The sequence below is a fragment of the Muntiacus reevesi genome, chromosome 10 (assembly GCF_963930625.1).
Source record: "Muntiacus reevesi chromosome 10, mMunRee1.1, whole genome shotgun sequence".
In the NCBI taxonomy this organism is placed as follows: domain Eukaryota; kingdom Metazoa; phylum Chordata; class Mammalia; order Artiodactyla; family Cervidae; genus Muntiacus; species Muntiacus reevesi.
Genome location: NC_089258.1, coordinates 34,634,094 through 34,706,182, shown reverse-complemented (window position 1 = coordinate 34,706,182; position 72,089 = coordinate 34,634,094). Strand labels below are relative to the sequence as shown.

Here is a 72,089-nt window from a genome sequence, read left to right as displayed (position 1 = left end):
CCTTTGAACTCATAGAACTCAGTATCCCAAACTTCCCCTGAAGCTTGAGACATGATTTGATTTTCAAACAACCTCTGTGTACTAATAACTGCCTTTCTGCCCAGACTGCAAGTTTCTTGAGGACAGAGACTATAGCTCACTGTTCACCGAATAAGGCAAGTATGTTCAGAGCTGCAGACACCGTGCCTCTTAAGACCTGGGTGAGACTGTCTTGAATTCCCATCACTCATCCTGAGGAAAGCTTGGGCACCTCCTCGAGTTTTCTGACATTCCCAGGGAACTGACATTTTCATGAACCCTCTGAGCCCCAGCTCCTACCAACAGAATCAGTTCATTTACACCTTTATCCTACTTATTGGAGCCACTCCCTCACTTCCTTAAAAGTCGATGCAGGTCTGGAATTGAGTCATTTCCTCACTTGCTGTACATGAGCTCACAGGACCTTGACACTTGCAGCGGACTCTGCAAGAGGTTTACAGAGATGACAAGAGTGAAGATGGTGCTGCATGATAATAGCTCAAGCATGTTAAAATTCCATGGTAGACAACCCCGGGCTTCAAAAAGTTCCTCGGCAGCTACTTCCCTGCCAATATCAACCCATGCCTCTCTTCTCTCCTCACACTCTATACCCAAATTCCTGCTGGTTTGTTACTTTGACTCTTTTAGCTCCTTCTTTTTCCTTTTCTCTAACTAGACCCCTTAACCTCAAAGCGAAGAGCTGACTCACTGGAAAAGACCCTGATGCTGGGAAAGATTTCAGGCAAAAGGAGAAGGGGGCAGCAGAGGATGAGATGGTTAGATAGCATCACCGACTCAAAAGACATGAATCTGAGCAAACTCCTGGAGACAATGGAAGACAGAGGAGCCGGGTGTGCTGCAGTCCATCGGGTCACAAAGAGTCAGACACGACTTAGCAACTGAACAACAGCAGCAGCAGCCAGACCCCTTAGGGAGGGCTCACTCACAGCCCCAGGTGCTCCTTATCCTCAGGAGGAATTCTTGGGTTAGTTTCTAATTCTCTTCTTACACTGCTACCCAGAACAGCATCAGGTTCATGGTAGGTAGCCTATCAATTTAACTCAGATTTTCAGGAAACATCCAGACAGACTCAGGTAAGAATGGACTCATGTTAAGACTTATGAGAAAGGAAACAAAGCCCAAACAACAGACTGAGAAGATTGCTCATGATTCTTATAAACTTTAGTCTTATGAAATTTTTCATCATCCAAAGGGATGAAATCTAATTGATACCAAGTTACATGCAATGGAGAACAGGCATTAAAAGCAAGGTCTTGGGAGTTCAGATGACGTGGGATCAAATTCTAGTTTTCTAAATAACCATCATCATCACCAAGTAATTACCTTCTCTGAGCTCCAATATCCTTAGCCATAAAATGCAAATAATGATACACAGGCCACGGCCTTGTTAGAAAGAGTAAATGAGAAGTAAGCAAAACGTCCCGCACAGTCCTAGCCCCTAGCAAGTGTGCAACAATAGTTTCTCTCATTGAATGAGGAGATGAGTCTTCATACCTAGGTATCCCGGGAAAGAAAGGCACCCCAAGAGATAGAATAGAGGCCTTGTGGTATTCTCTTATTTCTCTCTTATGCACCCAGAATTGTACTAGTTACAAACCACCCTTGGAAGAAATGAGAAAAATGGTTGCTCAGATCATGTTCTATGTTTGTGACAGAGATGAGGCTCCCAGTTGAGAAAGGCCGGGATGGATGGAGGCAGGACTAAGGAGCTGGATTTCTAGACATATGATATGAGAAGGAGAGTTTCTTAGATATTTTAGGCCTGGGAAGAAAAGAATGATCTAGAACATTAAATACTTGAAATTCCCTATGGTTTCCTCACCTAAGCTTCTCCTATGGTTCATCTTCTCTCAGAAAAATCACATCAAGGTCCCAACGTGAAGGACCTCAGATACATGGCAGGTCTCAAGATTCCTGAAAAGACATTTTGACCTTAATTTCAATCGTGGTTTTTATCACAGACCAGTACTATCAGGATTAAAGATGGCACTTATCTTGCAACTTTTAACTTGTGTCAATAACCAAAAAGCATGCTTTCTAGGGAGCTCAGTGAGTGCCATATATGACCAACTATAAAGCAAGTCCATATATAGGAAGAAGCTTACAATCCCTGACAAAATATCAATAAAAACCTCCCATTCTCATGTATATTGTAATAACTTTAATCAAAATATTCATGTTCATCTTCAATCACTGTCTTTGTCATCAATAGAGCCATTTTTTTTTGAGTCATCAAACTCAGTTCTTCAGAGTGTGTGTATCATCTATACTTCTGCTTCAGGACTATAAGCTGATCCACAAATCATACTCACACCTCAAATGCAATCCAAGGCAACAAGTTCCATTTTCAGAATACTGGGAGATTTTGTTTTCTTTGTCTTCTGGTGCATAACTGTGATACTCAAAGCACAGCCAAACTAATTCTATTTTTCAGTAAAACCATCTGTTTAATTTTCACCCATCACTTACATTCTAGGAAGGCAGAACCCAAGAAAAATGATTGAATATGGTTAGATTTATTTGTTTATCATTCTAAATGACTACATCAGGTTGTATTTGGGCATATGAAGCCTGTTTCATCTTACAAATAGCACAAATGTATTACAATATATTTTTTGCAGTACAAGTTTGAGCTTGTTAAGTTTTTACCATTAATATAACATATAAATTCTGTATTTTTGTTTTTTAATCTTTGCTTAAACTGTAAGGCCCTCACCACTGTAAATAAAACATGCCTACATCGTTCGTTCTCCCCTTGTCTTGCCTTTTTGCTTTCTCATTCCCCACTCTGAAATCCCTTCCTTCATTCATGGAGCTCATGCAGCGCCTTACTAGCTCATGAACATCAGAAGAAAGACCGGCCTTATGTTACCACAACCCAACAGCATGGGACACAAATTTATTTCATAACGTTTGCCATTTTCACTAAACTTACGCATGAGTTTTTCTTGTTCTAATTCAAGTAGAATTGAGTAATTTTTCCTGTTCTCTAAATAGCGCTTAGATTAGGTTCCTTTATCAGTCTCTTGACTTTTCAGATAGCTCTCCATATGACCAAAAATAGAAAGGCTGGAGTGAACGAAGCACTGAAGGGGAATTCAGGACCCGGCCCTGGCCTAAGCAACAAGTTCGTGCTAGAAAAAAGTGGTGACAAAGAACAGGCAACAGGGAAACTGGCTAGCTATTTGAACCCCACCTTTTAGGCAACGGGGAGCCCCCAAATATTTTTTTACCTGACAACAGACATTAAAAAAAAAAATCCACAGGCCAATTAGTATAACATGGCCTTTGGGATCAGAGAAAAGAATGCATTCATATCTCGTCACTTAATGAGAAGATCTTAGACTGCTCACTTTCCATAAGCTTCTGTTATTTAAGTGAACATAATTATATAGACCTCAAAGAGTTGGTGGAAAGATTTTAAAAGACAATGGCCATAAAATGCTTAGCATAGTACCTGGCATAAAATCGGTGGTTGATAAATGGTGACTGTCAAGTCATATTATGAAGTCATGTTTGGGGAAAATTAATCTACCAGAGAGGGGTATGCATGAGGGATTAGAGGCAGAGAGATCACTGTAGCTTACAGGAAAGTTGGGAGGATGGCTTGGAATCCTGGAAGGTTTGGAGATAAAGAGCACAGAGGGAACAAGACATAGGCAAGACTAATGATGACCCTGATAGTCGAGACCCAGCTGATCAGTGAGAGAACATCAGTGCCTTCCAGAAGTAGTGTCAGGACATGGGGGGAGAGGGGGGAGAGAAAAGCACTAAAGATGACCCAGAGAGCCCAGCTAAACAGCTAAACAAGGCAACTTCAGTGCTCTTCAGGGGGAAGGTCAGAATGGGGAGAATAAACTTGCTTCTAGACACAAAGTCAAAAGGTTTAAAGTCAAGGTGGTAAAGCCAAGGAAACGTTTACTAAAAAGTTGGAAACATGAAACTCTTGGGAGATAAATCACAGGGAGGAAAAGAGGCTTTGGAACAGCTTCCATTGGGGTAAGAGTTAAGATGGTGCAAACAGAACTCTCTACAAGGTGAGACATCTGGAGCACGTGGAGTCGATGCGACAGACTTTCTTACCCACTGGCTTTATTCTGCTCTGATTTTCTTTCCTTCTCAACTCAAAATTCCAGGAGAACAGAGAGACTGTGAGCAGGGATGCTTATCAATGTATCTCCAAAGCCAAGTTCAGGGTTAGGCATGGAGCAGGCTTTCCTCAAATATTGTTCTTCTAATCCATCACATACCTGGAGGAGGGCATGGTAACCCACTCCAGTATTCTTGCCTGGAGAATCCCCATGGACAGAGGAGCCTGGTGGACTACAGTCCAGGGTGTTGCAAAGAGTTGGACACGACTGAGCGACTAAGCACAATCCATCACACATGGGATAATCAGAGAGACCATGACAAGTCCAGGCTCAAGGCTAAACATTTTGTATTCCTGTCTTTTAAAATCCACTTAACAACTCTTTGAGGGGTATGTTATTGTGCTGTTATTATGTCCACCTAAATAACAGCAGTTTATGCAAGACAAGATCTCCAAGATCTTGCAGCTGTTGGTCTCTCTGATTATCTCAGGCAGTTCTGAAGCTCTAATCATCCCTTCCGAGGTCTTTCATGTATACTAGGGAAATAAATGACTAATGGAAAACATCTTTCAAGACATATAGAGTTTTATTTGGCAGCGGAACTACAGGCGGCTGGTTGTGGGCAGGGATTTCAGAGGAGAAGGGGTGGATGCCATCAAAGGCAATGAAATGGTCAAGGACTCTGGAGGACAGAAGCACTGCTCCTCCCTGTGTGTGTGACTCCAGCTTGGAGAAACCACTCCATTTGTCTGGATTACTGAAACAGGACCCCACTGGGGCAGGGGGAGGTGGTCTATCAAAGAGGATTTAGTCCATGTCCTTGATAGAAGGGCGAGGAAGGCAGCCTGCGGAGGAAGCCAGGTTAACTGAGACCACACCTGCTTCTGCAGCCCCTCCCCGCCCGTCTGGGGACTCTCCAAGCTCACACCTCACCAGCTGGGTAGGGTGCTTTCCACTCTTTAGTTTCTAGACTCCCAGCCTGACGTTTGCGAGCAGCAAAGTGCCACTCTCATCATTCCACTGGAATGAAGGCCATCTTCTGGGCATACTTTTCAAGTAGAATCAATACTTACCTCTCTTTACAAATGGTAAGAGGGGAAGAGCAGGCAGCCATGGGAAGCCCAAATCTTCCGATCACTGAAAACCAATCACAGCCGGATGAAGCTGTGGTCAGACTCATTCAACAATCACGCTTCCTGAGGGACCTTCCTCTGTAGGTTTCTAGGCTTTGCAAGATGTTTCTCCCACCATCGTGACAGGGGAAATGACCCCAGCGAGCCTAAGGAAATCAACATTGCGCAGATCAACATGATAGATCCCTTCTACCTACCACAAGAGTTCTATTGTCTGAGCCAAAACATAGGCTTCAGGAATAATCTCATTAGCAACTTGAATGTGGCTGCAGTTGAGCACTCTAGAATGGTCTGACCTTTGCCCTTGAAGAAGAAAACCAAAAATCTCCCCAACAACTAGCTGTGCCTCTCCTCACTCCAAAGAATGAAATCATAATAAACAATACACCTCCCCTCGAACATCAAAAGCTGTCCATGGGGTGTAGAACAGAATTACCTGTGTGAGTGGTTGATCTGTAGCTGAGATAACTGCCAAACATAGGGATCTAAACCACAAACCCAAACAGGAAACCACAATTTGAGGAAACCACGTACACACTGGTCTCCAATTACCTAGCCCTGGAAGCAGAAACAACCTGAGGACCGTGTCCAGGGCCACTTCTCCTATTGGGCAGTGGTATCAAATCTGACAACTGGTCACCCAGCTTCTTCTGAAAGAGGGGAGAGAAAGGGAGTTCTGATAACCCTAGAGGCAGACACTGCCAGACCTGGGCAAGGCCTGCTAACTGCGGGAGAGTACACAGTTGCCACTCAGTTTTCTGAACCTCATAACCTCAGAGCAAGACCTGCGTGTCACCAGGCCTAAAGCTGACCCTTGGCTGACCAACTCCTCAAAAGCAGGGATCTTGCCGGAAGCACCTAAGATAGTGCCTCGGACTCAACATACACTTGAAAATTTGTTTGGGCGGATGAATAGATGACCCAATTTTGGTTTCCATTTGGCGTTAGTGATTAATTTTAGTGCAAGACACCTGATATATCACTGGTCCATATACATCCATCTCATCTGGGGGTGAGAACAGATGTGCAAGGTGGTCCATAGGATGTCCGCGACTTTCCTCCCACCAGCATGTCAGAAAAAATACTGATTAGGGGTCAGATGGACCTGGCCTCAAAACTTGGCCCTAGCTCTTTCTCTCTGGGTAAATTTGGGCAAGTTATTCCACTTCCCTGAACTGTGGGTTTTCATCAGTAAAATAGAAACAGTAACACTGACCCTTAGGGTCTTTGTGAGAATTAACCAAAACGGGGTATATCAAATGACTCACAGTACCTGGCCCACAGCAGGGGTTAAACGTTATATACCACTGCTGGTGTTACATCACCACCCAGGTAGAGGAAGGAAGGGCCGTCAGAGAGTGACCACCCTCCTACTGTCTACTGCCTCCATCCTTCTGCATTCCTCTCCAGACACCATTACCCTTCTGCCCAAGTTCCTGCTGGCAGGGTGAAGACCAAGCTGTGCATTCAGGATTTCAGAGCCACTTATCACAAACCTTCACCTATCTGAGCCAGTGCTGGGCTAGAGGTTTAATAACTGGTTCTCTAAGGGAGAAAAAGGGGCCTTGATTTGTAGCTTTTGCCAGTTTCCATGGTGTAAATATTTCCCCCATGTCCAATTTCAAACTGCTGAAGATATGGAGCACAAAGTTGGTAAGAGATGATTAATGCATATCATTATATTGTATTTTCACCATTCAGATACAACAGACGCAAATAACCTAAAGAGTAAAGTAAACAAAGTAACAGTAAAATGTAGTAAAATAATTAAGAAGTGGTGTCTTGAATATTCCCTTACCTGTATTTTCATTATAATTCATTTGATTATAAGTTTATATAGTTTCCAATAATGGCTGTGTTTCACAACCAGCTTGCAAAATTCCTGAAAATGTAACAAAAGGACCAGTGTGAGCTGACTCCAGCACAATGCTAATTCTGGTCTGCTTCTGCCCACAGTATCCGTACCACCAGAATGGAGTTTGGGCAAATTCAGTGGGCCTGAACATCGAAAGACTTCAAAGACCAACAAGACATTCCCAGAATTCAAGGCACGTTTTAGGGAGACAAATTTGACTTTCTCTAGAAATCCCTCCAGGAGAAAGTAGTCAATCTTTGGGGTCTTTGAATGAGGAGATTAATTGACTTCCTAGGTTCCGGGGAAACCCAGTGTAAGTCAGGACACTGGAATACCAGAGACTTGATCTGTGAAGCCAGGGCGAGGGAGAAAAGAAGCCTGTGTCACCACCTGCCTCTGCAGCCACGTGGCTATGTGTCTTCAAGCAAGTGACCTCACCTCCCACAGCCTCAATTTCATCATCTGCAGAACGGGGACAGTACCTACTTACAAGTGTGGCTGTGAGGTTGATGAGCTCATATATTCCAACTGATTCTCTGAACTGCAAAGCATCATAAACATGTAAGGCATTTCTTCTATGCGGGGAATGAGACAGAAACCAGAGTGAGAAAGAGCTGGGTGGGAAGGAGGAAGAAGGCAGCCGATGTAGACAGGGGACAATGGAAGAAACCGGGAAGAAGAGGCTGGGAGTAGGAGGAAGATAAGGGAAGTGGGGGTGAGAGAGGGCAGAAAGCAGCCCATTGCATTTGGAGTCATTCCTCAGTGTTTTTCCAACCCTCTGGCCACACTCACTGCGGCAGGTTCTGCCTTATTTCTTAATAGTTCCCATGCTCATCTAGGACACTTGTACACCATCCCAAACACCAAGAATGGATTCTGGCTTTCTTAGCCTGTACCCTGTGGCCTTCCTGACCCACAAGTATTCCTTCCTCATCATGGGTGGAACCATCTTAACTACAGTTGGCATTAGAATTATCTGACGCCCAGAGCTCTATTTTGACAAAAATCCTTCTTGAGCTCAACCGTGTTTCTGTCTCTGTCAGACACGAAGCTGGAAATACTGCTGGGCCTTGAATGAGAAAAAAATGAAAATCAATTTCAAATCAAGGCAATGGTTTGCTTTAGGGGTGCCTTTGTTAAGCAATCATTTTCATGCAAGGATTCTTAAGACCTGTCTCTCAAAAATTCTGCATTCTCTGGCCAAGGTGGGGGTAGAAATGGGACAGATGGGTTGATGTTCAGGGCTGAGGCTTTTCAGCAACAGAATAGACAACTGAGTGTCTTCTCGTTACAGGAAGGACAAAGAAGAGATAACGTCTTTAGCGTGTGAGAGAGACAGATGTAGAGACGACCCAACAGGTTGGCTTCTCAAGATTCTTCCTAACCTGAGACTCTGCTACAATCATTCAAATATACCAGCCTTGGCTCCCATCCTTCAAGCTTCACAGCATAGCTTCTTCACCCTTTGGCAGGGCTATTATGAAAACTGGGACATTCCCTCCCCACCACCGACTCAGCCAATAGGATTACAAGGAGTAAACAAAATGGCATTCCTCCTGAGGACACTCATTTCCCAGGGTATCTCCAATCTCAACCATAGTTACACTTTATTTTTGCCTTTGGGTTCAGAAATATTTAACTTGGTTTGACTTTATAGATGGGGAATCCCAGGCCTGCCAGTCCATCTCCCTGGCCTCTGCCTTAATCATCTCTAGCCTGGACAAGTGCCACAGGCTTCCACCAGCAGCCTTTCCGCCAGCCTCTCTAACTCCAACTCATCCTCTGCATGGGAATGATTATTTTGAAATGCAAATGTAACTGTGTTCCTCCTCTGCCTACAATTTTTCCATAGCTCATCACTAGGAGCTTCTGTACACACAGAAACAGAAGGCCCAGTGAACCTGGTTTCACTGACCTTTAGGATCTGTGCCCTCCTTCTGCCCTGCTTTCTTCTCCACACAGCCTATGCTGGCGCTGTACCCAATCGCAATTGACTGTCCAAAGACACCATGCTCCTTCCTGCCTTCACGCTTTCAGAAGTTACTCTCTCCTTTGAGAACAGTGCCATCTGGCCATCATTACCCATACTCACCTGGCAAAGGTCTCTTCTTCTCTTCATGCCTATCTCAAATACTGCCTCTTCTTTAATGCCCTCCCAGAACCACTCAAGCAGGTTCAATTCCCTCCCGCTTTCCTATTTCCACAGAATCTTGTATTGATACAGACTCTAGTTCTGCAGTCATCACTCATCTCTGCCGTACCTATCTGCATCTCCCAGGGTTGTGAGCACTGAGACTGCATTATACTCATCTCTAAGAGCTCCCTGGTGGTTCAGCAGTAAAGAATCTTCCTGTAATGCGGGAGATCCAGGTTCGATCCCTGGGTTGGGAAGATCCCCTGGAGAAGGAAACGCAACCCACTCCAGTACTCTTGCCTGGGAAATTCCATGGACAGAGGAGCCTAGTGGGCTACAGTCCACAGGGTCATAAAAGAGTCAGCTAAACAAAAAAATCCCCCGGAGGGCTGGAAACAACACCCAGTTCTTCTCTGAATGGCTTGTCCAAAATCATACAAGCAGAAGAGGTCACGTGTGAACCAGCTCTTGATAAGCTCATTTCCTCACCTGCTTTCTCTCAATCTCTCAGCCCTAACGTTTTCACCTTTCTTAATTTCTTCTTTCCACCTTTTTGTGGATAAAAATCTGACCTAAACAGCCTGAAGTTTCAACTTTCAGTTTTACTGAGGTGCTCTTCCAAAGCAGAGCAATGAACATCCACACTCCTCTCTCTGCATCTCCATCTACCTCAGTGGTTTCTGGATTCTGCTCACATCATCAAGAAGGCACACAACACTACCCCCAGTACAAGCTTCCAGAATACACCCCAGTCTTTGCCACTTACACGTGCTGGATCTGGTTATGACCCACCCATCATAAACCATCCAGCAACACCATCACAGTCCACCCTGGTGTGAAGCTGGCTGTCCACAACAGTCCAAAAACAAACATGTTCAGATATGTTCCTATAGAGAAACTTTAAAGAAAGGAAAGTGATGAAAGTGAAATATTTTTCCCAAAATATTTTCATAACCATTACTGAACTCAATCCTCTTCACAAACACTCATCTTGCCCACTTCATTTTACAGACCAACCAACAATCCAGAGAGGGTAGGGCCTTTGCCCAAGGTTGTACGTTGGTTACAAGCAAAAATACAGATGCTGTCAGGGTCTCCCAACCACCAGTGTTTAAGGTTCTGTTCCATCTGCAAGGAACAGTAGATTCATTCATTCATTTTCCTTCTTTCTTCTTTTTGTTTCTTTCTTTGGCTCCTCACATACTTGTTCTGAGTTCCTACCAACATTCCAGGTACTGGGGACACTGTAGCAACAGAACAAAGTTTCTGCCCTCATGAAGCTTACGTTCTAGTTTCTTCTGTAATTTTTTATGGACTCATCTGAATCACAGGAAATATTTATGTTTTTCAGAGAAGTCACAGGAAATCAAAAGAGAATTCAATTCTGACTATTGTGTTGGACCACACAACATACCTTGATGCTTTTTAAGGCAAGACTCTGGTCCCCAAGGAGAATGCCTCCAACTAGTATAACTGGATGGTTTAGCATAACTTGGGGGTGGAGGGGTTGAGGGGGAGGGGGAGGCAGAATCTGGCTGTAGAACCCCACATGGTAAAAGTCAAGGCACACGACTTAAAAAAATCATCAAAACTCTTTTCCCTCCCAAAACACACAGTTTGATTTAGGAATGTACTGAATCTCAGCCCAAAAAGAACCCCTTGAATACTTTAGTCCCTTTTTATCCTCTGGTTGGTTCAGCTCCTGCCAGTCACTGAAGGGCAAAGAATGAAGCCAGGTTCAGTTCTGGTTGGTACATGAAGCCAGTCTCTGCCAACCAAGAGCTATGGTTGTATCAGACTATAGATAATCTCATATATCAGGTGATCTAAAATACCTGCTCTGAGTTCCTGAGTGAAACCAGAAAGTTCTTCCCCTTCCCTGGGACTCCGTTTCTCCATACGAGACAAGGTAGGCACCAGTCCCAGTGATGTCTATGGACTCTGAGAAGTTAAATTTTCCTGGACCTCAAATTCATGTATTCAGTAGGCATCTGTTAAACATTATCACTTGTCACTGTGCCAAGTGATAAGGACACAGCTGTGACCAAGATGGACTTGATCCCAACCTTCACAAACTGATTCTTACCAGTGTCTCTTTGGAGCAAATTTCTCTTTCTCCCATTCTGTTTCTTAAGACTATCTCTATACAAGGTACGGCCCTGGTGGAGCAGAAACTCAGAGTCAAGTGTGTTACGAAACCTCTCTTCAAGGAGCTCAAAGTAGCAGGAGAACATATATATACATCCCATTTATCACAACCAAGGTGGAAAGTGTACAGTGGCTTAAAGAGGTACAGTGCAATGCCACAAGATCAGATTAGAGAAACCTATGGGCTCTCTGTGATTTAGCAAACATCTGCTCAGATCCAGCAGTGCTAAGTGCTTTCACAGATGTGGCCTTTCTGGACCTTCGCCACAGCCACACTGCGGTCCCTACTTTACTGGTAAGGAGACTTGAGGCACGGAGGTCCGTGTGACTTGAGACCAGGTTGCTGAGAAGCGCTGGGACCCACATCCAGGCCTGTCCGTGTCCACAGCCCCTGCTGGTGTGCCGTGTGAAGTCCCTCTCTCAGCACCAGGCACTCACTAGAGCCTGCAGGTTTGAGCACCACGGCGAGGTCTTACAGATGAAGAACAAGGAGAAAACTGGTTTCCAGTCTCGTCATTTTGGTCTGAAAAAAGATGTGACTCTGACCCTACGCAACTTTTTCACACTTGCAGGCACGGGTTTGGAGAGAAGGAATTTGAATCAGATGAAGACAGGTTTGTACCCAGTAGAGGAACAAGGATCTGAAAGGTTAAAAGTCACAGAGGGAGCTACGATTCTCGAGGGGCTCCAGGAGGGGAGAGTGTGCTGGGAAATGAGGCTGGCTAGGTGAGCTGGGTGCAGACCAGGAGCAGCTTTAATTAGATCTCACTCATTAAATTCAGCAATTTGGCTGAAGATTAGTCTGAAGCCCCTGAGGCCATATTGGGCAGGATGGAAGAGGGATGGATATGAGTCTGAATTAGACACTCACCAAAGATAAACCAAGGCTTCATAGTACTCAGATGGTCTTCCAGGTATCAACAGTAAGAGGTTTCTACTAATTAAGATACAATTTTTGTTTATTTTAGTCTCATAAGGTGAATAGCATGTCAAGGGGAAGGCTTGGAGCATCTGTGATTTTCTGAAGCTCATTTGTGGCTTTGAGTAGTTAGAGGGGTGAACACAGCTGAGGCTGCGAGAACGCTGCTTTAGAGTCAGCCAGGCATGAACACAAATGGTGACTCTGCCTTCTCCCCACTGTTTGACTCTGCAGCTTCCGACAAGTCTCTATGCCTCTACTCGTTTCACAGGAAAAGGGGAAATAACACTGGCCTCCTTCACATAGCTTTTGCAAAGTTTAGTGAAATTATATATGCAAACTTACCTAGCACTTTGCTTACACGAAGTTAATAACAAATCGTAACTGATACTATATGAACATGAGCTAAAGGGGAAGATTAACCATCTATCACTTAGTGGATACCAGGTGCTATATAGGCATTATTTTATTAATATTTAATCCTCCCAGCAATACTTCTGCAGAGATGTTGCCATCACAAGTTAGCATACTAAGAAACTGAAGTTCCAGGCAGTTACGCCTGATTAGTTTTTTTAAATCATTTTATTTATTTTTGGCTGTGCTGAGTCTTGGTTGCTGAGTGGGCTTTTCTCTAGCTGCAGTGAGTGGGGGCTATTCCCTAGTTGCGGTGTGAGGTCTTCTCACTGCCGTGACTGCTCATGGTGCAGAGAACCGGATCTAGAACAGTGGGCTTCAGTGGTTGTGGCTCCCGGACTCTAGAGCACAGGCTCAGTAGTGTGGCGCTCGGGCTTAATTGCTCTGCAGCATGTGGGATACTCCAAGGCCAAGGATCGAACCCATGTCTCCTTCACTGGGAGGCAGAGTCTATACCACTGAGCCACCAGGGAAGCCCTAATCACTTGTTTTTGATCTCAGTTTGGTTGCTCATAATCTAGAGCCCGACTGCCGTGGGTTAAACTCCCCGCCCCAGCGCTTCTAACTTTGTTAATCAACGTACCTTTGTAGCTTATACATTCTCTGGTGCTCAGTTTTCTCATCCATAACCTGTGAACCCTTCTGCCCACAGCAGTCATAAGAGTAAAATAAGATAACATAAGTAACATGACCAGCCCACACGGACCATTCAAAAACGGTGTTACCCTTGTGGTAAATTCACAGAGCTATGAAGAGGCGGAACTGGAATCTGAACCTATGTCCAAAGCCAAGTTTCCTTCCTCTGTATCACATGCTGGGGAACAACCCCAGTGGGCAACTCTATATTCAACAGGAGATGACATGACCTCCAGAGATGGGGAATCTCCCAAAAGAATCCAGCTGGTCCAGAAGTCTTTCTAAACTCAGGCCCTGCTTCAAATTCCTACTATTAGTTTCATTTCATTAGGCTAAAGCTCAACTAAAAGCCAAATGTTTCTGCTGGGAGGTAAACACATTATTTCTTGCTGAAGTGTTACAGTCCTATGTTTGTATTAGATGGCTATCAGCAAGCAGGAATCCGGATATAGGAAGTATAAAACCAAAGACACGTCAAGGTTCAATGAAATAAAGACTCCCATGAGGAGTTGAACAGATATGGGTAGGCTCACAGAGTTAGGCAGGACAGAAGGGGAGAAATAATAACTGATGTTGATGAGTAAGTTCTAGAACTCTACTGTGTAGGAGAGTGCCCACGGCTAACGAAGCTGCATTGTATACTCAGGATCTGCCCAAAAGGGTGGATATGATCACCAAATAATCATCATTATCATCATGATAAATGGGGCAGGAGAGGACTCTGGGAGGTGATGGATGTGGCTCTGCCCTTGACAGTAGTGATGGTTTCACAGGTGTATACTTTAACCCCAAACCCACTGAGTTATATGCATCCCTGCTGGTTCAGTGGTAGAGAATCTGCCTGCCAATGAGGAGATACAGGTTCAAACCCTGGGTTGGGACGATCTCCTGGAGAAGGAAATGGTTACCCACTCCAGTACTCTTGCCTGGAAAATTCCATGGACAAAGAAGCCTGGCAGGCTATAGTCCATGGGGTTGCAGAAAAGTTGGACATGACTTAGTGACTAACCAACAATAACAACAAAATATGTATACCTTTTCACATGTCATCATACCTCAACAGAGCAGTTCAAAAAAAAAGAAAGAAGTTTGATCAATAAGAGGCCCTACTCTAGCTGTGCAACCTCAGCTAAGCCTCTTCCCTCTTCTGAGTCTCCACTTCCCCCTCTAACAAAGGACTCAGACCAAACGTCTCTAAGCACATTCCAGTTCTGACAGTCTCTGCTTCTGCGGAGGGAAAATGGCCAAAAGTGACTGAACGAGACAGTCCTTCCCAAAGCATCTTGAGGAGTTTTTAGGGAGAGGCCTGAGTTGGGGATAGGCCATCTTGAGCAAGCAGAGGCCCGAAGCTCATCAGCTGATTGTAGCTGTCAAACCACAGATCGTCATCCCCAGTTCTGAGCTCACTCTGTCTCCCTGATTACTCCTAACACCAAAACTGAACTTGGAAGGATCCAAAACCTTCTGGCCTTGCATTATTTATTACTTCAGATGAGGAGGCTGTAATCCATAGAGGTCAGGCTGATCCCTCAAACATCCTACTTTTGGATTCATATAGAACTTATTAAAAACACATCTTCTCCAAGTGGCAAAGTCGGCAATGACCTTTACACCCAACTCTGGTCCAGTGCCCCCTTGGCTCCATCAGATGGATTCCTACTCTAATTCCTCTGGGGCCATATTCTCAGCCAGGGTCAACTGTGTCTCCACAGGGGCCGTCTGGCAATGTCTGGAGACATCCTTGCTTGTCACAGTGCCACAAAGAACCACTGACATCCAGTGAACAGAAGCAAGGCATGCTGCCAAGGATCCCACAAGGTACAGAGTAGCTCCCACAGAAAAGAATTATCTGGCCCAAAATGTCAATAATGTTGAGAAATCCTGCTCTAAAACATACCAAAAGCTCACCTAGTTTTTCAAGTTACAGCATCTGAAAGACTCATTCATAAGCTTTTTGACAGCTAAGTTGAAAGTGAATCCTAGGCCATATAACTCCTGGTTTTTTGATCTTCTCCATCTGACATTTATAACACAAAAAGAAACAGAAGCGCCTTGTCGGGAATGAAGATGGTTTATTGTCTATCTAAATGTCAAAGATAAGGCTACTTGAGTCACATTTCCACCAAAAAAAGATAATCTTCTGTTGAATCCCTGGAGATTTCAAGATGGAAAGAGGTGTCTCTGAGCCAGTTTCTGGACCAGTTTCTATCAGCTTCTATTACCTCACTGTCTTGGTTTCCTCCTTCTTTTGGACAGCCACTCTTTAACTTGGGCAACACTGAGTACCATTCATTTGTGCTACAAACATTTGTTACAACAAGGCCTGTGCTGGATACTAGGGATTACAGCAAAAGGCACACTGCCCACCTAGAAAAATCGCAGTCTAGTAGGAGAAGACAGATCTGCCCACAGGCAGTGACAACACAGCATAGTAACTACCTTAGTGAGGAAGCCCCAGGAGATGCCCAACAGGCTGAGGGGTCAGAGAATGCTCCCAAGGGGCAGGAGCTCCGAGCTGACGCTTATGGAATTATCTGTGTCAGAGCAAAAGTGGCAGCCAAGAGTTCTCTACTAGGTGAAAACATAAGCAGATGGCTAGGGGAAAGGGTGAGCATGGCTCTGTGAGAAAGTGTGAGAGGTTCCATATGGCTGAAATAGATAAAAACATGAGGAGAGAGGCCAAAAGTGAGGATGAAGAGAAGATGGAGCCAGAATGAGAAGTGCTTCCATGCCAGTTAAGGAAGTAGGCTTTATCCTGAGAATAAGAACGCAGCCAAGAAGGATTATTCTGGCTGTACTTTCGGGATGGGCTGTAAGGGCAAGTGTGGAGGCAGCAAGACTGGTTTTATGAATTCATCTGCAAAGCAGAAATAGACACAAAAAAACAAATGTATGGATACCAAGGGGGGAAGCGTGGTGGGGTGGAGGTTGGACAGATTGGGAGATTGGGACTGACATATACACACTACGTATAAAATAGCTAACTAATGAGAATTCACTGTACAGCACAGGAAACTCTACTCAATGCTCTGTGGGCACCTAGATGGGAAGGAAGCCAAGGAAGAGGGGACACTATGTGCATGTAAGCTGATTCCCTTTGCGGCACAGCAGACCCTGACCCAACATTGTAAAGCAACTATGCTCTAATAGAAAAAGAAGAAAAAAAAAAAAGAAAGAAAAAGAAGAGAGGGGCGGGGAGGTGCTGGTTTGACAGCACTTCCAGCACCCTGATAGGTATGGCAACCCGACTCTGGGGCCGGGGTGGGAGCTGGGGAGGCTGAGAGATACAGATAAATGCAGGCAGGTCTCAGAGGTACACTGAACAGTACCCAGTTACTGCTTGGCGATGGGGGGTGAGGAGTTGGGAGGAGTCAAGAATGACTCCCAGAATCCTGGCTTAGGTGACTGGGGTCGCTGAGAAAGGGAACACATCGGAGAAGTAGATTACGGGCAGCACAACTATTTCAGTTCTGGTCATACTGAGTACGGATTTTCTGAAAACCACTATGTTGGTCTGGAGCTCAGAAGAAAGGCCTAGGCACCCAAGAGAGGGTGGGACCAGTAATGAGGTGATACACTATGGCATGAGGGCTGCAGGGAAGGAATGAAGCGATAGCAAGTTTTTTCCATTGTCACTGCGCACATCATCTAGCTGGGGAAGGATCTGGTGTGTCTCCTCCAACGATCTACAAGGCTGCTATTACCCTTGATTTAACAATGGAAGAAAGGGAGCTCAGTGAGGGGCCGATGATCAGTTTGCAGCTGATATTCTAGATGAGATCTGTCTGCTTCCAAATTCTGTGTTTGCGCTAAATAAACACCGCTGCTGTACTTTCCAAAATACTGCCTTTGTATTTCTAAACATTTAATGTGATGAAGCATCTCAAGTGCTAATGTTGGGAACACATGGGTTCAGATCCCAGCTTTATCATTTACTAGTAGCTCAAGAGCCTCATTTGCAAAACAGAGGCTATTAACACTTACCTCACCAGAGGACTGAATAAAATCCCAGCATGGAAATACCAGCACTGTGGCTGGCATAAAGAACTCAACAAAGGTGGTCAGCGTTATTATGTTTAAGGACTCTTAAGTTAGTGGTTCTCAACCAAGGCAACTGAGCTCCCCTCATCCCCCTCCCTAGGATGTTTGGCAATGTCTGGGGGCATTTTTAGTTGTTATGACTTGGGGGAGAGCTGCTTCTGACATTTGTGGCTGGAGGCCAAAGTTGCTGATAAACATTCTACAACACACAGGACAGCAAAGAACTATCAGCCATGCAATGCCAATAACGCCGAGGTTGAGGAATCCTGCTTCAGAGTAATACAAACTACCCAAACTAGGGTGGAATGAAATTTGTTAGATTAAAGATGATGTAACTTAACCTATTCATTTCACAGAAGACGGAGATCAAAAAGGGAAAGGGATTCATGTCCCAAGGAGAGATCACATGGAAAAGAGGAGGCTACCTCCAGAAGCTTCCCGAGGGGAGGTTTCTACACCCTTCCCACCACCCCATCTGGGGAGAGTGGCCAGGGCACTGCCTTCCTGACCTCTCTGAAGATGAGAAAGGAAGGTCCGGGGGGCCCAGTGTGAGGGAATGCTCTCTCAATCTTCCAGGAGCCATGCTCCAATCCATCCTGGCTGTCAGGGAAGCAGTCAGGAATACATGTTGCATAATGTGTCTAGCACTTTACGAGCAACATGTCTTTGCTCTTTAGGACACGTCGTTCTATTGTTGGCATACCTCTGCGGCTAAGGAGGCAACGTGGTTCACCCAAGTTTACACAACTGAGGAACGCAGCGGGGACTGGGAGCCAGGCAGTGGGTTCCTCAGTTCACACCGACCCACCTCTCAGAACTGCCCAGAAAGACCCTGGCCTCGGTCTCCAAACCCAATATTTCTCCCATGTTTACAAGAAGCAGAGCGAGCTTCTTCTGACAACATGGTTTAGGTGTCACTAAAACTACATTCAATCAAAATGATCAGAAAGCATATTTCACTGGATCAGCCCTCTCTCTGGACACACAGATGAGAACTGTGGACCTGGCTGGGTTTTCAGCCCACTTTTTTCCCCCAGAAATCAGAAATAACAAGTTTGTAACTGGTCTCCTGACTCCCTGACCATTTGGAACAGAAAAGTAAAAGGAAAAAACACTAACTCTTAATGCCTCTTACTCAGAGATGGGCAGAGACTTAACCTTGGGACAGTTTCCTTCTGAGACAAAGATATTTGCATGAAGTGATTCCCCAAAAGATTGTGGAGAAAAGGTTTTCTTGTCTCCCTTCACCCATGAAAGCAAATGAGGGTCTGGATTGCTAAAATAGCAACTTAAAAGGGGTAAGTAAAACTGCAGAATGAAAAAGGAAAGCTATTTGCAGATCTCAAGCCCAAACAACAGTTTCAGTTCTATAAATTTTCAAGCCAGGACCCAAAGCTTCACTTTCCTTTTTAAATAAGGAAAGAGATACTTACTGTTTCCCCAATTTTCCTTTAATAGGAGCCATCTTCCAGCAAGAATGCTTTTGATTCATTCATTTATTCTATAGCTCACCTCATCCCCAAAAGTATTTTGGTATTTTGAGGCAACAAACAAAAGTACATGCAATATTGGGGAGGGGTGGAAAAAAATCAAAGTCTTGGCCAAATGAGTGTCAAATAGGAAGATGAGCCAGAGAACATCAGTCAACAGCAACAAACAGCTGTTATAACGAACTTCCTGGTAGCCAACTGAAGGAGGAAAATCAATCTATTCCCAGGCTCACAATGCCCATAAGAAAAAACATACATTAGTCGTTTAGGTGAAAAACAAATTTTTTTTCCTTAACATGATGTGAAAAATAAACTTTTCCTTTTAAGACACAGGTTCTCGGAGGTTGGCTAATGCAGCAGCTAGCATTAATACCTGACAGATCCCCACCCCACCCCTTTCCATCTCCTCCCTCTTGCAAGCACTCAGTTAAGTGCTAAATGAAGGACTGAGCACCAACGCCACTTCAGGCTTTCTGACTGGCAGGTGACATTCCCTAATCTCGCTATTAGGTCAGGGAGCTACAACTTTTATTCCCTAGACCAGATTAACATTGTGTGTGCCTGCTCAGTTTAAGTCACATCCAAGGCTTTGCGACCCCAGGGACTGTAGCCCACCAGGCTTCTCTGTCCATGGGATTTTCCAGGCAAGAATACTGGAGTGGGTTGCCATTTCCTTCACCAGGGACCCAAGGATCAAACTCGCGTCTCTTGCACTGGCAGGCAGGTGTTTTACCACTGAGCCACCAGGAAAGCCCGATATTGACATCTTAGACTGGATGATTCTTTGTTCAGGGTGGGCACGGGAAGCTGTCCTGCGCGTTGTCGTATGATGCTTAGCAGAACCTCTGGTCTCCATTCACGAAATGCCAGGAGCATCCCTCCCACAGGTGGGACAATCAAAAAGGCCTCCAGGTTAACTAATACAATACTGTAAATTAACTATACCTAAAAATTGTTACATGCCTGCTACTGCTGCTACTGTTAAGTCACTTCAGTCAGTGTCCGACACTGTGCGGCCCCATTCCTGGGATTCTCCAGACAAGAACACTGGAGTGGGTTGCCATTTCCTTCTCCAATGCATAAAAGTGAAAAGTGAAAGTGAAGTCGCTCAGTCATGTCTGACTCTTCGCGACCCCATGGACTACAGCCCACCAGGCTCCTCCATCCATGGGATTTTCCAGGCAAGAGGACTGGAGTGGGGTGCCATCGCCTTCTCCTGTATTGCCAAATGTTGCCCAGTTAAGATCACTACCCTACACAAAGGATCCAAGAGGGCAAATTATATATCCCTCTCTCCCAGCCATCCCCACACCACTTATCCAAAACACAATGAACAAAGAGGGGCAGGATAACCATGATCAACACACCTGCTTGGAAAGAAAGGGAAACATACAAGAGTCATAAGTCTAGAGTGGTTCCAAAATCCTGCTAGGCAGACTTCAGGAAGCCTCCTGCTCTGGGTAAGAGGGAATAATGTCCTCTCAGAGCCATCAGGGCGTGTCCATTGTTCTCATGACCCCAGGGTCCGCCTCTCGGAGCCATGCATGACCTTTCTTAGAGTGAGTATTAGGGATTATGTTCTGCTGGACGCTGTATCTTTTTCTTTAGGAAAAGGTTGGAATCCCAAGAGTTGTTTTAAGCCTCAAAGATTTTCTAGACCAGGCTAATGGTTTCTTTAGCATTGCATTTCATTCGGTAATATAACAGGTTTCTGATCTATTTCCACTGACCACAGCCAAAGCCCTTTTTAAGAAATAGTTCTCAAATCTATCCTTTTCCTTTGCTTTCTCACCCCCTTGCTTCTCTCCCTCTTAAGCTAATGGCAGCTATCTTGAGACTATATGGAAAAATCAATGAGAAATCTGCTCTTTTCATTTGATTCATCCGCCAAGTCATTTTTCCAACTGAGAGGTTTTACTGGACCTTAGCCACCTAAATCCTTATAGAATCTCATCTCTTATTGTGTGATGTCTTAAGCAGTATGCAATCCAATTTCAAAGCCTCAAATTTCTGGACTCTGTCTTATTAATTTCTGCTTGCAATCCACCTAAGAATGTCCTGAGCTCTGCTCATACTTACAATATCTTGTCAAATGCAGCCAGGCCACTGTCATTCTATTTTCCTACATCTTCCCTGGAAAGACAAGTACACTAAGTTCAGGATTCGCATTTTCAAGTCACCACAAGCAACAACTTTACAAATACCTTGCCAATGAATACTCTTACCTCCATCTTTCCAGTCTCCAACACACCTTCCCATTACCTGTCCCAATCACTAAGATACCATATATTCTATGTTTTTGTTATGGAGGACTTCACTTCTTATACCAATTTCTGCATTAAAATAATTAACAGTAGCTGTCAAAACAGATAAATCCTACAATTTCAGTGGCTTAAAAGAATATAGGTTTATTTCTCATTCATTCAAAGCCCAATGAAGATAAGATGCCCTTTTCCATCTCAGAGTTACAGAAGAGGCAACTGCTTCAAGACCCCAAGTTATAAAAGATGAGATTTTTTAAAGGCATTGAATGATAAAGCCCAGTAAAACCTAGGTAGAAAAATCAAAGGTGTGCTTCCCGCCCCCATCTCTCCTGTGGCCTTTGATAAACCCAGTGGACACATGTTCTAACTATAAGATGGAAGAAGACCATTCATAGTTATGTTCACCAAGTGTTCCATAAAAATCACCTCCCTGAAAGCTTCTTGTCCAGTACTAGCTCCTAAATATCGAAAGGAACATCAATAAACTTGGGAGACCTTAATCAAGGGACTAGCTTCAAGAGCCTGAGACTGTAGTGTGGGAGAAGCCACTGTGACAAACCGTATCTTTGTTCACAAATATCCGCAGCCCCTTCCTCACTGCAGAATTTTCCTCCTCACCTCACTGACAGAAGTCTCTGACTAATGCACCATGATGGAAGGTGAGATGTGTCAATTCTGGTAGAAGCTTTCAGGACCAGGGTATGGAGGCTTGTGTTCTCATTTTCTTCAACTAATACAATTGGCAGTGCTTTATTTTTGTTGTTGTTGTTGTTGGCTTTGCTTTGTAAACCTTTTAAGCATTCATTTTAAATCTGGGGGCGTGGAAGAGAGGGCAGTAAACTTGAACTTCCCTCTGAAGAAATGACAAAAAATGTTGGGTGTCCCATCCCCTCCCTCACCTGCACTGGCCAAATAAGTACCTGCTGGGAGGTCACACGCGCTGCCTCTGGAACCTTGAAACAGATACCAAGTTTTCAGGTTGTGTGATGGCCCAGGGTGGGCCCTAGACGCCTGGCAGATGGAGCATCACTGGGTTGGACAGTTCCGTCGGGTGTCGTGAAAAGGGCACAAGAGCCCTGATTGCACTCGGACGCCGGCAGGACGCGAGTGCTGCGCTGAGTTCACGGATGGAAAGCCGCCTACGATCCGTCCAGGAAGTCCTCGGGGGCTAGGATGCCCTCCTTCAGGCTTTGCCTTTGTGTTTGCGCCGCAAGCTGGCTGGGGCGCCTGGCGGTGTCCGAGGGGTCTGCGGCCAGGGTGTGAGTGTCCGATGGAGCGCGGGGTAAGGCCTGGCCACCCGTATGGACCTCAGGTCACTGGAGAAGCCAAAGGACTCATGACGGCCAGCAAAGCTTTCACGACCACCATGGGGGTGGCGACCACCTGGGAGACCCTCAGGACATGGCCCGCTTCCTGTTAGTGGACAGTGGATCTCCACCAGGTAGATGGGCTCCCGGAGCTGGCGGTCAGCACGTGGTGTAGACGCAGTGCCCTGGGCGGGGGGGGGATCCAAGGCCGTCCGAGTGCTGCGTCACATCACAGGCATCAAAGCACGCACTCAGCGGTCCTCCCAGCCCAGCGTCCCCACCTTGGTGGACCAGCTGGCACTCAGAGAGACGCGAGGCTTGGCCAGCCAGGATCCCAGAGTGAAGATGAACCCAAGCAGTGGTTTCAGCTCACAGAGAAGGTACAGCCTGAGCAAACAACAAAGATTCTTTCCTCAGCCACCTCTGTTCAGGCTCCTATGAGCTGTCTTCTCAAGCAGGCTCTGATTTTTGAGCTTCCATGTTCGTCTCTGCATTGCCCTGTTTTAACAAGAATCCCGCCAGGTCAGTTCAGCTAGACTCCTCCAAACTCCAGGTTGATGGCTCTCAACATTTGATCAGGTCTTCATCCTCCACCACTTCCCAGTTGATGTGTAATTACCCTGGCCTGCCTTTAGTGAGAATCCTGTTAGATCTTATTAGCCAGAATCGCCTTACTCCTGATATTCCTTCTTAGCTATTTTCCATCCACTGATCCCCACCCTGAGTTTTGCCTAAAAATTTCCACTTGCCTGTGCTATGTGAAGAGCTGAATTCAATCTCTGCAGGGCCTTGTGGTGGTTCTACAGCCATTGAAATACCACTTGCCCCCTTGAAGTCTCCTTGCCATTCTTTAACAAGTGTCAGGAATGATTTTTTTCTTCACTACAAGGAATAAACATTTGTTCCTGAGAGCCCCTGAGATGTTGAGATTGTTTGTTACCGTAGCATAACTTAGCCTGTCCTGACTGGTTACACCAGGGGAGGAACTGCGGATGGTGGTCCTGAAGAAGAGAGGCTCTATGGGGACGAGGCCGCTGTCATCAACAGCCTGAAGGGTCAAGTGGAAGGGCAGCACCGATTTGCTCGTGTGATGTTCCCAGACTTAAAGTCGCAGAGAGGTGGCTCAGCCTGAGGGATCACGTTCTGGGAGTTACTGCCAGGCGGCTGGTCTTTGGAGTTCCCTGGAGGGCTGTAAACAGGGGAGTGAGATGGGAGGGCAGGAGATAGCATGAACAGGCCTCTTCTGGGACTGTGGTTACGGGGAAGTCTGTGTCGTAGGTGACCTTTTCGCCTGGGCTTTCCACCTATCAGTGAGGAAAGCCCAGAGACTTAGGACTCCCCAGCATCTCAGGTAAGCCAAAGAATCCCTCTTCCCAGGAGGCCCACAGGGCCAGAACACAGTCCTTCTCAGGAAGTTTAGACGTTTTCTTCTCCATGAAACACAGCTGCCCACTGGGTGTTTGCACCTCTGTCCTTTCTTAGTCTGTGTCCCCATCTCTCTGCCTCTCTGGTTTCCTCTCTCATTGCCCTGGCTTCTGTGCACATTTGGATCTCCACGGCGTTATCTCTGTATCTTTGGGTTTTTCCTTTATTTCTGTGTATTTCGGCCTCCACCTCAGTCTGTCTGTCTGCTTTACTGTATCTTTTCTCCTCTTTCTCAGTCTTCACTCTGTCTCTCCCTCACATACACTGTGATGCTTATACCACTCAGATGTTTTTGGATGATCCCCATGAAACCAGTCCTAGGGCTTCTCTCTCACCAGAATTGGGACTAAAACCATCTACTTGTTCCGTCTCTTGATTCTTTTTTATCACTTCCTTTTCATCCCTAGAGTAGAGCTCCTCCCGCAACCAGACATTACTCATCTCTAGCCCCAAAGGCTGGAAACCTTGTGTTCAATCTCTCCCTTCTAAATTCCAAAATCACCTCTGGCCCTGGTTCCAGGGCAGTGCCTTGCCCTCCTTCGCTGCCTGAGCTCTCTGTCCAATTCCAGAAACATTCCCCAGAAAGCCCATGACAAGGGTGTGGCCACTGCGGACTTTCTTGGGTGTGAAGGGTGGAGGTTTACAGGCTCTAAACAGAATGTCCCTGACCACGGACACTCACCCTGACCTCAGGAACTGCCCGGCCTCCTACTGCAGCCTCATTCCTGCTCCTCCTCCACACAGTCCTCTGCATGTGTCTGATGGCTTCCTCCCCACGCCTTGGCTCTGAGCCTAACCTCCACTGGCCACAGCTTCTGTGCATGGTGGTGTGATGGATGTCAGAAGGAGCAGAGGCACAGGCCTAGGAACTTGGGGCGGGGCCCAATTTAAACTTCAGCTCCAGCTCTACAGCTCACTTTTTGGGTAATTCTGCACAAGTTCCTCACCCCTCCATCAACTCTTTCTTACTCTTAAAAATTGGAGTCATAGTGCCTATCTGCCAATGTTGTGCGACAGCCAAGTAAGATCGTGCATAGAAGTTCCTGATGCAGAGCTGATGGTGAAACATTTATTCCTGTTCTACCTCTTCACCACCCAAACCCCAGCCCCCACCTCGCCTCCCCTGTCTGACCTACAGCTGGTGGACACCAAGACAGCAATATCGACAACTTGCTCTCAGAGTCTACTCTGACGGGTGAGCAGGTATGCAGTTTCGGTTGTTATTTACCTTGACCATCCCCGCCCCATCATTACCACCACTCCTCTCCACCCTCCCCTGCCCTCTATGCAGGGAACCCACTTCAAAGCTAGACCACCTCCCGTGTCTCTGATCTCCCCTGAACCCCATCCAGGCAGTGACAGCCTGTTACTGCTTTGAGGTTGCAGTCACTGGGCGCTGACAACGCTGAAATGTGCGGTGGTCCCCCAGCATTCAAGCAGCATCTCCAGTCTTCCCAGAACTCAGGAGACGTGGCAGTGAAAACAGCAGAATCTCTACCCTTGAGATGTTCACAGGCTAGTGGGCGGGAGAGCTCTGAAAATAAACCAGGACAACACAGTGTGATCCGACTTCAGTGACTGATGTGTGGGCGGAACATACTGAAAGGAGGGAGCTCTAACTCTGCCTGGGGCCGCCACTGTGAACGCGGCTCGATACCTGAGTCCTCTGCTCCTCTACGCCGAGATCCACTTGATGCAATACTGCACGAGGAGCCAATATTGCCCGGGTTGAGAGAAATAAGCCAAGGACAAAATATTATCAGTCTTCAACCTCAGATCTGGGTCAAATATGTATACCCAGCTTCTGGTTGAGTCTGGGTCATGGGGTTGGTGTCCGAGGAATCAGGGAATGCCCACACTCACAGCCAGGCTTCATAACATAGCCACATTCTTGGTTGAAACTAAGTAATACTAGAAAAGTCAGAGAAGAAAGAAAGACTTCAAGGAAAGAGTCTAGTTGTTTGGCCAAGACAACTCAGATTCCATCTTTCCTGCTCCAAATTTGCTCCACACTTTCTTCACCCAAGCACTCTCCTCCCAACCAGAACATTTCATGTATCCAAAGAGGTCTCCTCTATTTTTTTTTTTTTTTCTGTCATCGAATGGTCAACAAATACACAATCATAACTCCAGGCCATTTAAGGGAATGTTGATTTTAAGAAAAGGCTTAACTATGGGACCAGGTTCAACCAGACTTTGTTTTCTAGCAACATCAGTTGCTGGACCAGAATTAAGAACTAAGAAGAAATCAAAACATTCCTTTGTAAGACCAAACAGTCACTCTGAAATCTATGTGTTAAGGCTCATCCACATGATTTGTTGGAAAGTCTTTCAGCAACACACACAGCATCCACTGATTCTTATTTTTTGTCTGATTTTGGATCTCATAAAGACAGAATTTGAATTGTCATAATCCCTGGATCATGTTACACACATCATAGTCTATGCTTGGACCGCCTTTTAATTAGTCAGTTAATTAATTAGTGATAACACTGTAAATACCAATTAACCTATGACATAAAATGAAAGCCAGGACCTTGAGGGGTATCATATGAAGCCTCTTGCCATCACCCATTTACTGTTCCAGCTCAGGGTATTCCTCATCCTGTGTTCATCATTGCTTTATTCTCCTTTATAATTAGCTGTATCATATGTGTGTGTGTGTGTGTGTATGTGTGTGTGCGTGCATGCACACATGCATGCACATGCATTGTTTTTAACTTCATATAACCTTGCTATATATAACCTCTGGGAATTTACCTTTCCACTTAAAACATTTTGCTAAGATTCATCCATATCACGGCATGCTATGTTGTCCCTTCATTTGGATGGCTATACAACGCCTTATTTGGTGACTTCAACACACTCTGTTCACCACCTTTCCTGGTGACATCCAGGTTTTGCCTCCATGGTGACTGCTATGGCAGAGGTTCTCGTACGTATCTCCCGTTGAACATATACAAGAGTTTCTCTTGGGCATGTGCTTAGGAGTAGACTAGTTGGCTCTAACCTGCTTGAGAATTATGATAAATCTAAAGGGTATAAAGACCTAAATGCAAGACTGTAAACCAGAAAACTCCTAGAGGAAAAATTGGCAGAACCCTCTTTGACATAAAATCATAGGAATATTTATTTTGAATCTGCCTCCTAAAGCAAATCCGTCTCCTAAAGGGGCTTCCCTAGTAACTCAGTTGGTGAAGAAATCTGCCTGCAGTGCAGGAGACCCAGGTTCAATTCTTGGGTCAGGAGGATCCCCTGGAGAAGGAAATGACCACCCACCCCAATATTCTTGCCTGGAGAATCCCATAAATAGAGGAGCCTGGCAGGCCAGAGTCCATGGGGGCAAGAGTCAGACACGACTTAGTGGTCAACCACCACCACCACCACCACCTAAAGCAAAGGCAATAAAAGGAAAAACAGATTAACGGGACCTAATTAGACTTAAATGTTTTGCATAGCAGAAGACCATCAATGAAATGAGAAAAAGTCTACTAAATGGCAGAAAATATTTGCAAATGATATGACTGATAAAGGGTTAATATCCAAAATAAATAAATAGCTCATATGACTCCACATCAAAAATAGAAACAATTCAACGTAAAAATGGGCAGAAGACCTGAATGAATTGAAGACCTCTTCTCCAAAGAGATGGCCAACAGGCACGTGAAAAGATGCTCCACATCAATAATCATCAGGGCAACAAAATTCAAACTCACAGTGAGAGTGCTGCTTACCTGCCATAATGAGTGTCATCAAAAAGAACACAAATAACAAATGTCAGTGAGGATGTAGGGGAAAGACTGCAAACAGCCAAAACAATCTTAAGAAAGAAAAACAGAGCTGGAGAAATCAGGCTCCCTGACTTCAAACTGCATTACAAGCTACACTAATCAAGAAACACACCATTGGCATGAAAACAGGAATCGATGGAAATCAATGGGAAAGGACAGGAAGTCCACAGATAAAGCTACACTAATCAAGAAACACAGCATTGGCATGAAAACAGGAACCGATGGAAATCAATGGGAAAGGACAGGAAGTCCACAGATAAAGCACCTACGGGCATCTAAGCTATGACAAAGGAGATCGGAGTCCACTATGGAGAAAAGATGTCTTCAATAAATGGCGCTAGGGAAACCTGACAACTACATGCAAAACAATAAAACTGGAACACTTCCTAATACCGTACACAAAAATAAACTCAAAATGGACTAAAGACCTAAAGATAAGACTGGACACTGTAAAATTCTTGGAGGAAAACATAGGCAGAGCACTCTTTGACATAAATTGCAGCAAGTTCTTGATTCACCTCCTGGAGTAATGAAAAATAAAGACAAAAATAAACAAATGGGACCTAATTAAATGTAAAGGCTTTTGCAGAGCAAAGGAAACCATCAACAAGATGAAAATGCAACTTTCAGAATGGGAGAAAATATTTGCAAATGAAGCAACTGATAAGGGATTAATCTCCAAAAGATCCAAAAATCACATGCAGCTCACTATAAAAAAAAAAAAATCCAATCAAAAAATAGGTGGAAAAAAAATAGGTGGAAGACCTAAATATGCCAGTAGGTGCTCGTTTAGACACTAAGCTGTGTCCGACTCTTGTCACCCCGTGAACTATAGCCTGCCATGCTCCTCTGTCGATGGGATTCTCCAGGCAAGAATACTGGAGTGGATTGCCATTTCCTTTTCCAGACCTAAATATACATTTCTCCAAAGAAGACATACAGATGGCCAACAGGCACATGACAAGGTGCTCACTATCATTAATTATTGTGTGTGTGCTTGGTCACTCAGTCATGTCATTAATTATTAGGGAAATGCAAATCAAAACAATAATGAGGCATCATCTCACAGTGGTCAGAATGGCCATTATCAAAAAATCTGTGAACAATCAATGCTCTAGAGGGTATGGAGGAAGGGACCCCTCTTCATTGTTGGTAGGAATGGAAGTTGGCACAGCCACTATGGAGAACAGTATGGAGGTTCCCTAAAAAACTAAAAATAGAACTACTCCTATCCAGCAATCCCACTCCTGGGCACATGACCCAGTGTTTATTGTAGCACTATAGCCAGGACATGGAAGCAACCTAAATGTTCATCAACAGAGGAACAGATAAAGCAGATGCGGCACACATATGCAATGTAACATCATTCAGCCATACAAAGGAACAAAACTGGGACATTTATCAAGATGTGGATGGACCCAGAGAGTGTCATACAGAGTGAAGTAAGCTACAAACAGAAAAACAAATATCATATATTAATACATATGTGTGGAATCTAGAAAATGGTACAGATGAACCTATTTGCAAAGTGCAATAGAGGAGCAGACGTAGAGAATGAATGTGTGGATACCAAACGGGGAAAGGAGCGGTGGGATGAACTGGCAGATTGGGACTGAGACATACACACGACTATGTATAAAATGTAACAGGTAACTAATGAGAAGCTACTCTACAGCATAGGGAACTCTACTCCGCTCTCCGTGGTGACCTAGATGAGAAGGACATTCAGAAAAGAGGGGATATATGTATTCATAAACCTGATCCACTTTGCCACACAGCAGCCACCAACACAACTTGTAAAACAGCTATGTGTGTGCTCAGTTGCCGAGTCGTGCCCAACTCTTTGCCAGCCCATGGACTGTAGCCGGCCAGGCCCCTCTGTCTGTGGAATTTCTCAGGCAAAAATACTGCAGTAGATTGCCATTTCATTCTCCAGGGGATTTTCCTGACCCAGAGACCAAACCCACGTCTCCTGCACTGGCAGGCAAATTCTTTACCACTGAGCTGAAAACAACTACACTGCAAAAAAAAAAAAAGTCATCAAAGATCTAAAGAAAAGGGAACCCTCAAACACTGTTCACTGATGGCAGAATGTGAATTGGTACAACCACTGTGGAAAACAGTATGGAGGGTTCTTAAAAAACCTAAAAAGAGAACTACCATATGACATGTATGATACATACTTCTGGGTATATATCTGAAAAAAATAAAAACACTAATTTGAAAAGATCCATGCTCCCCATTCATAGCAGCATTATTTACAGTTGCCAAGATATGAAATCAACCTAAGTATCCATCAACAGAAGAAGATGTGGTATAAACATACCACATGTAAAGTAGATATGGTATTTTAATACAATGGAATACTGCTCAGTCAAAAAAGGAGAATGGAGTTTTACCACTTGCAACAACAAAGATGGCCTTGCAGGGTGTTATGCTAAGTGAGATAAGTCAGTCAGAGAAAGACAAATCCTGCATGATATCAATTATATGTGGAACCTAAAAATATAACCAACTAGTGAATATAACAAAAAACAAGCAGACTCAGATACAGAGAACAAACTAAGTGGGTACCGAGGGGGAGAGGGAAGAAGGGAGAGGTGGTGAGAAATTAAGAGGTACAAACTATTAAGCATAAACTACAAGGATGTATTGTACAACACAGGGAAGATAGCCAGTATTTTGTAATGACTATAAACCTTTAAAAATTGTGAATCACTATATTGTAGACTTGTATAATATTATACACAACTCTGTGGTGGTAGTGGTTTAGCTGTAAATTGTGTTCGACTCTTGTGACCCCACAGACTGTAGCCCACCCCACTGCTCCATCCATGGATTTCCCAGGCAAGAATACTGGAGTGGGTTGCCATTTCCTTTTCCAGGGGATCTTCCCAACCCAAGGACTGAACCCAAGTCTCCTGCTTGGCAGGAGGATTCTTTACCACAGAGTCACTTAAGTATGAATAAATAAATAAACAAGTAAGTTTTTTAAAGGAAGAAAAATTCTTTCATCAAATAGCTTATTTCCCAACAGAACCAGAAAAGGGAAGCTCTGCAGCCAAGAACACCATTCCAGGAAGGTGGAGATGTGCCCTGGATTAGCAGTCTCCTGGGAAGACTGTGGAGATTGCACAAGTCAAGACACACTTAGATGTCAAGAAGTAATTACTGAAAAAATGACTGGTTTTCCCAATTTGGGAAGCAGCAAGGAAACCTCCTCCTCCCTATCCCAGCTCCCCATGCTAATTCCTCATTGCACATTGTGGGTAAGTTGCATGCTACGGTGTGGGAAAGGGTTACTCAGCAAACAAGGGTGTGTAGAGATGGGTAGGGGGAACAACCAGTGAAAAGACAGAGAGACCCTGAAAACACTGATGCCGAAAGCACCGTCAGTAATAATCACAAACTCCTTGTCCCCATTTTACAGATGCAGAGATCAAGGCCAAAAGAGGAGAAATGATTTAAACTCATCCTGTCTCAGTGAGACCAAGAACTATAAAAGACATCGACTTCAATCATCTAATAATTTAATTTCTCCTAAAATATCCCCCAATAAGTGGTTACTCAGGTCTTGTATTTAGTCATTAGGCAGAGAGTTCCCACCTTTGGAAGCAGCATGGTTTATCTTTGAAGAGTATTGAGCTGAAACATGCCTCTCAGTACCTTCCACTCACTCAACTCTGTGGATGCCACACAGAACGGTAAAATAACAACAGCAACAATGATGACAGTGTGTGTGTGCACGCTCACTCAGTTGTGTCCGACTCTGAAAACCCAGGAACTAGTCCGCCAGGCTTCTCTGTCCCTGGAGCTGGATCTTCCCGACTCAGAGATCAAACCCACATCTCTTGCGTCTCCTGCCTTGGCAAGTGGATTCTTTACCACTGCACCATCTGGGAAGCCCTAATGATAATAATACAAGTCTACAATCCAAAAATGTGAGGGGAAAAAAACCCTAACAATGTGAGACGCAAACCCAAGACGCTGATATGATGCATTTGGCACCAAACTTAACTTGAAAAGCTAAGTGTGTGGGTGTGTAGATAAATCTCACTCAGTATGAGTTGGGCTTACAGAAATATCTCTGTATTTTGATTAGCACACTGTTCCAGACTCACTAGGAGTGTTTCATGATATAAGACATCTGGAAAGGACAGTTACGATGAAGCATATATATTATTAATATAGGTCAAAAGTGGTCTGATATTGGCAATTTCTTATGGTTCAGCTTAATGCTTTTCTAAAATCTGGTCCTAAGGACTTTGTACTGACAACCTGTAATCAAAAGAGGAGCCTCCACTTTTGGGCACTATTTATGTGATGGATTCTGCCCCAAGAGTGACTCAAAAATGAGTGTCTTCTCCCAAGTCTTTCCCCAGGACCCCAGACTTGTCATCCAACTGCCTCCTCATCATGTCCTCTCTGCTTGCGATCTAAAATCACCTTAAAGGATGCACATCTAGATCTGAGATGTTGAACTCCCACAGTCTTCCTTGTCTCCATGAACAGCATCTCCATTCTTCTGATGCTCCAAGCAAGAACTTGGACCCAGATTTTTCTCTTCTCTCTCATTCACATTCAGCTTAGTAAGAACTTATATCTTCTCTATTTCACAATATATCTGGAATCTGCCATTTCTTGTGACCCTCCCTTCCACCACCCTATCCAATTCACCATTATTCCTCACCTAGTTTACTTCAATAGTTTCCAAACTAGTCTCTCTGATTCCATCCTTATCCTTTCAGGGTATTCTCAACACAGCAACCAGGATGATCCTTTTGAAGTTGAAATCAGAACCTGCCAACTTTCTGCAACACATGTCCTAAGACTCCCCATCTCCCAGAAGGAAAAGCCAAGTCTTACCCAGGTCCCACCCCAGAGATCCTGTGTGGTCAGGCTCCTGTGACACAGTTCCAGTCTTCATGACCACCTTGATGCTCCTTAAACACACCTGCTTCAAGGTCAGGAGCAATCTATGATACCAGACACCCACAGGGCTTCTCCTCTTTCCAGGTCTTCAACCAAATGTCCACTCTCAGGGAAAAGTTGCTTTTTCTGACCACCTTATTTTAAATTACAACTAGGGTAACTCCCTAGCTCTCTTTTCTGTTTTTTTAATTTGTTTTCTAAAGCACTAAGGCCATCTACTATACCATAAATTCAACTTATTTTTTGTGGTCTACTGGCCATCTCCCCACACTAGAATATAAGCTTCATGAAACAAGGGATTTTTATGTGTTTTCATCACTGCTTTAGCCCATCACTTAGAACACTATCTTGCACTCAAGTGCAGTACCTCATTATTTCTCTGTAAGCTACTTACCTCTGCCTTAGAATTGAGAATCTCCTTCTCCACTGAGAATCAAGGAGGAAGGGAGAAGTACATTGTAACAGCCAAAATAGATGGTTGTCTCACCAAAGAGGTTATACAGATAACAATAAAGTGCATGAAAAGATGTTCAATGTTGTTAGCCATTAGGGAAATGAAATTAAAACCACAGTGAGATATTCCTATACACTTAACATAAGAGCTAAAATTAAAAAATCATAGTAACTCTAAGTTCTGGAAAGAGGATGCAGAAAGGATGTTGACTCTTTCGCACATTGGTGTGGGAAGCAAAATGATACAACCACTCTGGAAAAGTCTGGCAGTTGCCTGTTCACTAAATCTGTGCCAAGTGCATGACTCACCAATTTCCCTCTTGGGCATTTACTCTAGAGAAATGAAAACACGTTCACACAAGAATCTGTACACCCGTACATTCATAGCAGCTTTATTCTGCTCTACTAACTCTAAACAGGAAATAACCCAAAAGTTTATCAACGGATAACCGGTTAAACAAACTGTGGTCCATCCATACCATGGAACCCCATTCAGCAATCAAAAGAAATGAAGTATTATTTATGTAATAATTTGGACAGACCTCAAAGAAATGATGTTGAGCAAAAAAAAAAAAAAAAAAAAAAAAAAAAATGAAGCTAATCTCTCAGGGATACAGACCGTATGATTCATTTATATGATATCTGGCAAAGAGCATAATTACCAAGTTGGAGAGGAAATTTGTGATTGTCAGGGGTTAAGGGAGGAAGAGCGGGAGGATGGCAGCTGTGAGGATACAATGCAGCGTGCCAGATCTTTGTGGTAGAGATTTTTCTGTATCTTGACTGTAGTGATGGTCACCGGAATCTATACATGTGACAAATATCACAGGACTAAACACATATACACCAAGAGTGCATATAAAGCTGGTAGAATCTGAATATCAATGTCAACTTCCTGATTATGGTATTATATTATACTTACGCAAGATGCTGTCTTTGGGGAAAGCTGAGTAAAGGGTATAAAGAATCTCTCTGTATTTTCTCCTGTGTTTATGAGGACCCTCCAGGCAAGAATACTGGAGTGGGTTGCCACGCCCTCCTCCAGGGGATCTTCCCTACCCAGGTCTCCCACATTGCAGGCAGATTCTTTACAGATTGAGCCAGCAGGGAAGCCCTATTTTTTTCTAACAACTCTCTGTAAATGTACCTCTACAATTATCTCAAATAGTTGTCTAATAGATCTATGCCCTAAAACTCTTATCCTCTTCCCATAAGAAGTTCCCCAGGCACAAATCCAGAATCCACTGACCCTTAAACAGAATTATAACAAGGTTGTGTGCTGCGTTCTAAGTCGCTTCAGTCGTGTCCAGCTCTGCGATCCCATGGACCACACCCCATCAAGCTCCTTCATCCATGGAATTCTCCAGGCAAGGCTACTGGAGTGAGTTGCCACTTCCTCCTGCAGGGGATCTTCCCGACCCAGGGGTCAAACCTGTGTCTCTTACATCTCCTGCACTGGCAAGCGGGTTCTTTACCACCAGTGCCACCTGAGAAGCCCATAATAATCTTGGTTACCACATTTGCAGATAACCAGATACATCAGAATGAGGAGAGTCTGCTAGAGTTCTAAGGTTGCACAACCACGAGACTAAAACTGAGGCTGCAAATGCCCAGTCTCGTGTTTTCAGTATTCACCATTTGTCAAGGCCTTCTTATATTGAAGATGATAATACATACCTCTTCATTTGAACCCATACACTTGCCACTTTTAAGACCCTGACTTGATCAAGCACACCAGCTGTCTAAAAAAGAACTACAAAGGTAAGTACACGTTTATAAATTCCTTCAAGATGATCTGATACTAAGTGTGATTACGTGTTTAAAAGTTACAATAGCAAAGATTTAGGTTAATCTCAAGGAAAAGTTTCTTATTAGATTTGTTAAACCAAGAATAGGTAACCAAGGAACACACCCTTGGCTGGGATTCTTTGAGAATTTGTTAGAGGCTTATTTCAACAGGTGTTGGTTAAGATTCTACGGTGTGACAGCTACTATGCTAGAAGCAACAACGAAGGGACGTGTCTGCCATCTTAGATTTGACACCTTACTGATGGTGATGAAAAATAGTCAATCACAGTCTGGTATGAAATAGTCAATTACAGGCAAGAATGGGAGGCTGTAAGAACATAGAGGAGCATCTCACCCCATCTTGGAGACTGTGAGGCGCAGGGAACGTTTCTACGTGAAGATAAAAATAAAAATAGAAGAGTGTGTTGATATGAAAGGAAAGAAATGGAAGCCTTCCCAGTGGAGGAACAGCAAACTCAGCAGTGCAGGCAGCCCACAGTGCGTTTGAGGGAACCTCAGCTTGGAAAATAACAAGAGAAAAGCTGGACCTTGGGGAGAGATGACGGTGGGTAGGTCATGCAAGGTTTTTCCAAGTAGCCTGAAGGGTTTCAGCTGTGATATAAGCAGACGTAGCCACCGAATGGACGCACTGGTCAAACTGGTTCCCACCACACGCCGCAGGACACCCTTAAGTTTTCCTCTTTCTGTAACCCACCTTTTTGTAGGGCCCTCTCTTCTTCTCCAGTATCACCCTCCCTAAGTTTCAAGGTCTTGTTCCAACGCCACCTCTTTCTCCAGGAAGCCTCTGCAACCTGTACCTGGAAGGGATGACTTACTCTGGGTAGAATGGGTGTGGGTGTCCGTGGACGTGCAGAGTAACGTAATGGTTAGGAGTCTCTGGAACCAGCCTGCCCCAGTGCCAAGCCTGCTTCTATCACTTATTCTCTACACTTTCATTTCCTTATCTGTCAGGTGGGAACAGAAACATTTCTACCCCAAAAGGTCATCTCGGGATGGAATAATTTCATTGATACATTTCACTCACTCAGAAGAGTGACTGGCACAAAGCCAGCGTTTAATCAGTGTTAGCCTTTGTTACATGTGATGGCCCCCAGGCACGCCCAGCTTGGGCTCAGTCAACTTTGGACTCATCAGAGGGTGTCCTCCCCGTATAGACAGTCACCTCTCATTACCTTATATCTTGCCTCAGACAAACACAGGTTGGTCAACACAACCTAAAGATACACTTTCCTTTCACAGGCAACCGTGAGAAAGAAGCTTAAAACATGATTTGGAAGAACTCGATCCTCTTCCTAGCTCCTGTGTCTTAATCCCTGGCTGACCTAGGGCAGGTGCCTTCTCGTTTCAGAACATCAGTGATCCCATCTGTGCAATGGGGATAAGCTCCTAGGAGACCTAAAAAGAGAGGGCTTGGCAGCACTTTGCAAAGTGGTGATGCAAACGTGATTTCCATCTGTCAGTCTGCAAGCCACAGGGCACACCTCCCCATCCTCACTTTCACTTCCGGAAGACACACACTCCCAGACTGGCACGCGGGCAGGCCTCCAGCAGCCCAGGGAGCAGGTATGTTTTCATTGGCTCCACCCACTGACTTGATGAATTCTTTTTCTCCTCCTCCAGGGACTTTCCTAACTTCCTTTTGTAGATGAAGGAAGGAGCACATGAGCACTGTATATAAATGTGCTTGGGAAAGCTTTCTTCTCCTTCTCTTTTTTTTCTTAAACCAAACTTGGTTTCTGTTGTAGGCGGTGCATTCCCTAGCAGGGTGGGGTGGGGCCAAGTGTGTTGTGGAAAGGGGAGGAGGGGGGCGGGCAAGGGGAGGAGTAGGCAGTGATTAATTCATCCTCTGTGAGAGCTGGGCTTCTATTTAATGGGGGGTCTCTCTGCCCAGAAGGAGCTGGAGGCAGCTCTAGGAGCGCAGGAGCATGGCAGAGGCTCTGAGGCCAGGCTTCGGGGAAACAGCCGGCGTGGAAATGCTGCCGGAGGATGGCGGCTGCAGGCCCAAGGCCAGGACTGGGCTGGCGTCCAGGAGGAGCAGCGCCCACTGGCCTCTGACCTGCTGCCTGCTGTCGATCCCCATCCTGGCCGCACTCACCACCTACCTGCTTGTCGGCCAGCTCCGGGCCCAAGGAGAGGCCTGTGAGCGCCAGGTAAGCGAGACTCCTCGGTGACCTGGGGGGCCACAGACATCCGGAGGCCACCTGGCCACTACCGCAGCTATGGACAGAGGTCCGTGAGCCATCACAGTGCTTGCTTCCAAATGCAGGGGAGAGGTAGAGTGTGCGGGGTGGAGAAGGCCAAACTGGTTTTTATCCTTAACATTTCCAGGGTGTGAACTGTGCCTTTGGATGTTTATTTTGGAAAGAACTTCAAGCCACATATTTAGATACTTATAATGTCCTGATAATTTGGGAATATTCCTTTTCTTTAAAAAAAGCTAAATTATGGGGGGGGGGAGTGCAAACTAATACACTAATACATAGTTGTCGAAAAAAGATAGAATATAAGGATAAGGGGAAAAAGATAATTATCACTACCCATAATGCATGGAGGTGACTACGATTAACATTCTGGGGTATATAACTGCATATTTTTCAATAAGATGGGATTATTTTGAGTCTCCTAATATATTGTGATTTTATTTATTGTTAGTAAATTCACAGCAGCATGATGACATAGATGGTTGTATTATATTGCTGTATATGTCTGTGCTATAATTTATTTATTTAATCAACCCCCTTTCTTGGGTTTGGAAATATTCTTTATCAAAGCTCAAAAGAGAACCTCCTACCTGATTATTTATTTCTCTGGTCTTGGTCGGGGTGGGGTGTCAGGGAGGTTAGTCAAAGAAAGAATATTGGGTCTAAGAAAACAATGATGCAATGGTTGGAAAGTGCTGGCAGGTGATAGGGGAGAACAGTTCCAGACTAGGAACTTCAGAAACCTCAAAGCCTGAAGAATGTGTCACTCAAGCAATACTCTTTTTTTTTTTTTTTTCAAGCAATACTCTTAAAAAAAAAAAAAAAAAAAAAAGCTCTCCTGCATAATCTGTGATTAAGTTATTTAACTTCAGTCCAAAGTATTAAATTCCAAGGGGAAACAGGTTTTCCGGTTGGTTTAACTGGAAACCTGTTCGCTAAGCACTACCGGTGACTTCAAGGCAGAGACACGCTGCACCAGTCACCCACCAGGGGCAGCAGAGATTGGGACCCCGAGACGGACACCAGCACCCGCGGCCACACGCCGCCCTTCAGGGAATGCAGACGCGGGCGGGGACCAGAAACGCTGCTCAGAACTCCAGGAGAGCAGGAGGGCATGGGCTCGGGTCGTGACCCCCAGGCCACCGTGACCCCCAGGCTGGTTCCTACAAAGTCAGACGGTAGAGTCCGGTCCGCATTCTGGACTCTGCCCCTCGTTAGTCAGAAAGAGCCAGGTGTTCTTGAACGAGGCACTGAGTGCTTTCAACCTGAGCTCTCCTTGGTTCTGATGGAAAACCCTGTCTCCGCCTCAAACGACTGCCCAAGGCGTGCGGATCTAAAGGTCCATCGGGTGGGATGTGTGGTCCCACGGGGGCCGGTGACGTACCCAGTCGGGAAGAGAGTCGAGGCACAAGCTGGGACTAGACAGGAAGCCTTGTGAGTGAAGGAACCACGTGCCCGCCCTATTGTATGCACTCGAGAGATGCAGACGTTAACACTCCGTCCTGTCATTGCTAACCAATCTCCCTGGAGAGTGAACACGCGGGGACTTTTGGAGTTGTGGTTTGGTCAGGCTATACAACTTCTTGGTCAGAAGAAAGAGAAAGGGAAATGAGGTTAAGGCTGGGGAGCAGGCAGGAACTGGAGTCCTGAAAAGAAACACCAGCCCTGTTCAAAGAAGAGACTTAAATAAGATGTTTAAAGAGTTTAATTAAAAGGGGTTCAAAGAAAGGTCGGTTTGCTAAGACGCAGACGGATTAATGGGAACCGCAGGGCTGGCAGCATCCTGGTGCTACCAACGGTATAAAGTTGGTCACTGCCTCTTGACCTGAAGAGGCAAGCAGAGGGAGATGCTTTAAAAGAACCCAAGGAGACCTAACTGGTAGGAGAGGGCCTGCCTGGAGGGGCAGCAGGGAGGCAAGAGAAAGCGGGCAAGGAAAACTGACCAGAGTTTGGTACCAGCCTCTCACCCCATTGGGCAGACTCAACTGGAAGCTGTGTTCAAAACAGCCAGGGAGGCAGTCTGCCAGGAGGGCAGACTCGCCAGAACAGAGAGTGGACCCAGAGAGGCTAGCAGACAATAATCAGCTCAGAGGAGATGGAAGACAGTGGGATTCAAGAAGGAAAATCAGTTTAGCAGGACAGCTTGGGTAGACATCACGACGAAATGTCAGGGTTCTTAGCCACCCGACTCTGAACCTCAGCTCAGTAGCTTCCAGTCGTGTCCACAGGCACGAGGCTTCTTTGTGTGTGTGTTTGCCTGTTTCTCTTCCTACCAGAAAGGATTCTAATATTCGTACTCTGACAGCACTAATGAAACATGCGCAGGTGCAGTTTACATGTTGGAAATGTGGGGAGAGCTACAAGAACACGTTGAGAGGACTTGACAGCACCGGTTGTCAGAGTTCATCCAAACTTCCTGTAATTGGAGTGACCATCTGTGGTAGCTGATGGGCTTTCTCCAAAGGAAAAGCCAACTTCTACTTTCTCTATGATAGAAGGCAGTTTTGCAACTCGAAGCGAGGTGCCCACCTAAATTAGGTGCCTACCTTTGCAATGAAACTGGGAGGTGGGGGCATTATCTTTCCTGATGTTCACATTTCAGAGAGATGCCCCCAGGTCCAGGGAGGGGGCGGCAAGAAGAGACCTACGTGGTCTTTGAAAGAGTTTCTATACATTCCAAAGCAAAGAGAAAGCACTTATGGTTTTCTAACATAAATGCTCGAGGAAAGAGGAAGGGAAAGAAATTTCCCTTATTTTGAACAGGGGGAACAAAGGCTCTTATTTTTCATTTGCACTTGTCCTTATGACCCAGATGCCACAGTTAGTAAGACCTAGATCCACATCTCAAACCCAGATCTGTCTCCCTCAGAGCCTGAAACATTCCGCAAGCCCTACAGATACAAAGCCCCACTGGGATCTGCCTGAGGGGACTGCACCAGGTGCCCCTAGGGGCAAATCACCACCTTCCCCATCCTCCCCTCCACAGGCTTCCCCTCTGCGTCCCCGTCCTGGCCTCCTCCTCCTCTTCACCACCCCCACCCAGCCCCACAACACCATCTTCTGCCCACGGCCTTCAATGAGAGCCACGGAATCTGAGCTTGTTTACGGAATGATTTTTCAGGCCCAGGCAAATCAATGCTAACACGAGAAAAATTAGGAGAGGAGGGTCACCCAGACCTTCAAATACGTTCACAGGCCTGAAGAGCCCGCTGAGCAGCAGAGGATAAGCTGATGATCACACGGCAAAGACAATAATGAGGACACGCTATGAGCTACCACCTCACACGTGTAGTGCGAGCTCGCACACATGATCCCGCTGGATGTTCATCCCAACCCAGAGAGGCAGTGAGAGCCGGAACAGAGGCATTTGGCAGACGGGCAGCTTGGAGCGAGAGCAACAGCGGAGCACCCAAAGTCACAGTCTAGGGGACAGAGCAAAGTCTCCAGAGTCGGCAAATCCAGGGCCTTGGTTTCTCTGTGACCTCCCCTCCTCCACCACTCCATCCACAATCAAGCTTTCAGCCAGCAAAAGCACTTTCCATTTTCCCCTTTGCGTGGATGAGAGAGGGTGTCACCCTTGTATACTGGAGAGTTGAGGAGCATAGGGAATAGGAGAATTCTGCAAAATGAGAGATCCTGTAAAGAGGAGCCTGACCCTGACTCTCCCCATGGGAGCCACAGTGATTCTTGGGAACCTTTGCACTGCATTGTGTCACAGCCCCACCACGGTGGCTTCATCTTCTACCCCTCACCCTTCTTTCTTGCCTCTGGCTCCTCAGCCCCTCTGACTTCCCTAGGTCCCCTCAGGGCTCTAGTGCTCTGCCCTGCTCCAGGTCCTCACGTGGCCGCTTCCCCCTGTGCGGGTTGCACTAAGGGACTTCCTCATTCCACCCATGTAACACCCATAGGAGGCCAGCATCCTTGAGGATCTTTTCTAGTCTGCCTTAGAAGAGAGCTGAGGCTTGAGAAGAGGAGGCTCAAAAGGGCTTGAAAGGAAGAGAGTGAGCAATGGGCAGAAGCTCCCCAAGTTTCAACTTTCCCATCATACCCACCCCACAGAAGAGCCCTGAGGAGTCTAAGGACACTCCATAAAGCCCCTCGAAAGTCCTTGGCAATCTAGGCACTGCTGGGTGTTTGTCCCTTCCTTTCCCTTAGTAGAAGAGCTCTTCACAGAGATTTACAGAAATTAAAAGATGGAAATGCCCTTAGTCCAAGGGTCAACAGCTATGACCCATGGGCCAAATCTCACCCACTGTGTTTGGTGGAAACACAACCACACCCATTCGCTTACACAGTGAACATGCTCACACTGGACGCATTACACACTGGGCATTTTCATACTAACAGCAGAGTTAAGTATCTGTGACAGGCTCTGTGGTCTGCAGAGTTAATATTTACTATGCGGCCCTTTCCAGGAAGTGTTTGCTGATCCTTGATCTAGCCAAATGTCCTCGTTTTACAGTTCAGGAAACCAAGAATCAGAGAAGAGAAGGAAAAGTCCAGGGTCACAGAGCAGGTCAGGGGCAGGCCTAGAATTAGATCCTATGTTTGTGTTTGCTTGACCTCACTCTACCAGAAAGCAGGACCAATTCCTTTCTTTCTGGGTCCCTAGACTAGACTGGGAAAGCAACAGCAACTTGTGAGTAGTCTTCCAGGTTTCTTGTAGCAGCAACAAAAACGGTTACCAGCACTGTTAAAAAAAGAAAATACTTTAAACTGGACTCTACCTTCAGGGAATGTGTTAGGAAAGATTCAATGTGACAAACATATTATCCAGTAAGTTGTAGAGAAGAAACGAAAATTAGATTTGAGAAGGTTGGGCTAACTGCCTTCAGATGAAGTGATCATAAATATAACATCAATTAAATATATATCATGGTCCTTTCATGCAATGGGAAACTAAAATGAAGCATCTGTGTATGAAAGGGTGGGAATTTCTTGAAGACATATGTTAGGTGAAAAAAACCAAAGTACATAACAGCATATAGAATGTGAAATACTTCATTTTCTGAAAAAATAATGCATATTAATATATATGCATGTGTCTATAAATGCATAGACTATCTCAAGGAAGAGGATCAAACAGACTGATAACTCTGTTAGTATCCAAGTGGGGAAACTGGGTGGCTGGGTAACAAAGGAAATAGGAAGATATTTTTGAGCCTATAACCTTTTGGACAAAATATATTTGTTACCTATACAGAAAAAAAAAAAAAGAAAAAGAAAATAGACACAGTGAAGCATTTGAGACTCTTGAAGAATGCCAGATAGATTTGCATTGTGGAAAAACCGTCAGTCAAAAGTTCAAACCCAATTTGAATTCTGGCTTAGCCACTTCTTAGCCATGTTACCTAATCTTCCTGGGCCTCAGCTTTTTAATGTATGAAATAGGGGTAATTAGAAATAAAACACTTAAAGCATCTGGCAGGGAGTGGAGTATTAGCAATTGTAGCAACTAGGCTTCGGGAACTTCCCTGCTCATGGAAATTACGTCACAGAGGACGATTTCAGCAGCCTTCCTGGAATCTGCCATCAGCAGTCCAGAGAGCAGGTTCTGGCACTGGAAGGCTTTTCTTGGTCTCTGATATTTGTGGGCTGTCTTCATACCTCCTTCTCCACCCCGGTCTTTCCCCCTTCACCCACACTGCAATCCATCCCTTCCCAGCTGCTCTTGAACACGGCCTGGGCGTTCTTTTGGCCTTTAGTGGCTGTCTGCATCCCCGACTCTGGCCCACGGGTACCCGGAGCCTAGGCCTTCATCTTCCCTCCAGCACACAGAGTCTGTGCTCCAGGCATAGCTGAATGCACCACACTGGCTCAGCCCGAACCTAGCCCAGATCCACAGGTCGGGCACTCAGTGCTGTGTGATGAAGTGTCAGGAATGTCACGGGAGGTGCAGCTTCTCAGGGCCGCACCACCATCAGCTTCAGTCCTTTGCTGCAGGCCCTACTTCTAGAATCATCTGCATGCACTCTCCTCACCTCTCCTTGGTCTCCTCCCATCTCAGTTCCAGCCCTTCCTGAAAATCCCTGCAAGGCTCCTGGTTCTTGTTCCCTGCACCCCTCCTTCTCCTACACATGGCCCCTGAGGCGTCTTGGTTTTCCTCCAGATCAGCAGGACCCAATAGTGATGCCAGCTCAGGCTTCAGCACAGTACACACTACAGGGAAAGCCATGGCCCCTCCAGGCCACAGCTGTGACCTTATTATAATTTATGGGCTTCCCTGGAGACTCAATGGTAAAGAACCAGCCTGCAATGTGGGAGACCTGGGTTCAATCCCTGGGTTGGGAAGATCCCATGGAGGAGCAACCCACTCCAGTATTCTTGTCTGGAGAATCCCCATGGACAGAGGTATCTGGTGGGCTACAGTCCTTGGGGTCACAAAGAGTCGGACATGACTGGGCAACTAAGCACATTATAATTTATTATATACCAGACTCCATTCTAAGCTTTTTCATATTTAGGGTTTTGAGACAAGCACATGAGGGATCCGGCATATAACGCGTGCAATGAATGTCTGCTGTTGATGCTTAGTGAATCACCTCAGTGAATCCTTGAAATCATGCAATGAAGAAAGGACTGCTATTATCTCTGTTTTAGAGAAGACGAATCTGAGGCTTAGAAAATCTAAACCACACACAGAGTGATACTGGGGCCAGAACCCCTGTGCATGTTCCTTCCTCTTAACCATGATGCTAGTCTGCCTCTGAGTATAAAGCCAGCAAATTATTCACTTTCTGTGGGTAGTCAGAGAGGATTTAACAATGATACCCTAGAAAATGCCTTTCACGTAATAAGTGCTCAAAAACGCGACTTCCCTTTCTCCTCTGGGGACACCTAGTAGTCCCTAGCATACAGCAGGCACTCATAAGTGTTTCCTGGAAGGAGGGAAGAATGGAGGAGTGCACAAGGTACCTGACCTCCCAAAGCCTCAAACGCCCCACCTATCAACGAGGGAGAATAACCCACTTTCTTCATAGCGTTGTGCTGAGAATTCTGCACGAAGTCCAGAAAGCTACTGCCATATGGTAGATGCTCCACAGACATCATTTTTCTGCTGAGTCCACCTTTAAGTGTTTTATTTCACGGAAGCTGTTCCCTCTGTTGGATAAGGAAAGGATTAAGCTCCTTTGCTTGTCTAGGGGAAACACAGTTGAGAGAAATGCGCTCTGTAAACTGCAGAACACTGAGCACTCCATGGCTGCTTCTGCTGTAGCCTCGGGGAGTCTGGGCACACCTGGAGGAGAAACCCAGCCCACTCCCAAGGCCAGACCAGAGGCGAAGTGTAGAGAATCCAGAGGAGGGGAAGGCGTGCTGCAGAAATGAAAGGAAGGGAGGGCAACTGAGCAGGTATGTGAATTCCACACTTCCGCTGCAGCTCCTGGCTAGTGACTCCATGATCCACCCACTCCCTCTTATAAACATACGCATCACTCAAGGCCAGCGTCCTCTTCTAACAGCACAGGCAGCCCAGCGGCAGCAGCACCGTGGCTCTCAGAGGTCATCCCCCAGCCTGGGTGTCCTTAATGAGGCCCCGCGGCTGAAAGCAGCAACAAGCATGGGGTTTGACTGGGTGAGGTTATATCCCAATCCGTCAAGTCCTGTAGTAGACTCAGAAAGGGCGGGAGTCTAGAAGCAAACTGTGGACTAAGGAGGCCTCTCCGGTTGGGAGAAGGAGGGAGTCGTCCAGAGCGTCAGAAGGATCCAAATGTGCCACCAGTCATAAAGAGGCCCAAGGGTGGCTTCTGTTTACCACTGCAGTGGTGGGGATGAAGCGAAGGTATGTGGAACCAACAACACATCCCGCAAGGACTGACTGAGCCCAAACAAACAGGGGAAATGAATTGACTTTCTATTTTATGCACATGGTCTTTATTAGCCATCACAACAGTCCTGGGAGGAAACAATCAGTTTGCTTTTATCGATGAGACTGTCTCATTAAGGTTATCATGCGTGTGTGCTCAGTCACGTACAACTCTCTGAGACCCTATGGACTGCAGCCCACCAGGCTCCTCTGTCCATGGGATTCTCCAGGCAACAACACGGGGGAGGGTTGCCAGTTCCTCCTCCAGGGGATTTTCCCAATACAGGGACTGAACCACTTCTCCTGCATCTCCAGCATTGCAGGCAGATTCTTTACAGCTGTGACGACTAGGAAATAATACAGCTAAGATTTCCACCTTTTGTTGGACTGCAAACACCACATTCTTTGCCTTGCACCACTTGGAGTGTTGCATGTAAAGCTCCATCCAGCGCACCTTGGAGGAGGATGAAATGAAATGGCCTTGGCATCAAACATTTCCGGGTTGGGTATATCCTTGTGCAAATACCAACAGGAAATTGCAGAAGTAAAAGGCAAGGCAATAAGTATCTGTGTGTTTCTCCTAGAAGTGCTGGGAGAATGTTATGGGTCATAAAGCATTGATGCCTTTGCAACTGTGGTATTTGTGATGCTAAGAAATAGATATCTCTTCCTGTTTATAAATTTACTATGGAGTGATTACAGACTATGGGAGAAAGGCTAAGTGGGTCATTAGTTAAAATATGCTCAGGGGACATCATGTAGTCAGCTAATGTTTATGGGGCTCCTGACATGTGCCAGTCTGTACTTGGTCTAAAGATTCAGATCCCCAGCCCTCCATGAACTCTTTGCCTTTGACTTATAAAGATGATAAACAGGTGATAACCTCTCCTGAGAGCAACTGGAGTACTAGATGAGGTGAGCACAAAAGCACTTGAACAGTACCTGGCACCAAGGAGCCCTCGACTAGATCGCAGTCTCCTCCTTCCCTCCATCCTTTTTCCTTGTTGGAGGTATTACAGAATTTCCAAAATGTCTGAAGTAATAGGTCATGGTCAGTTGAGTTGCTGCTGCTGCTAAGTCACTTCGGTCATGTCCGACTTTGTGTGAACCTATGGACTGCAGCCCGCCAGGTTCCTCTGTCCATGGTGTTTTTCAGGCAAGAATACTGGTGTGGGTTGCCCTTTCCTTCTCCAGGGGATCTTCCCAACTCAGGGATCAAACCTGGGTCTCTTATGTCTTACCTGCATTGGCAGGCAGGTTCTTTACCACTCAGTTTCCCAGGTGATACAGGGGTAAACAATCTGCCTGCCAATCAGGTAAGACACAAGAAAGGCTGGTTCCATCCCTGGGCTGGGAAGATCCCCTGGAGGAGGGCATGGCAGCCCACTCCAGTACTCTTGCCTGGAGAATCCCACGGACAGAGGAGCCTGGCAGGCTACGGTCCGAGGGATAGCAAAGAATCGATCATGACTGAGCATGCACACGCTATGGAATCTATATGCACCACCCCCTCAAAAAAAAAAAAAATAAAAGCAAGAAGAAAAAAAAATTAAATGGAAGTGAAAATTCCCTGATTTATAAGAAATATCTTCCCTGGTGACCCAGATGGTAAAGTATCTTCATGCAATGCAGGAGACCCAGGATCAATCCCTGGATTGGGAAGATCCCCTGTTTGGGAAGATCCCCTGGAGGAGGAAATGGCAACCCACTCTAGTATTCTTTCCCAGAAAATCCCATAGACAGAGGAGCCTGGCAGGCTATGGTCCATGGGTTCCCAGAGAATCGAAAGTGACTGAGCAACGAATACTTTTACTTTTACCTTTATTAACTAACTTTGTAAGAACTAAAGGGGAAAAAGCATGACTTTGCTTTGCTTGGGCTAATAAATACCAAAGTAGCAAGTGTCCTTACTCTCCTAATGAACGTATATGTTAGTGGGCAGACACATTTGCATTTTCTGATTCTGATCCTGGCCAGCTTCCACAACTTTCAAGGAATATTTCTAGAGCTGTGACTATGCTCCAAGCAGAGCCTGATGAAAACAACCTTTGGAGGCCTCAGTATTAAATGATTATGGCTATCCACTTCTGTCTAATCAATTTTTTTCAGATTTAAACAAAATCTCAAAACTTTGCACGTATTCTAAGTTTTAGAATACATGCCAAGTTTTGGATTTCTAAGTTGTAAAATTATGGCTAAAGTCACTGAAACTGAATCTTCCTCCATCTTCTGCTCTCTCTTCTGCCTGTCATTCCGGTGCCTGAGCATCAGTTGGATAATCTAGTGGGAGAGCCAGGCACTGTCTGAGGTGCTAGGAATGTGGGGGTAAGCAAGCCAGCCCAAGTCTTGCTAGAGAGAGGAAAGCAATAAGCCCACAAATAAGCAACAGCACTTGAGGGAGTGATAAATGCTCTTAAGGGGAAATAAAATTTGGATCCTTGTTCTCAGTCAGTGATTTGAGAAGGCATTTAATGGGAAATAGATAAATCATATTTCTCAGGGGTGTCTTGGATTCCGTATCTATTCAGATATGTGAGCTAATGTTGCAGTAACCCACATTTCTCCAGAGCCATCATCTCCTTGCTACCCGACAATAACCAGAAGTGATAAAGAGGAGTCAGGGTTGGAAGACAGTAAGCTACTTACTGACATTTTTTCTAAGCAACCACCTTGAAAGCAGCAGGCATTGAGCCAGGACACGTGCATAAACCTTGCCTTGAAAACGTTCTGCTTCGTCCTCTCAAATCTCCTGTTTATTCATTCCTGCATCTCATCATAGTCATCTTCCTTCCAGGATAGAGTGATTATTAAGAGAAAAAGTGGGCTTTCCTGGTGTTACTGTGCATAAGAATCCTCCTGCCAATACCAGGGTCACGGGTTCAATCCCTGATGCAGGAAGACTCCATGTGTCACGGGAGCAGCTAAGTCCATGGGCCACAAGCACTGAGCATGCGCTCTAGAGCCCGTGAGCTGCAGCGACTGAGCCCGTGTGCCCTAGAGCCTGTGCTCCTCAGCAAGAGAGCCACCGCAGTGAGAGGCCCCCGCCTGCCACACTAGAGAAAGCCTGCGTGCAGCAACGGAGACGCAGGACAGCCAGGAACAAAAATAGGTAAATCACTTTTTTAGAGAAAGAGAGAGGAACAGCAATGGGAGGCCTCAGCTGCTGTTCTTGGAAAGAGAGTTCCAGCTGATGTTCTTCTTGGAGATTCTTAGAATGCTTTGTTCTTCAAACCTCCAACTGGCAGGCACTGTCACAGCCTCCAGATGTTTGGTAGTGTGCTGGGTGGGCCACTTCAAGCCCACACACATCCGTCCATATATGAAAATAAAATGTGTGCCCAAGATACAGAAATCCAACAGAGCAAATAGGAAAATATGTTCACTCCCAAATTCGTGCCGAAGACAATCGGACTCTGAGCCAAAGGAAATGCTCCAGACTCTTAGCTGAGAGTCTGATTAGACAAAAATAAGCAGGATGTTCACAAAGATCTCTCAGCAGAGAACTAAATGAAGTAGAAGGCCAACCAGGGAAGGTACCGTTTCCTACACTAGGGGATGCAACCAGGCTACCCAGTTCTCTCTGAAAACTCACCTTCGGTTTTCTACCTTGCCAAAGGATCAAGTCCTTTATCAGCTCTGTCAATAACAAGTAAGGAAGCAGGCTACAGAGTAAGCTCATTTCTAGGCTGCTTCCCTACCTCCCAAGCTCATCAAAGTTATTCATGCTGGATAAGTCATCATGTTGATTGGGTTTAAGTGTTCAAAGATGATTGTGCTCATGACGCTATGCTAAAAGCATATAATGTGTTCATCTGGCAGCAGAAACCCCAGTTTCCCAACTGCTCCCATGCTCCATTGAGCCTCTTCACTCTTGCACAAGCTTCTGGTCTTGTCTAAAATGGTCATTATCTTTATTACCCGGCTAATACCTGCGGTAATTCCCCCTGATTCCCCCACTTCTGGGCCAAGTTCCTATTTTCTGGACTCTGTGTTTCCCCCACTTCCACAGTGCATGGAACCTCTAGCCCTTATCCATCCACCTCAGCAGATGAGGAACTTGCCCAGAAGTTAGAAGGAATAATGGCTGAGGACTTAGGATTCTGCAGTCAGCTGGCCTAGGCTAAAGCCCTGCTCCTCCACTTTCCAGATATAAGACACTGGGCAAACTTCTCGGTGTCCCTAGGCCTACTTTTCATTACGAGGATATAAACAGCACCCACTTCAGACTCGGCGCCAGCAGCAAGGAGGTAACACATATAAAGGGCTTAGCACAGTGCCAGCACTCAGTGAGTAGCCAAGGCTGCATTTCCTGCCTTCTCCAGGGCTCTGGAATCATTCACTGCATTGCCTCTCATGACTAGAGTAGAGAGAATTTGCTGCTGCTCTTACTCCATTACTTCAGTCGTGTCCGACTCTTTGCGACCCCATGGACTGTAGCCCCACCAGGCTCCTCTGTCATGGGATTCTCCAGGCAAGAATACTGGAGTGGGTTTCCATGCCCTCCTCCAGGGGATCTTCCTGATGCAGGGGTCAATCCTGTGTCTCATATGTCTCTTGCACTGCAGGCAGATTCTTCTCTGCTGAGCCACCAGAGAAGCCAAAGAGAACATGGAAAGAGATAAATAGAGGATAACAAGACTGGGATGGCAGCTGGGACTTTAATTCCAACATAAGTATTTAGAGCTGTGGCTGAAAGGTTATAGGTGGCGCTGAAGGCTTAGGAACAGAGTTGTGTTTCAAAGTGAAGCTTTAGAAAAAGCCCTTGGAAGGCGGGTTAAGAGACGGGTTCAAGAAAAGAAGGAACCAGGTGGAGGAAGACCTGTTAGGAGGCTGTGGGAAGGATCCAGGAGAGCAGTGTGCTGAAACCTGGAGTGGAGGCATGAATGACAAAATTTTCAAAATAAAATAATACTTGGGTTCGTGGAAGAACAAAGAAGCAAATTTCAGGCTTGGTAACTGAAGAGAAGCAGTAGCGGTGCCATCAACAGAAGTAGGAAGTGGAGGAAAGGGTGCTGGAAAGGGAGAAAGTCATTACACAATTCGGGGCGGGGGCGGTTCTAGTAGAAGTTAGGCAACGTGTCTTGGGAGTAACACAAGCCTGGTGGTCTGGGCTCTGACAAAATCACTGCTATCACAGAACTGCTCAGACCTAGACCCACCGACAACGCAGTTACATCCATAAGAGCACATAGGCATATGCAGAGAATCCGTACATACAATATGTGCAGACACACAGATGCAAAAACACACTTACACCCTCTCCCGCTGAGCAGATTGTCTTCTCGCTTACACACAGTTTCTCATTCACAAGCACACACACACATACACACACGAATTTTAAAATGTAGAATTAATCAAGTGTTCATGGTGACACTATGATTAGTGGTCACGTGGACTATGCAGTTACAAGAACCAAATCAGAAGACTCTGAGTTGAGTCAAAATTGTAGCAGAGAAGAGAACACTGGATAATGTAAGACAGTGATCTTATTCCTAAACTAAGAACTTAGTTTCTCTCCTGAGTTCCAATGCAGGTCTTATGAGTGGCGGTTCTTCATTTCCTAGGCCTCTGCGCTGACTCATACATTTTCTTCATCTCTGACCCAGGAGTTATCTGTTGTTGGGGATGTTATTATTCCCATTTTTCTAATGAAAATGCCAAAGTTCGGAGCAGAAGTATCTTGCTCAAGATTATACTGTTAATAAATGGCGGAACCAGGATTCAAATCCAGTCTGTCTACCCCCCAAAGCAGTTACTCTTCAACTACCCTTTGCTATCTGAAATGGCTCACAACCTAGGATTGTAAGAATGAAAAAGTCTTCATATATTACAAAGCAATAAGGCAGAATTGTGGAGGGTGATGATGAGAAAGAGAGTATAGTCATTTCTTTTTCAGTCTCATTTTTGGCAATAGTTCCAATTTTTAAATTGTAATGAAGAAAAGAAAATAAAGCAAGGGTGGCTATTTGTTCAAATAATAGAAGCAACGATAAGATGTCAGAGTGCCCTAGTATGGAGCAGGAAAAGCTCTCAGGACAAAATTTTAAAGCTGAGCTTCAGAGACAAGCCTCGGGGAGAGAAAGGTCATTGGGTGCAGGAAGAGGAAGGGAGAGAGCTTGGGTGCAAGACTTCCATCAACCCAGTGTTCTCATGCCCGTTTCCCTTATCTCTGCGCACCAAGGCTGGGTAGCAGCAGCATCTTCACTGTGCTCATGACACGGGCAGTGGGTCCAAAGGACCACAGATGACCTGAATCATGTCTTTCTTTCCCAACAGACTCCAAAAGAACAGGAGATTGGACCTTCACATCAGCGAGCTTGTAAGTGTGTTCATATTTTATGCCTTTTCTTGTGGGGTGCAAGAACGTTTCTTGCGGTTCTGATACGTGAGAAGTTCAGATGCAGACTCAGAGGAAAAGCGAGGCTCCGCCTCAGTCACTAGGAAGGCAGAATGGTGCCGTGGCCAAGTGTATGACCTGTGGAGTTGACAGTCTTTAAACAAATAATTTCACCTTCTTAGCCTCAGTTTACTCACCTATAAAAATGGTGATAATACTACCGACCTCCCAAAGTTAGTGTGGATTCAGTTAATTCCTGGAAAGGTATTTTTGTAATACCTAGCACATCAAATGTATACAATAATCTTTCCTTTTATCATCAATAACATCATCTTTATTACTACAGTTAGAACACACTTATCCAATATAATCATCTCTGAGAACTGACAGGGAAACAGAGGTCCATCAAGGGAAGGGGATTTGCCAAGGTCACATAGCTACAGAGCAGTCCCCAGCTAGTTTTGTTAGAACGTTCAGATGGCTCAGAGGATACAGCTGAAGGGACCATGAGGAAGGCCAACCAGCTCCCACAGAACTGACAGAAGCAAAGGAAAGGCAAGATGAGCTTTGCTGAACGCCAGCCATGCACCGGGAATCATTTTGAGCACTCATCATCCGTGGTAGGAATTGATGTGCCCACCTTAGATATGAGAAAACAGAGTTTCAGGTTGGATAACTTGGCCAAAGTCATGGGGTCAAGGTTCATTTGTGTTCAAGATTATTTCTTCTGAGGCTTCCCTGCCCCTGGGCGAAAAAAAAAAGCACCCTGAGCCAAGGGGGAGGAGAAGACTTTCTTTCCGGTTGCAGGCACCATGCAACTCCCCAAATTCAACTCCAGTCAACCTCCCACTCATACAAGTATCTCTCTCCTTTCCTCATAGACGCACCTCCTGGAGCTGATAGGGAGAAGCCAAGGGCACACCTGACAGGTAATTCTTCTGACTGTGTTTTCGAAGAGACTATGGGCCAAGGGCCTGAGATTTCTTTCAGCGTTTGCCAAAACTGAAGCGTGTAGCTGTAAACTGGAAACCACACCCCTTGGTAACAAGACTCCTCCCAGTCAAGGGTTCTCAGATCTCTTCCTCCCCGAAGGGTCCAAAGCCCCTTTGTTTCTTGGGCATTTTCTTTCAGATTCTATCAGCTCTCCTCCTTCTCTATCATTTCTCCCCTCATTCTCACACTTGGTCATTCAGAAATGACTTTCCTCAGATTCAGAGAGTCACATAATTATAAATCTAGTCAAAGATGAATGCTCCCCTGAGTTGCCAATTTATTGAGTCCATCTGTGCTCTATTCAAGATAAAGTTATTGGACATTTACATTCAGCTAGGTATTTCTAAAGAATTTTCATTGATGTGAAAAGATTAAGAGCAATGTCTTACCATCACCAGTCAGTCAGAGTCCCAGGTTTACTGTCGACATTCCTGACACCTTGTGTCTGGAGTCACACAAACTTATAAGACTCCAGAGACGAGCGCAAGACAGTGCAGAAGGGTGTGTTAGAAGCCCACTGAAATACTAGAGAGTTAGAAGAAGCATATTCTTCTGGCCTATAACAAAGTCTGCAACCCACAAAGGGATATCCCTGGGCCCACATGTGCCTGAGTCCTAAGTGAGGATGAGGACCAGGGGGATGTCAGTTGCTGTCACTCACCGCTTACCCATGAGAATGGGAGATGCTGAACGGGCTGGGCAGGAAAAACCCAGAAACCAAGTATGGAGATGCCGCTCCTTTTTCTGGTGAATGGGGGGAACGGAAATTGGGATAGGCATCTAGCCCAGTTTTCCCGAGCTTCTCATGTCTCAAGCACTGTTGTTTTCCCTGGTGGCTCAGGTGGTTAACAAATCTGCCCGCAATGCAGGAGACCTGGGCTCAGTCCCTGGGTCAGGAAGACTCCCTGGAGAAGTGAATGACAACCCACTCTAGCATTCTTGCGTGGAGAATTCCATGAACAGAGGAGCTAGGCGAGCTACGGTCCATGGGGTCTCAGAGAGTCAGACACAAGTGAGCAACTAACACTTTCAAAAACTAAACACCGTGGTAGACATTTTACATTCACGATCTCTTTCAATCTGCACATTAGCCCAGTAAGATGGGGAAACTGAGGCTCGGACAACTAAATTCACTTTCCCAAGTCACAGGATGAGGAAGAATTGAGATTTGACACTGACTCCAACTATTTCCACTACAACATACTTGCTACTCAAAAACCTGCTTGCTGCTGTGTTGACCTAGCTAATTGCATACCAATTTAACAGAACTGACTTTGTCTGGAAAATAAATGCTTTTGCTTCTAATCATCTGAAATTAAGTTTTGTTATTTTGGGTTATTTTTCCCCCCCTAATTTTTGACTGCACTCAGCATACGGGATCTTAATTCCCTGACCAGGAATGGAACCCATGTCCCCAGAAGCAGAAACGTGGTGTCTTGACCACTGGACTGCCAGGGATGTTCCAGGAGATGACTTTTTAAAATCTACTGCCTCACCCACAAAGAAGGAGCGGAGGCTCTCAGGGGGGACTGGTAACAGTGGCTCCCACAGGGTCTGCAGAGAAACAGCAGAGCGCTCCAGGGGCCACTCAGTGCGGGGCCAGGGAAGCCCACGCACACTCCAAACTTGTGTCAGAATCGCAAAAGGCGTCAGTCTTGTCAGCAACGGGAAAGACACTTTAGAAAATCCGGGAACCATGTTTTGGTCACTTAGCAGGTGAGAAGTGTGCTGAACATTTCTTTAAATATAACCTATCCCCAAACCGTGGCCAACAGTACATAACGGTTATTGCTACAGATTTCAAAAGCAGTTGTAGGGTAATAAAATGGCAACCCACTGCAGCGTTCTTGCCTGGAGAACCCCAGGGACGGGGAAGCCTGGTGGGCTGCCGTCTACAGGGTCGCACAGAGTCAGACACGACAGAAGCAACTTAGCAGCAGCAGTAGCAGCAGTGTATTAAAATGTGTTTTTATTTTTTCTGAAAAGTACCAGTTTTATTGCAGATTATCTTATTTGAAATCAATGGTTTGAATCAATGGTTTGATTCATTTTTTTCTGCTATAGACAAAACCTCAAAAGAGCATTCATTCATATGTTCTATGTAATGTTTGTGAAAATGAAACTGTTAGTTGCTCAGTTGTGTCCAACTCCTTGTAAGCCCATGGATTGTAGCCCACCAGGCTCCTCTGTCCATAGAATTCTCCAGGCAAGAATGCTGGGTGGAGTGGGTAGCCATTCCCTTCTCCAGGACATCCTCCCGACCCAGGGATCAAACCCAGGTCTTCTGAATTGCAGGCAGATACTTTACTGTCTGAGCCACCATTTTAAGTAATACAAACATAAAAACATATAAAGTACATATAAAATGAAAAAGGTTTATTTTTTAATCTGTCAAAATGAAAGACATTAGCTTATTTGGGGAAAGAGTATAAATACATATAGAAGTAACACTGTATCCAGCCATCATGAGAAAAAGGTCCACATCTCTTCCAATCATCTGCTCTTTAGAACAAGACTATGAGAGAGCTTTGTCTCCAGTTCACAGACAGGAGACTGAGTTTCAGAGAGAAGAGCCTCCATGTTATAGAGTCAGGATTAGAACAGGGCCTGGGTGGTCCAGAGTCCTGGTCTCTTTCACTCCTCAAGTCTGTGGTATTTTGGCATACATTTTGGCCCTTTTGATGTGGGAGAAGCATTTGCAAAATGTTTTGGATTTCTGGTGTTCTGCATGCTAATTTTTTATTAATTACTTCCTGTGTTTCATGTGGCTTTGGAATAGGCTTTGGAAGGGAGTGATAAGGAACACGTCTCTCTGACATCTCTCTCAGTAGCAGAGCAATTCCGAAACCAAAAGGCTAGTGAATATAATTTAGAGGATGTTCCTCACACATCATCTCTTAATCCTTTCCATTGGTATTATCTCCTTTTCCTTTTTTTTTTTTTAATGTTGTTGTTCTTTTGTTGTTTTTAAGGAATAGTACATCAAAAAACAAATCTTCTTTAATAAACACTTTACGCAAAAGGATTATTGCAAAGTGGGGAGGTCGGGGAGGGAAGAGACTATTGCAAATGGAAGGACCTCAGACCATAAAGTCTGCAAGTGTCTCAAGAGTTAAGCTGAAGGGTTTTCCTCTTATAGAGGGGAGTACACACAGCTAAAAAGAACCGTGTATGGAGAAGTGAGATGGAAGGTTGGCTTGATTAGCTCAGTGAATGCTTTATCCTGAGGCCAGCATATTTTCAGGAGGCTGGCTCAGGTTGAGGATCAGGTTGAGGGTGGACAGAATTTCAGGTGCCTGGAACAAGGAGGGTAGGAGATTTTTTTTAACCTTCATTGGTTTCCAAGATCAGAGGGCTCAGAAAAAATTCAAAATTATCAAACAGGAAAACTCAAGTCCAGAGAGGCAAAGTGATTTGCTTGAGGTCACCTGCCTAAGATGCTACTCTCTGAGCAGATGTGTACATCCATTCACACATCCTCTACTCATTCCTTCTCAAGGAGACTGTTAGCTGTTGGTTTGATCCCGTCTCTTTACTCTTTGAAAGTGATGTTAGATTCTTTTTAGCAAATTCCTTAGGTCCTGACACAAGCAATGAAACCACCCTCTTGTCTTTCCAGTTGTGAGACAGACTCCCATGCAGCCCTTGAAAAATCAGTTCCCAGCTCTGCACTGGGAACATGAACTTGGCTTGGCCTTCACCAAGAACCGGATGAATTACACCAACAAATTCCTGGTGATCCCAGAGTCGGGAGACTACTTTGTTTACTCCCAGGTGACATTCCGAGGGACCACATCCGAGTGTGGTGAAATCAGCCAAGGGAGAAGACCAAACAAGCCAGACTCCATCATTGTGGTCATCACCAAGGTAACAGACAGCTACCCCGAACCAACCCAGCTCCTAATGGGGACCAAGTCAGTGTGTGAAATAGGCAGCAACTGGTTCCAACCCATCTACCTAGGGGCCATGTTCTCCTTGAATGAAGGGGACAAGCTGATGGTGAATGTCAGCGATATATCTTTGGTGGATTATACAAAAGAAGATAAAACCTTCTTCGGAGCCTTCCTGCTATAGTGGTAAGGCAGATGTCATTGCATGGAGGTCCTCTGCTTCTTAGGTCCTAAGTTTCCTCACTCGTAATTATAACCAGGAGGCTTTGTTGGAGCATTGATAGAGACAGCAGTTCAGTTAAGAAATTTAGGGGCCAAAAATTCATGCTTTATGTACCTGACTGATGAGAATACTAATCAGAAAAAGGCAGAAGAGAGCAGACCTATTATCACAGCTGCTTGGAACAGAGGTGAGCTTCTAAACATTAAAACACTGGTCACCAAATGAATGGAACATTTCCATGCCTGGCTCCTATGCATTTGTCAAGAGAGGGCGCGGGTACTGTTCAATTTTATTATGCAGCATTTGCTTCAGTTCAGGAAACTTAAAAACAAAATCCAAAGCCCCAGAAACAGTCCAAACACTTCAGAGGCGAAATCCTTCATCAGTTCCCCCAAACACATACTTTAATGCCTTACTGAAGAAAAAGAAAAAAGAACTGGTATTTCTTATAAATGTGCCTCAAGAAAAGGAATTAACTTTCAAGCCCTCTATGCCAAGTGAGAAAAACTACCTTTCTCTTTATTATGTACCCTTGCATCAAAACAAACAACTATGAGTTCCACATGCATATTAAAAATACAACAGCACCGATTCAGCACAGTGTTCTGGAGCACCTTTTATGTGTGTGCTGAACCAAAACACGCTGTGAAGAACGAGGCAGATTCAACCCAAATGTAGATGAATTCCTGGCTGCTGGTCAAATACCACTCAACATATTTCAAGGTCTAATTCCAACTCCTAACAAATACCACCGGATACTGTTAAACATGAGATTTCTGGAGCTCTCCTCACTATGTAAGACAACCAGCTGATTAGGCCAGTCAAGAAACTTGAAGAGTTCTAGCAAACAGACCAACCATATAACAAAGTTGACTGATCCCATGGACTTAGTCCCTGGAGGGAAAATGCCAATCACCAAATCTGGAGATGTTAACTGAGATCTGCTTTGAGGTTTGACTCACTGTATATGCAGAATGTTATATGGGTACTTTGAAAATATTCAAAGGGATTTAAATGTGGAATTGGCTTATCAGCCCAGCCAAGGCATCTTTCCTGAAGAAAAGGCAGAACACTGAGAAGGTCCTTCCTGTGCTTCTATGAGTTCATATCCTCTGTGATCCTCAAATCTGTATGATTTTCCTGCATTCATATGTCAAAGGTTGGAGGGACATTCTTGTTCTCTTAGCCTCTGTTGATTTGCCTGTAAAGGAGGAATCCACCAACTTGTTTCCCAGGATCAAATGAGCTCATGGGGATCAAACAGGTTAGCTCTGAGCATTCTGTGCAGTCCGTGAGTGTGTCAGTGTGACTTGGGGAGCGGTCTCCAGCACCTTGGCCTTTGTTATAGATATTCCCTATTGTGAGAGACCTCACAGATGGGTCTGAAAGCAAACTTGGCAATGACATCACTCTTAACTAGGGCTTCCCTGGTGGCTAAGCTGATAAAGAATCCGCCTGCAATGCAGGAGATCTGGGTTTGAACCGTGGGTTGGTAATATCCCTTGGAGAGGGGAACGGCTACCCACTCCAGTGTTCTGGCCTGGAGAAGTCCATGGACTATTCCGTGGGGTCACAAAGAGTCAGAAACAACTGAGCAACTTTCACTTCACTTCACTCTTACTCTTGTTACCGCAGAGGCAGAGATGTGTATGACGGGGTTCCTGAACACGATGACTGGTGTAGCAGTACTTGATCAACATCTGCTGAGCTCTAAGTAAATAAAAATTAATTTCTAATTTCTTAGTTGAGAGGTTAAGGCTCTGAAGCCCTCAGTTTCTCTATAAACAGTCAGCAAAGGGCTCAGCAGGAGCAAAGAGCGGGGCGTGGTCCCTTCCACCTGGTTCAGAAGTGTCTTTACAAGGGAAGTGAAGCTTGAGTCCTGAAAGGAGGTGGGCGGGCAGCAGATGGCCTGGGGAAAGGGCATCTCAGTCAGAGGAATTACCCTTTACTTAAAGCAGAAAGGAAAGGTTTCTCAGTAACTACAAAACCAGCTTGATAACAGAATGTTCCCTCCACCAACTCCTAGAACAATAGCTATTTGCAATTCAGGAATGTTTTTATCAATGACTCCAGCCTGACTCCAGATCACAACTAACATCCTGTTAAGGAAATAAAATGCTCTGTCTGCATCTGCATGTGAGCACCAAGCAACCTGGGATGTGGAAAAGGATTTTCACAGAGGTGCCCAGAGTGGCCTGCTCACTTTCCCCTCCTCTGAAAAGAACACCTTACCAAGGGCCTTCAAACCTGCCCTCTGTTCCACAGGGAATCTGATGAATTTGGAAGTATATCCGAAAAATAGGAATTTCCTACTCTCCTAAAAGACTTGAGGCTTTGGAAAAATCCCCACCACATATTTGTTTTACTCTTGATTATTAAAGATTGTATTTTGCTTAAGTTTTCATTGCTGAAATGAAATGTTAACTTGTTTGTTAATGCTGAATTTGTTAAATCCTCTTTGATTTTCCTTTTACTGTTTAAGTAGGCCAAACATTGCTAGTGGGACTCAAGTCAGAACTTCTGTTTCCTTGGCATTATTATGAGTAAACGGGGTACATTCAAAGATTTAGAAGGGGAAAAGGAACATGTTTACACGCTTTGGAAAATAGTTAATTTGGGGAGAAAATGTTTTACTGGTTCTAAGTCTCTGAGAAGGCTGAACTCAAATCAATTCCACAAACATTTACTGAGTACCTACTTGCCCTGGGGATACAAAGATAAATTATTTTCTCTTTAGATGTGTTCATTCTAACTGCTTAGCGCTTCCATTATCTGTAGATCTTTTAATTTATTTTGGTTGTATTAGCTAATTAATTTGCTAGCTTTAGGCATGTGGGTATTTTCTCATTATGAAAATGGGTGCCGTTTGATGAAGGATAATCATTAACAAAATGACTTGTGCTTACTCTAAGTGGTTTTTAAAATAGCTATTCAAGGACAGTTCTCCATAAATAAAAGGGAAGAAAACAAAGATACTTTCTATGGTAAAGTCCACTAGCTAAACCACATATAGAAAAAGGTTTTTATTATTTCCTGGACTAGAGAAGATAATTCATCAACACCAATGACACTATTAGAACTTTAAGGATAACTCAGATGTTTTGAAAAACCTGTGTTTCTCAGCCAGTACAAGAACCATGATCACAATGCATGAGGTCACTGGCATTTTGACCCTGGTTTAGATCTATTTGGCAGAACAAAATTGCTTACGCTACTAAACTTCCTAAATTGCTTGGCTAAGGTACAGCAGGACATGAAAAGGTCCACTTTCACATCCTGAAAAGTGCCTGGCTCAGTTCATGCCTGAGCCCTGAGCTCCACTTCAATCAAAGCTACACCACCCCAGAGGAAACACCAGCCCTGTGATTGTCAGTGACCCCTCTGGACTGTAAACGTTCAACTAGCTCACTGCACAAGGCATGTTTGTTGCCAAGTTTCTCTGGCAGGGTATTTTCCCAAGTCCTTTCCCAGTCGTATTTTCATGATTGTGACATTGGGGATGAATTCTTTAGGACAGGACTGTTTATACGCTGCACTTTGCGAAACACATGCAGAAGTCACTTGCCTCGAGATTTCTTGCTCTCCCAGGACCCAGAGCCCCGGAAGTATTCTGCCATTTTTAGAAGAAATTTTTTAAAGGATGCACCACTATCCCGGATATTGAGAGCTACTGCATCCTGTTGGCAGCTGGGCCTGGGAAGAATTCAGTGGACTATTAACCCCTGAATGCTTCTGCTCCAACAGTGAGAGAGTGAGGGTCAGAACAGTCACATCTATGCCCTGCCCCACTCTTACAACCATATTTACAACTTTCCAAGCTCTGATACACATTTGTCCCCTGCCATCCCTTCCTCCATCAGCCCATTTTAAGAAAAAAGTACCATACCAGCCCATTCGGAACTTATTCAGGACCACACAATGAGCTAATGGCAGATCTAGAGCTGGGATACTACCTTCCTGAATCATAATCCTAGGCTCACCAATTACCCTCTGCTCTTATTAATAGTATTCCTCTTAATAACTGGAGAAGAAATTAGAGGAAGACAAGAGAAATATCAAGTATCAATGGGGTGATGTAGTAAGGGGAAGAGATTTCTTTCTTATTTCTCTAGAGGAAAGAACTATGGCTAAGAAGTTGAAGTTACAGGGTCACCATGTCTGCCTTGATATCCAAATAAACTTTCGATCCCTGAATAGAATGTTCCCAGATAGTGATTGTTTAGTCCCAGAAGATATTCAAGTGAAGGACTCATCTTAAGGCTTTTGTAGAAACCATTCCTTCATTGAGGTGAGAAGAAGAACTGAGTCAAAGGATTTCTGAGGTCTTTTCCAAATCTTTGTGGCCATTTTTAAATTGATTTATGTGTGTTCTATTTGATTATTGAGAACCTGGAAGGCCTTGTCAAGGGTTCAGGGCTTCTAGTCTAGAAGTGGTTGCCATTTCCTACTTTCTCAGAGACTGTCCAACACAAGTGACTCGGACAGCGTGATCAACAGAGCATGTCATGGGATGTTAGAGAACCGCAGTGTTTGTTTGCTCCAAGTTACATAATTTTAAGGATGAAGGAACCCAACCTCAGAAAGGTGATGTGAATGGCCCAATGCCAGGCAGTAACAAGTAGCAGTGTGAGGCTAGAAGGCATATCTCCTGACACCCAGACTAGTAATCTTTCCATGTCATCCATGACTCAGTTACTTTCTGGAGCATCTGTCACATGACAGCACTTACCTAGATGCTGGAGAGTCAAGACAACAAAGAATATGACGGGCGAGTCCCACTCTCACGTCGTGTGTGTTCAGGTGGAAGGAGACAAACTATGTTGAGTAACTAAAGAAGCGGGACTTCATCAGATGACTTTATTTGTAAAGTCATGAAATATGTAATCTCCCCCCTTTTGTTTCAGGGGTGAAAAGATTAAACAAATGTAGGTATTTATCTGGTTTTAATGATAAGCCCCATGTGCTTTGATTGATTTTATGTTTTATGTTAAAACATCATAAACCCAAGGTAAACTGCATATTGTATGCTGTTGGATGTGTTAACTAATCCCATGTCTTCTGGCACTACTGTATGTATTCAATCACTGTGAATGATATGTTGTACATGTTAAAGTATTTAATAGATGTAACTTAATAAACTGGCATTGAAAGCCACAGAATTTTAATAATTAGACCAATTCTTTTGTCAGTCTGTGCATTTATTTTTCTTTCTAGATTAAGGTCCAAAGATAATCTTTTGAAGTTTTAAAATGCATCTAGTTCTCCATGTATTTGAATCCAAAATGGAAACTGATTTTCACAGGTTATAATAAACTTTATGACAAATTGATTCTGAAGCCCAACAGATTGTACCACTTTGGTCAGATGGAGGAAAGGAAGAGAAGCATGGAATACGAGGAGTTCCTTTCATGAATGAGGAGACTCTGGTTGAGCAGCTTAAGCTCACACTCAGTTCAGTTCAGTTGCTCAGCCATGTCTGACTCTTTGCGACCCCATGAATCGCAGCACTCCAGGCCTCCCTGTCCATCACCAACTCCCGGAGTTTACTCAAACCCATGTCCATCAAGTCGGTGATGCCATCCAGCCATCTCATCCTCTGTTGTCCCTTCTCTTCCTGCCCCCAATCCCTCCCAGCATCAGGGTCTTTTCCAATGAGTCAACTCTTCGCATGAGGTGGTCAAAGTATTGGAGTTTCAGCTTCAGCGTCAGTCCTTCCAATGAACACCCAGGACTGATCTCCTTTAGGATGGACTGGTTGGATCTCCTTGCAGTCCAAGGGACTCTCAAGAGTCTTCTCCAACACCACAATCAGTGCTCAGCTTTCTTCACAGTCCAACTCTCACATCCATACATGACCACTGGAAAAACCATAGCCTTGACCAGATGGACTTTTGTTGGCAAAATAATGTCTCTGCTTTTTAATTTGTTATCTAGGTTTGTCATAACTTTCCTTCCAAGGAATAAGTATCTTTTAATTTCATGGCTGAAGTCACCATCTGCAGTGATTTTGAAGCCCCCCAAAATAAAGTCAGACACTGTTTCCACTGTCTCCCCATCTATTTCCCATGAAGTGATGGGACCAAATGCCATGATCTTAGTTTTCTGAATGTTGAGCTTTAAGCCAACTTTTTCACTCTCCTCTTTCACTTTCATCAAGAGGCTTTTTAGTTCCTCTTCACTTGCTGCCATAAGGGTGGTGTCATCTGCATATCTGAGGTTATTGATATTTCTCCCGGCAATCTTGATTCCAGCTTATGCTTCTTCCAGCCCAGCGTCCCTCATGATGTACCCTGCATATAAGTTAAATAAGCAGGGTGACAATATACAACCTTGATGTACTCCTTTCCCGATTTGGAACCAGTCTGTTGTTCCAGGTCCAGTTCTAACTGTTGCTTCCTGACCTGGATACAGGATTCTCAAGAGGTGGGTCAGGTGGTCTGGTACTCCCATCTCTTTCAGAATTTTCCACAGTTTATTGTGATCCACACAGTCAAAGGCTTTGGCATAGTCAGTAAAGCAGAAATAGATGTTTTTCTGGAACTCTCTTGCTTTATTGATGATTCAATGGATGTTGGCAATTTGATCTCTGGTTCCTCTGCTTTTTCTAAAACCAGCTTTAACATCTGGAAGTTCTTGGTTCACATATTGCTGAAGCCTGGCTTGGAGAATTTTGACTATTATTTTACTAGCATGGGAGATGAGTGCAATTGTGCAGTAGTTTGAGCATTCTTTGGCATTGCCTTTCCTTGGGATTGGAAGGAAAACTGACCTTTTCCAGTCCTGTGGCCACTGCTGAGTTTTCCAAATTTGCTGGCATATTGAGTGCAGCATTTTCACAGCATCATGTTTCAGGATTTGAAACAGCTCAACATGAATTCCATCACCTCCACTAGATTTGTTCATAGTAATGCTTTCTAAGGCCCATTTGACTTCACATTTTAGGATGTCTGGCTCTAGGTGAGTGATCACACCACTGTGATTATCTGGGTTGTGAAGATCTTTTTGTACAGTTCTTCTGTGTATTCTTGCCACCTCTTCTTAATATCTTCTGCTTCTGTTAGGTCCATACCATTTCTGTCCTTTATTGAGCCCATTTTTGCATCAAATATTCCCTTGGTATCTCTAATTTTCTTGAAGAGATCTCTAGTCTTTCCCATTCTGTTGTTTTCCTCTACTTTGCACTGATCGCTGAGGAAGGCTTTCTTATCTCTCCTTGCTATTCTTTGGAACTCTGCATTCAAATGGGAATATCTTTCCTTTTTTCCTTTGCTTTTCGCTTCTCTTCTCTTCACAGCTATTTGTAAGGCCTCCTCAGACAACCATTTTGACTTTTTGCATTTCTTTTCCATGGGGATGGTCTTGATCCCTGTCTCCTGTACAGTGTCACAAACCTCCGCCCATAGTTCGTCAGGCACTCTGTCTATCCTATCTAGTCCTTTAAATCTATTTCTCACTTCCACTGTATAGTCATAAGAGATTTGATTTAGGTCATACCTGAATGGTCTAGTGGTTTTCCTACTTTCTTCAGTTTATATCTGAATTTGGCAATAAGGAGTTCATGATCTGAGCCACAGTCAGCTCTCAGTCTTGTTTTTGCTGACTGTATAGAGCTTCTGCATCTTTGGCTGCAAAGAATATAATCAATCTGATTTCGGTGTTGACCATCTGGTGATGTCCATGTGTAGAATCTTCTCCTGTGTTGTTGGAAGAGGGTGTTTGCTATGACCTGTGTGTTCTCTTGGCAGAACTCTATTAGCCTTCGCCCTGCTTCATTCCGTACTCCAAGGCCAAATATGCCTGTTGCTCCAGGTGTTTCTTGATTTCCTACTTTTGCATTCCAGTCTCCTATAATGAAAAGGACATCTTTTTTGGGTGTTAGTTCTAAAAGGTTTTGTAGATCTTCATAGAACCATTCAACTTCAGCTTCTTCAGAAGGGGCAGCTGTGAGGAGATACCCCTTGACCAAGGTAAGGAGCAGCGACTGCGCTTTGCTGGAGCAGCCGTAAAGAGATACCCCACATCCAAGGTAAGAGAAACCCAAGTGAGACAGCAGGTGTTGCGAGAGGGCATCAAAGGACAGACACACTGAAACCATAATCACAGAAAACTAGCCAATCTGATCACAGGACCACAGCCTTGTCCAACTCAGTGAAACTAAGCCATGCCGTGTGGGGCCACACAAGATGGACAGGTCATGGTGAAGAGGTCTGACAGAATGTGCTTCACTGGAGAAGGGAATGGCAAACCACTTCAGTATTCTTGCCTTGAGAACCCCATGAACAGTATGAAAAGGCAAAATGATAGGACACTGAAAGAGGAACTCCCCAGGTCGGTAGGTGCCCAATATGCTACTGGAGATCAGTGGAGAAATAACTCCAGAAAGAATGAAGGGATGGAGCCAAAGCAAAAACAACACCCAGCTGTGGATATGACTGGTGATAGAAGCAAGGTCTGATGTTGTAAAGAGCAATATTGCATAGGAACCTGGAATGTTAGGTCCATGAATCAAGGTAAATTGGAAGTGGTCAAATAGGACATTCTAGGAATCAGCAAACTAAAATGGACTGTAATGGGTGAATTTAACTCAGATGACCATTATATCTACTACTGTGGGCAGGAATCCCTTAGAAGAAATGGAGTAGCCATCATGGTCAACAAAAGAGTTCGAAATGCAGTACTTGGATGCAATCTCAAAAACGACAGAATGATCTGTTTGTTTCCAAGGCAAGCTCACACTAAACATCCCTTAAAAAGGAGAAAAAAAGGCCAGAGAAAGTCATATTAGTATTTGATAGAGCCAGAATTTGGACTCAGATCTTTGAAACCACACATTCTGTCACTTATGACAACAGCAATCAGCCAGAATTGAAGGGGTTAAACTCACTCATCTCTTTCCATGTCCAGAGCAGTATCTGGAGTCACCACTGATGCTCAGCCAATATAAGATTGGACCATATTAAATTGCCATTTCTGTGGGTCAAAAAAATGGTCACATTGAAATTTCATTTGTTTCCAGCTAGTGGTTGTAGGTAAAATGAAACATGTATTGAGGGAGAAGAGGATGAATTCTCCTGCAAAAACTCAGTCTCAGAAATTTCCCTCTCCCTGGTGGCTCAGATAGTTAAAGAACTTGCCTGCGTCACGGAAGACCTGGGTTCGATCCCTGGGTTGGGGAAGATCCCCTGGAGGAGGGCATGGCAACCCACTACAGTATTCTTGCCTGGGGAATCCCGTGGATTGTATAGTCCATGGGGTCGCAAAGAGTCGGACATGACTGAGCAACTTTCACTTTCACTTTGAACTCCTGGGAGTGATAAGAATAAACCATTTTTTACACTTATGGGAAAAAAATGAAATATTTGCCCTGAATATATTAAAAGTCAAACATCCACAAAAGTCATAATACCAAGTTCTCCAGATGAAAAATACTGGAGAACCAAATCCACCTCCTCAAACACAATTTTTGTTCTCAAAAGGACTCTCATCCCTAGAAACTTCAGAACAAAGAGCAAAACTAACCAACTGTTAGATATTTTGACTGCCATCCCTGTTTATATTGCTTCTACCCCCCCCACCCCTCCATACACACCAAAATAATAATAATGATGATAATGACAATAATAATAATGTTCCAGGGTGGAACTGTAGAAAACACAGTCGATTAGAGTCAAAGAACTTTGTTCCAGGCCCTGGTTTGTCAGTCGGCAAATTCTGCCACCTTGGGCAAACCACTTCATTTCTATGAATCTCAATATCCTCCTGTGAGAATCATGAGTGAGTGCATGCTATGTCACTTCAGTCGTGTCTGACTCTTTGCAATCCCATGTACTGTAGCCCACCAGGCTCCTCTGTCCATGGGATTCTCCAGACAAGAGTACTGGAGTGGGTTGCCATGCCCTCCTCCAGGGGATCTTCCCAACCCAGGGATCAAACCCTGCATTGCAGGGGGATTCTTTATTGTCTAAGCCACTAGGGAGGCCCAAGAATTGTGAGTAGAGAAGGATCAAGTGAGCTAAAGCCCCTTCCAATTGTAATTTAGAAACAAGTCTCAATAATTCTATGCTCATAATGCTTGACTTTCAAGTGAGCTTCCCTTTTTCAGTGTATTGGGGGAGAGAAGAGGGTTTCTCCAAGAGAAAGCAAAATTCCCCATGTACCATATATTTTGAGTACCTTAACACTTGGCGAATGGGGACTTTTCACTTGTCCAGGGCAGGAAATGGAAAGGTGGCTGGAACTGAGACACACTCCAGGGTCAGGGAGAGCTCTACCATCTTGACAGCACTCTTCTTGCCCCTCTGTTCCCCCCACCACCACCACCCCCCAGCCCTGGACTTTCCACTGGGCTTGGCAGCCCTTTCATCAGTTTGGGTTTCTACGTTACTTCCAGCCTAAGATTCTAGGTTCACAGCTAAACAAGGATTGTCATCATCCTCATACTACAGGTGAGGTCAGGTCTTGTGTTTGAAGGGAAATCCTACCCAGAGCCCTCTCCTCTCCAGGTTGTGCATTTATCCCAGGGGACCATGATGCAGTATCATTACAGCCTTTTCCAGGAAGTTCTGTCCCCAAGCAAAACTGATTGACTGGCTCTATGTTTATCTCATGCTTTTCAGGGCAATAGATCTCAATTTTGACTACGAATTGGCAGAAGTGGGAGATGGGGCTAGATTTAAAAAAAAAAAAAAAAATCCTGATGTCCAGGCAATATCACAGACTAATTAAACCAGAATCATAGAAGGTTAGGTTTCCCAGGTGGTGCTAGCAGTAAAGAATCTACCTGTCAATGCAGGAGCCACAGGAGACATGAGTTCAATCCCTGGGTCTGGAAGGTCCCCTGGAGGAGGAAATGGCAACCCACTCCAGTATTCTTGCTGGGATGATCCCATGAACAGAGGAGCCTGAAGGCCCACAGTACATACAGTTGCAAAGAGTTGGACGTGACTGAGCACACGCACACACACAATGGAAGACAATCGAACGTATTTTTTTTAACTCCCAGGTAATTCCAATCTGCAGCCAGAGTTGAACCAGAAATTTCTTTTTATTGGAGTGTAATCGCTTTACAATGCTGTGTTAGTTTTTGCTATACAGAAAAGTGTATCAGTTATACATACACAAACCCCTCTTTTCTGGATTCCCTTCCCATTTAGACACCACAGAGCACTGAGTGGAGTCCCTGTGCTGTCCAGTCAGTTCCCACTAGTTATCTATTTTATACGCAGCAGTGTAACATGTCAATCCCAATCTCCTAATTCATCCCACTCCCTTTTCCCCGCAATTGGTGTCTATATGCTTCTTCTTTACACCTGTGTCTCTATTTCTACTTTGCAATAGTGAACCAAAATTTTTGAAACACTGACATAGGAAGCAAAGAGCAGGGCCCTGAGGCTGGACGAACCTGTGTTGCGTTCTCAATTCCACCACGCTCCAGCTATGAGACCTCAGACAGCTGAGTTAGTCTAGCTGAGCCTGGCTTTGCTCATTTGCAAAATGAGAATGACAGCAATGCATGCCTTAGGTGCTCTCATGAAGATAATATGAGATTTTGCCCGTCAAAGTGCATGTCCTCTGGTCAGAGCTCAGTAAATGACCGTCACCCTTCTGTCATAACCTGGAGATTATGCTCTGTGTATTTCTTCTCTTCTGCATTTAAGGAAGCAAAATCAAGTTATAGAAATTATAATGAAATGGGGTAGAGTAAATGATGAACTACAGATTGGGTTATTCATTCATTCAACTGATACTTAATAAGCACCCTCAATGTATTAGGCTCTTGTTGGGAGCTGTGAGTGAAATGGACATGGCTATTGAGCTCACCAAGCTTCCAAGCTACTGAGTTGAAATTATGAAGGGCGAACCATAAAGAAATAAAATAATGACAATACATCCTGATAAGTCATCACAGAAAGGAAACAAACAGGGTGTGAAGACAGAGAACCAAGAAGAGGGATCCAATCACAGAGGCTGACGCAGTGTGTTTGATTTAGTTAACATTTGAACTGATGACTACACGACACAATCACTGATTGATAGCAAGTGTGACTCATCCAGCAAGCACTGCCAAGTACTGGGACCTGCAGGGGCAAAGAATAAGATGACTGCACAATGGCCAGCGGCCAGCTGTCCCTGAGCCAAAAGCAGATGGGTTGCACCTTGGACTCGTCTGGCATGGCTGGTCACAGCTACCCCACCAATCCCAAGCACTCCATTCCATGCTTTCAGACGGGAAACATTTCTCCTGCACCACGGCATGGGGATCCAGGACCCTTCTTGGCCCTTCTTGCTATTTAAAAAAAAAAAATTTATTCATGTGTTTGGCTGTGCTGGGTCTTGGTTGTGGCACATGGGATCTAGTTCCCTGAGCAGGGATCGAATCCAGGCCCCTGGTATTGAGAGGGTGGAGTCTTCACTGCTGGATCACCTGGTGGGAAATCCCCAGTTATTTTTCTAGGGATGATACCCAACTGGAGTTTGCTTCCTGCACTAGGGACCTTTCCCTAGTGTCCTGACACTAGGAAACACAATTTGAAACCATAGGAAAAAGTACTGGCATGTATCTCTTCTCTCAAGAGTTCCATGGGGAGGAGAATCAGGTCCAGAGGACAATAACAATTTCATAGAGAAGCAAACAGGCCTAGAGAGGAAACTGTCGGGCCCAATGATTTGCAAGAATAAAAGGAGCCTGATCAACCTCAGTACACTGTTCCCAGCTCCTGGAGTGCCTCCCTAGAGGGTGCAGCCCCTTGGCAAAACGGCCAGAGATGTCCCACTCTGGGAGTCTACACAGCCAGAACAAACCCCTGTAAGTGCCTGTGGGTGTGAGACAGACAGGAACAGAGTAGTAAGGACCGATGCACTGGGACCTTCTCACGTCTCTAAGACCTTGTCTGGCCTTTTCACCGTGAGCATCTTTGCCATTGACATCTTCGCTGCAAGCATCTTTGCTGTACAACTACTAACGGGTTGTAAGGCAATTTTGCCGTAAAAGATAAAATAACAAAAAAGAGGGACTTTAAAAGGATATAATGACTTATTTACAGAACAGAAACAAAACCCACAGACTTAAAGAACTTAGGGTTACCAAGGGGAAGGGTCAGAGGGAGACTGGGAGTTTGGAATTGACAAGAACACACTGCTGTATTTAAAATAGATAGCCAACAAGGACTTCCTGTGTAGCACAGGAAATGCTGCTCGGCTCTCTGTGATAACCTACATGAGAAGGACTTGAAAAAGAGCAGACACGCGTGTATGTGTGACTGAATCACTCTGGTGCACACCTGGAACCTGCACAACACTCTCACTCAACTCTGCTCCAATATAAAATTTAAAAAACTCAAATCTACAAAAGGTCTGAATGGGGGGGGGGGGGGTAAGGAATTAGAAGATTGAGATTGACACCTTGGAGCATGAGACTCCCTGACAGGCCCCTGCATTGGGAGCACGGACTCTTAGCCACTGGAGCACCAGGAGGACCCACATACACTCTGTTGATTCTATGTATAAAATAGGTAACTAGCGAGATCTACTGTAGAGCACGGGGAACTCTACTTACCGCACTATGGTGACCTGAATGCAAGGAAGTCCAAAACGGAGAGGATATACATGTACATATATGTATAGTTGATTTATTTTGCTGTGTAGTAGAAACTAACCCAATATTGTAAAACAACTATATTCCAATAAAAAATTAATTAAAAAATTTTAATTAAAATGTCACAATGTGAAAATGAACAACTAAAATTTTAAAATGACATAATGAAACATGAATAAAAAATTAAAGACTTTATTGCAAAATATAAAATATTCAAATGTGCTTAAAATTTCTGACTCATGGCAATACTGCACAAGGAACCAATTTTATTTTGTGAGTTATACCTAAACAGTTCTCTTCCAAGCCTTTGTTCACGTATTATACATTTTTTGGCTTATTGACTCATCTCCTTGTTCAGCCTCATATTTTTTCTTTTTCCCTAAAATTTCTTCCTTTGTTAAGAGAGATTTCCAAATACAGGGATGCAAATTTTTAACTGAGCTGTGTATTGACTGGTGAATGCCTATTGCTTATTCCTGGAGTATTGTCATATGTCTGTTGATAGACATTCCATGGGAAAGGCGGGTTCAACTCTGAGCCTTCAAACACCCTTGACCTGTTTCACTCCAACGTAGTGTGTTTCAAAACAAACCAATTCTTGCGGCAAACCACCATGCTCTGTCAGTTTGATAAAGCCATCATTAATGAGGCTAACTTAGAAAAACACTATTCATTCCAACCATTTGAAACCAACCTGTCAAACCAAACTGTCAGCTAGTTATTTTATCTTTCAGAGCAAAGCTGTCTTCCAATCAATTAGTTATGTAGCAAAAATATTTTTAGCAAAAATGCTGTGGCAAATATGTTTACAGCAAAGAACCTCCCAGAAAAAATACCCATAATCCCCAAAGACATTCTCCCTGTCCATATATTCATGAGCACTAGCACTTCAGAGGCACCACCATCGTCCACCAAGTGTCCAAAAGAAGAAAAAGGAAGGACAGGGGAGGGAGAAAGGGTATCTACCATCAGTGAGAAGCTCCCCTGAGGCAAGCATGACAGAGGTGATTTACCCTTGCTAATTCATTTAACCTAGAAGATAGGCATTCATACTCCCATTTTACACATGAAGAAACTGAGGCTTAGAGAGCTTAAGAAAACTGACAATTGCTGCATATTTCATAAGCACTAGAACTCAGCTTTCAGAGCCCTTCTTTCTTCCAAGGTTTACTTGTCTGACCTGATGCAAACTTCTAACCCAACTTCCCGCACAGTCACTCCCAGGAAATGGTTTAAATAGAAATTTGACAGCTCAGCATCAACTTGAAAGAGTGTAAACCAATCAACAGTCACTGCAGGAGGACCAGGATAAACATCAGGATTGCTCGGGAAGACAGAGAAGTACTGACGGCCTCTGACTGCCTCAGAAATGCTCTAAGCAGTGTCCCGTGGCCTTGGTAGATGAAGAAGGAAGCTACAAACACAGCACTGAAAAACACTGGACATTTCCCTGTGCTTCCCCCATAGTCCCCCAAAGTGAATCCTGAAAGGTTAAAAGTGGTTTCATCACAAATGTGGTTGTCAGTTTCATAAAGCAGGGAAGAAAAAGTCATTCATGGGGAACTTAAGCCTTCCTTTTACAAAAATGAACACCGGACCCTCAATTCATAACCACAGAGAGGAGAAAATGAAGCCCCATACAATACAGCATAGAAAAGCAAGAGCAGGAGGCCAGAGACATGGGGTCCGTATAGCAGTCCACCACAATCCCTTATCCAGGTCACTTAACAAAATTACTGTGCACTCCTTCAACCAACACCAGCACGTGGTTCAAAACGCTACTCTAAGCTCTGAGAAAACAAGGATTAAGAAGACAGTGGGACCTCCAGTTCTAGCCATGCAGAGTAAAGACTAGAAGACTTAACTTCCTGTCGTAACAGCTGTAAAACTGGACCAAGTTTATGAAGCAACTACTTCTGGGTATTGGGCAACAGACAACATAATTCTGTGATCTTGAGAGAAAGGAAATATGCGACATGAGCTCCCCGTTCATCTCAGCTTCCTGCCTGTGCTGTTTTCAAATGGTGACAGGAAAGTGGTGCCCAAAGAGCAAGCAGCAGTCTTACAAGGAAAGCAAACAGACGTCAGGTTTGGGGAACTGCTGAGGCAGCCAGAACTGGTGAGGAAGGATACACGGAAGAAGGAAGCTGTGCAGAGAAGCAGCAG

The 72,089-nt window shown here is 44.7% G+C and overlaps 1 protein-coding gene across 1 annotated transcript; it reads left to right on the top strand.

Moving 5' to 3' along the window:
* Nucleotides 1-36,710: 36,710 nt before the first annotated feature.
* TNFSF15 (TNF superfamily member 15) lies at nucleotides 36,711-61,500 on the top strand. Its single transcript, XM_065946778.1, has 4 exons — nucleotides 36,711-37,031; nucleotides 51,163-51,205; nucleotides 52,105-52,152; nucleotides 55,836-61,500. Exons 1-4 carry the CDS (start codon nucleotides 36,807-36,809, stop codon nucleotides 56,288-56,290), a joined length of 771 nt encoding a protein of 256 aa, XP_065802850.1. The 5' UTR covers nucleotides 36,711-36,806; the 3' UTR covers nucleotides 56,291-61,500.
* Nucleotides 61,501-72,089: the final 10,589 nt, after the last annotated feature.

Excerpts from the sequence above, each read along its gene's own strand:
- TNFSF15 (XM_065946778.1), top strand. The coding sequence starts at position 36,807 with ATGGCAGAGGCTCTGAGGCCAGGCTTCGGGGAAACAGCCGGCGTGGAA. Across the intron at positions 37,032-51,162 it reads GAGAGGCCTGTGAGCGCCAG|ACTCCAAAAGAACAGGAGAT; the intron begins GTAAGCGAGACT and ends CTTTCCCAACAG. Across the intron at positions 51,206-52,104 it reads ACCTTCACATCAGCGAGCTT|ACGCACCTCCTGGAGCTGAT; the intron begins GTAAGTGTGTTC and ends CTTTCCTCATAG.